The following is a 72,089-nucleotide window of genomic DNA, read 5'->3' on the forward strand; positions in this document are numbered from 1 at the left end:
AGCTGACAAAGTATACAAGTTGAAGAAGGCACTTTACGGCTTAAAACAAGCTCCGAGAGCTTGGTACGATACCTTATCCTCTTTTCTACTTCAGTGTGGGTTCACCAAAGGCCTAGTGGACAAAACATTGTTTAGGATTAAGGATGGGGATCACATCTTATTGGCAAATCTATGTGGACGATATCATTTTGGTAGCACCAATCCAGACTTGTGCGAGAAGTTCTCCAGTTTGATGAAAGGAAAGTTCGAGATGAGCATGATGGAGAGCTCAACTACTTCCTTGGACTATATGAGAATAAGGAGGTTAGGATCAATCACTCAGGGGAAGATCCTTAACCAGATCAACTAAGGAGGTTTAGGGATCAATCACTCAGGGGAAGATCCTTAAACTCATAGGAAGATCATTCACCTTCGAAAGGTGAATTTGATAAGCTCAACGGATATATGAGGGAACGGCTATCTTTGGACATAAATGCTAGCCACGTGGTCATCGACTGACGGTTTTTCGCACTTAAGGGCATTATCTTGATTAGTGGAGCATGCTTATTTTAAAATATCAATACTCCACTGTCTCAAAGCTTAAACCGTTCTATACTTTACCGAAATACCCTTACCAAAATACCTTATAAGCTGACCGTTATCAGGGGTATTTCTGACTTCTCACATCTTTTAAATCAACCGGGATCCTTCCACGGGTCAAACTCTCAACCCTACCCATATATCCAACCCGAATCCGCCTAATATAAAAGCAAAATCCTTCTTCTTTACCCGGATTCAAACTCAAAACCATATACCAAAATCCCCAAATCCTTAGACGCTGTACACATTCCCTCCAAAACACACAAACTTTTCAATGGCGTCTGAATCATCATCTTCTTCATCTTCATCTTCATCCTCCAGTGCATACCAGAGAGAGCTAGACCACATACGCTCTCAGATTAAACAAGTCAAGGCGGGAAGCATCCTTGACAAAGATGGCTTCATCACCCACTCGCCAAATCCAACAATGGCGGAGAGAGTCTTGAAGAAATTTGAGAAGGCAGGACTAATGCGGTACATGACGCATGACTACCGAACCATTCATGACCTCGACTACACAGAATGGTTCGCTCATGCCAAGGTCACGAAGGGCAAGATTGAAAGCCGCTTCAACGAAATAGACATAACAATCTGTGGGTGATTTACGAGCAGCATTCGACTTTGCTACGTCGGAGGAGGCAGTCAAGCACCTATCGGACTACAACATGGATAAGCAGGAGTTTTGGACAAAATCCGATTGGAGACTGCACCACCCAGAGCATCCTCTGCCCTCCGCAGATTTCATTTGAAGGAGAGGTTTGCCCTAGCCGCCGAGCTCATCATAAATTCATCCTCGGCAAGGTGTCCGGAACAGACGAAGTCAATCTGGACACTCTGAAAATCCTCCACGCCATCTGGAACAACAACAAGTTGGACTGGGCTCACATCATCTTCGACTGCCTCAAACACCAAGTGCAGAGCTCAGTTTCCAACTCCGACCTGACAATCTACAAAAAGGTTGGTTTGGCTTTGTTGTTCAATTTCTATTGAGACTGAAGGGCTTCGAACTGAGGGAAGGCGAGAGTTCATCGAATACCTATATGGGTAGAACGAAACCTCAAGCTAAGGCAAAAGGTGCTAAGGATGCATCTTCACCCTCAAAGCCTAAGGGAAGGGCAAAAGGAAAGCCCCAGCTAAGGAGAAGCGCTCTGATGACGAGCTTTTGGACACCCTAGTCAAAGGGTTGAATTGAAAAGGAAGGCCAAGAGGACCAAGACTGCTGCTGTCACCCAGGTTCGAGAGGTGACACCGTCCGTTATACAAGTACCATTTGAGGACAGGGCACAAGCCCAGGGGGAACCTCAGGCTACACTGGCCACTGAGGTTGAGAGAGTGCCCCCTACCAAGTCCCTGTCAGGAACTTTAAGTGTTGATATACTTGCTGTTGATGGTGCTGAGGATGTTGATGAATCTGTTGGTTTGCCTCAAGGAGGCTCGAGAAGTTGAAGGTACTGGGATCAGTGATCCAGTACAGGGTATTGTTGAGGAACCACGACAGGTGGTTCGAGAGGTAGATATTCCAGCAGCTGAAGATCTAGACTGTGTGGGCTGCTGATGGTCAGGGCACTGTGGTCAGGAACCCAGTGCAAGCTTTTCTGAATGATGGGTTGACACATGATCTCTCGGTTGTTCGAGAGATAACTGAACAAGCTGTGGAGTGTGCATCAGCAACAGAAATCCTACCTGCTGACTCTGATGAGCTGAATGCTGAAATCACATCTCGATTGAATCAAAGTGTTGAGAATGTATCGAGTTTGGACGACTTCTCCAGAGTACTTCGCTGGATCAACTGGAGAACAGGTCCCTTTGATCAATTGATCTCAAGAGCAGCAGAGATGGAGGCTGAGGAACGATTTGCACTAAACTGGTTAGATCTCACTGAAATCCCAGCCGAGCTTCAAAACCGTGCCCATGAGATGCAAGTAATCAGGAGTAATCTTGGTCGATCTGACAAAGGAAAGGGCATAGCTGTTGATGCACAAGAAGATGAAGCCGAGCCTGAAGAAGATCCTGAACTAGATGCTCAATTTCGAGAGGATATCAGGCTTGCCACAGCAATATCCTTGGGACAAAGTGTAGAACACACAGAGAGTCCAGGAGAGACCTCTGGGGTTGCTCGAGATGATGCTGACACTCCTACTCCAACTGCAGCAATCCCCTTGTCCCAAGTGAGTGAATCTCTAGAAAGACCAGGTAGCTTCGAGAGGTGAATCCGAGACCTCTGAAGCACATGAGGTGGCACCTAACTCTGTCTTACTACTGCCACCACCTGAGTCCACACCCTCGAATGCAACAGATGAAGCTCAGACAGTTCGAGAGGGTGAAATTTTGTTGCTCCAACTCCCAGGCTTTCCCATCGATATGGTTAAGGGAAAGGTGGAGTGCACCAGTTGCTCCTGAGATAATAGATATTCCAGATTCACCAGAGCATACTGAAGTGCAAACAAGTGAGCAACAAGAGCAGAATGAGGAGAACCCTGCTGGTTCGAGAGTTGAGGTTCAAGAAGGTGGAAACCGGGAAGCACCTGCCGATGAATCAACTCCTCCAGTAGATGATCACGTTCCCAGCACTGGTTCGAGAGGTAGTGTTGAGGGGGAACCTCAATCAGATGGAAACCGGGAAGCATCTGATGCAGACTCCCACCTTGGCCAATCCTACCTTACCAGCAGCTGAAGCTGAGGCTCCAGGTTCGAGAGGTGAAGAGCAAGAAGTGATCCATCCCTCAGGTGGAAACCGGGAAGCACCTGATATGGAGCTACCTTCGAGCTCTGATCCCAGTGTCCCTGCTGAACCTCAGGAAGTCAGTCGAGAGGTGGACTCGCAATTGCAAGTCATGGGTGGAAATCTGGAAGCACCCAAGTCCCCCAACGAAAGGTACATCTCGATCCTCATCTCCTACTTCTGACTATGATCAACAGGCCGAAGAAGTCTTCATTGGCGAAGTGCGTCAATTCATGGCTGATCAATCTCAGAAGATGGCTCAGCTCGAAAGAATACTCGCTGTGGTCCGCAATGCTGCAATGCCTGCTGATGGCACAAGTGAATCCCAAGGCCGTCATGCCGAACTTCTCGAACAGGCGATATGGGCTGAGGATGCAGCACGGAAAGCCACTGATGAAGCCGCTGTAGCTCGAGCAGAGCTGCAAGTGCGAGGGCTGAATTAGCCGAGATGCGAGCAGAGCTGCGAGCCTTCCAATATTCCAGTGAACTTCGACAGGATGTGATGAAGGCCATACTCGATGACCTGTCGAACCAAGTCCCTGCCCAACTTCAAGCTATTTCGAAGGTATGTCCACCCTCCTCTCCCGTACTGATGATGCCAACAAGGGGGAAAAAAAGAGAAAAAGAAGGGGATACAACGGCAAGAAAAGGGCAGCAAGTGAACCAGCTGGACCACCTCCAAAAATACCAAGAATCATGAGCAAAGCAGTGAGGATGCCAAACAGGCAGAAAACCTAAGGGTCCAGCGTACACTGGAAATGGAGAAAGGAGAGAAGAGGACAAGAAAGAAGAAGAAAAAGACAAGAACGACAGTCAGAAGAAGAAAGGAAGATCTTCTCATGACAAACTTTAAGTTTGGGAACAGAGAAGACACTGAACAAATTCTGACTCTGGAGATATTCAAGCTTCTGAAACACTGGAATATCAACACACAGCAACATGTCTCCAGAAGAATGCATTGCTGGTGAAAAGATGGAGTAATTGATGGTGAGTTCGTGGGGGAAGCCTACAGGAACTACAGGCATCTAGATGTCACAGATGAATACTTAAGCCTGGTAAATCCGAAAGACCCCATCAAGACACGAGAAGCCATTAACAAGAAAAGGAAAGCAACAAGAAGTAAGCTCTCGTGGTCCAAACTCCATCTTATTTCAATGTATTGTGATACTTATGTTGTTCTTGGTCTTATTCTTTGAATCTTTTCCACTAAACTCTGTTATGTAAACATTCCCTTAATCTTAATACATATATCTTCTGCTGGGGTGTTGCGTGAGTTTACTTATTCATGTTTAGTAGAATTGTTGTCAAACTTACCATATGCGCTGAAAATAAAATCAATGCTTTTTCTTTTCAAATCAGCCATATAAGTAAGTATAAGTGTTGGCATCATCAAAAAGGGGAAATTGTTAGGAACATCATGTAATAGGTTTTGATGATACCAACTGTTAAGTAAGAATCCCCAAGTCTCGATACATAGGCAAAACAATGTAAGTTCGATAAGTAAACTAAGAGCGAAAATACAACCGGGTAATTTGAGCTCAACTCGGGAAATATTTAAGCTTAAGGTAAACTTGTTTGAACAACTTAGAAGTTTTCGTGTTGTAAGCAAACAGATAGATCAGAAGCAGGCACGAGACAACTCTGGAGGAATAAGGGTCTACGAGACATCAACTAAGTCTCGAGACACAAGCCAAGTTCGAGAGGTAAGGACCTCTCGATATACCTATCGAGTTCGAGACGTAAAGAATATTCGAGAGATAGACCTCTCGATACATGGGATTGAAACATCAAGTGGTCGAGACATCTTTTATGGTCTCGATAAACCGGCACTTCTCCAAGAGGCTGAATGTTAGTCAACATGTGCAGATAAAATACTCTAAGTTTGGAAGAAGAAAATATCATGGAGAAAATATTGAAGAGGTGCTGAGCGGGAGGTTTCAAAATGGACGGAAGTGGATGACACGTCAGACCTCCACCACAAACGGTCAAGAAGTGCACCAATCCTGAAGTGTCAGATTCCCCAAACAAGGAATGATGGGAACATAAAAAAGTAACTTTATCCAAAAGAAGCAAGTGAAGCATGAACTCAAGAAAGTGGAATATGGAATATTCACTACAAAACAAAGGCTCAAGTTACAAGACCACTACTCCATGAAAAATGCTGAAATTGTGCAAAGACCCATGTTCGGCGTGGAGACCAATTTCAAACGGAATAGTTTCCCTCCAACGGAACTATTCTTCTACTCTCATATATAAGGACGTAAAGACACAGAAGAAAAAGGGTGAAAGAGGTCAAGAGGTTAACAAGAGGTTCTGATAAAAACGTTCCAGTGCAAAGTGCTTAACTTGGAATATCATCCTGATATTCAATACAGCGAGAGAACACATCTTAGTGTTCGAAGAGAGTTACAAAGCTAAACTGTCATACATCCAGAAGGTGACCAAAGCTGCTCTCACTAAGGAGTGGGAAGTAAAGGTGATCACGATGAGAGATCACCGAGATCTGAAGGAAACCACAACAGACAAACTCTTCCGGGATCTCAAAGCCTTCGAGTTCGAGATGTTCCCAAGAGATGAGGACATTGTGGATCGACGAAACGTAGCACTTGTTGCTGAGCAACCATCCACATCTTCAAGGTCAGACTCTAATCCTACGAATGTTATGTCTGACGAACAGTTTGCTCTCTTTGTGAGAAAGTTCAGGAAATACATGAAGATGAACCAGGAGAGCAACAAAAGTTCACCTTCCTCCTCAAGAAGGAAAAATGAGAGATATCCATCCAGAAGGACGGAGGAGGAAAATCAGGGTCTATGCTACAACTGTAGAAGACCGGGACATTTCAAGGCCGAATGCCCTTACCCACTAGTAAGCAAGCATCAGGGCCAAGAAGGCAAGGATTCCAAGAGAATAGAGGAATCCAGGGAGAAGCCAACACAAGGTGGCTTCAAAGGATCATCAAAGACGTATCAGCGCAGGAAGGCGCTTGTTGCTGAAGAATTCGAGAGGACAATCGAGGAGTCCGAGACGTCGAGCTCCAGCGAAAGCAGCAGCAGCTCAGAGGATGAGAGGGGGCTCATCTGCTTATACACCGAGGAAGAGGAGAATCAATGCCTAATGGCCATTGACAACGAGGTAACCTCTACTCCTACATCTCGCTGCTCTACTTCTACCTCTCGTTGTTCTTCATTTAAAAGCGATGAGGACCCCTTCGAGATGTTGGAATCGCTCAGAAGGAACCTTAACATCGCCAATAGCACTCATGCTAGAGTGATGGATGAAAACAGCAAGCTAACTGCTGAAAGAAATATGCTTAAGAACGTCTCGAAAGAGAATTCGGAGCTAACTCTCAAAGTAAGTAAGTTAGAAGCTAAAATAATCCAACTAACTGAAGAGTGCAAAACTCGAGAGATCACAGAAAATGATCTTAGAAAGGTTATAGCATCATACTCTAATTCCTCCAAAGCTATGGAGAAAATGGTGAATGATCACAGACCTACAAGTGATAGAACCGGGCTAGGGTTCCATCAAGACCATCTCTCGAGAGATAAACAGACCAATGGTTTGGGAACTTCAAGAAATGGAGGATCTCAACCCAAACCAAATAAAGGTCATAAAGGACCAACAGAAAAGACCAGAGTAGCTATTCATAAACCGTCCCTATACACCAGCAATGGAAAGTATAGGAAAGCTACGAAGAATGGCCGGGTAAACAATATCGAGAGATCACCTTGCTATCTCTCGCAAGGCCATTCCAAGTACAAAAAGAGCTACACTCCATATAATGCACCTCAAGGCAAATATGGAAGGTCTGAGATCCACATAGTTAGGAACTCACGGATGGAGAAAGGAAGACTCTATCCATCTAGTGAGAATTGGTCATCAAATCACAAGTTCTGGAAGAAACCTCACTTTCAGCAATTTCACATGACCAAACAGCGTATGAAAGGCATGGTGCATAAGCCGGTCGAAAAGTCTCTACCTAAGTTGATTTATGCACCAAAGAAGCCTAAAACCTTTGCTAGCATTCCTTATAATTATCAAACGTACAATGGCTACATTGCGCCTAGGCCTGGAATAATGGGCACAAGGTATAAATGGATGCCTAAACTCACTAACCCACCAGGACCCAAAGTGTGGGTACCTAAACTTGCTTGATTTCCTTGCAGGACACCAGGGACGAGGGGTTCATTGACAGTGGATGTTCGAGACATATGACTGGAAATCTAACACTGCTTGAGAACATCCAACCTATCGAAGGTCCCTTGGTGACATTTGGCGACAACGAGAAGAAGGGGCGCACAAGAGCTGTTGGTGAAATCCAAAAGAATGAGCTGGTTATTAAAGGAGTGTCCTACGTTGAGGGGCTCAAGTTCAATCTCCTTAGTACAAGCCAGTTCTGTGACAAGGGCTACAAAGTTATCTTCACCAAAAGCAAATGCCAGATTATGAGCGAGGAATCTCTCGAAGTCGTCTTGGAAGCAGCAAGGAAAGGAAACATGTACATAGTAGATTGGAAGTCTGCAAAACCATCCCTATGTATGCTAGCAAGGAGCAAGGAAGACTTATGCTGGGATTGGCATAGTAAGCTTAGTCATCTGAACTTCAAGACTATCAGCAAGCTTACTAAGAGGAACTTAGTGGAAGGACTGCCCAAAGTGACGTTTCGAAAGGATAAAATCTGTGAGGCATGTCAACGTTGCAAACAGATCAAATCCTCTTTCAAGAGCAAAGCCGATACATCATCCACTAGACCATTAAGTCTTCTTCACATGGACTTATTTGGCCCAGTGGATCCACCCAGCATAAAGGGAAAGAAGTACACTCTTGTGGTAGTGGATGACTACACAAGATTCACTTGGACCGTGTTCTTAACCAAGAAAAGCGAGACAAAAATTGCCCTACCAAATCTCTTGAAACAAGTTCAAGTTGAAAAGGAAGTCTCGATACTAAAGATCCGGTCAGATCAAGGTGGAGAGTTCGTTAATCAAGTAATCGAGAGCTACTGCAACGAGAACGGAATTCATCATCAACTATCAGCTGCTCGAACACCTCAACAAAACGGGGTTGCTGAAAGAAGGAACAGAACTCTCAAAGAAGCCGCAAGGACCATGCTCTCACAAGCCAACATATCACAAGGGTTTTGGGCAGAAGCAATCAACACAGCGTGCTACACCCAAAATCGGTCCTTGATAGTAAAAGGAGTTGGAAAGACTCCATATGAGTTGTGGAATGGAAGAAAACCGAATGTAAGCCACTTCCACTCGTTCGGGTGCAAATGCTATATTCACAACAATGGGAAGACTCAACGAAGAACTTTTGAGGAAAAGGAAGATGATGGAGTATTTCTGGGATACTCATCGACAAGCAAAGCACTCAGAGTCTTCAACAAGCGGAGTTTGGTGGTTGAAGAGTCCATACATGTTACCTTTGATGAAAGAGCATCAACAGATCAACCATCAAAGACAACGGAAGCTGCTGAGGAAGATCAGCCAGAGTCTATCGAGAGATCAAACTTACCTCTCGAAGACAAGCAGTCGATAGTTCGAGACGTAGCAGAACTCCAGTCAGAATCAGATGATGAAGAGTCTACCAAGAAGAAAGTGCCTGACTCAGTTGATCAAAACCAGATCATAGATGTTCAACCCATATCTCAACCTTCAATGGAAGTATCAACTGAGGAGCCGCAACCCGACCTAAGATGGCTGAGAAGTCACCCTGCTGATCAAGTGATCGAAGATGTACGTGACAGAGTTCGAACCAGATCAGCTTACAGAGAAAGCATGTTTGCTTGTTTTCTATCTCAAATAGAGCCTAAGGTGATCGATGAGGCTCTAAGCGACGCAGATTGGGTGCAAGCAATGCAAGAGGAACTTCATCAGTTCGAGAGGAACGACGTTTGGGAACTAGTTCCGAGACCTCATCATCAGAATGTCATTGGTACAAAGTGGGTTTTCAGAAACAAGATGAATGAGGATGGAGTTATTGTTAGGAACAAGGCCAGACTTGTTGCCAAAGGCTACTGTCAGGAGGAAGGAATAGATTTTGATGAAACCTTCGCTCCAGTGGCACGTCTCGAAGCCATACGCATCTTTCTCGCATATGCCGCCTTCAAAGACTTTAAGGTATATCAAATGGATGTCAAGAGCGCTTTTCTGAACGGACTTCTCAAAGAAGAGGTGTACGTTGAACAACCTCCGGGTTTCTTGAAGGACGTGGGAGCTGACAAAGTATACAAATTAAAGAAGGCACTTTACGGCTTAAAACAAGCTCCGAGAGCTTGGTATGATACCTTATCCTCTTTTCTACTTCAGTGTGGGTTCACCAAAGGCCTAGTGGACAAAACATTGTTTAGAATTAAGGATGGGGATCACATCTTATTGGTGCAAATCTATGTGGACGATATCATTTTTGGTAGCACCAATCCAGACTTGTGCGAGAAATTCTCCAGTTTGATGAAAGGAAAGTTCGAGATGAGCATGATGGGAGAGCTCAACTACTTCCTTGGACTACAAGTGAGACAGCTTAAGGAAGGTATCTTCATCAACCAGGAGAAATACACCAAGGATCTGCTCAGGAAATACAACATAGAAGGGAAATCCTCAGTCAAAGTACCTATGGGAACCTCTCTACGTATCGATGTCGACAGCGAAGGTCGAGAGGTCGATCAAACCACTTATCGAGGTATCATCGGATCCCTTCTTTATTTAACGGCAAGTAGACCAGACATATCCTTTGCAGTAGGTGTATGTGCTAGATTTCAGGCAAGTCCTAAGGAAAGTCACCTAAATGCATCCAAAAAGATTCTTAGACAAATAGGACTTTAGATGGCTAGTTCCTGCCTTAACGATAGATTCCTATTAGGCTGACCAAGGCCAAACAAAAGTTTCTAGGGAATTTAATAGGATATTGATTCATATGTAATGTATCTGGAAATCACTAAATGAACTTAAGGATATGTTCCAAGTGATATCTTTTAAATGAATCAAACTTGTTTCTCTCGCAATCTGTGTTCGAAAGGTAGTTCGAGAGGTCACCCGATCAGTTTGTCTACATACATTATGTCTCGAAGAAGGGTAGTTCGAGAGGTCACTTCGAAAGATAACAAACTGATATCTCTGAANTTCTCCAGTTTGATGAAAGGAAAGTTCGAGATGAGCATGATGGGAGAGCTCAACTACTTCCTTGGACTACAAGTGAGACAGCTTAAGGAAGGTATCTTCATCAACCAGGAGAAATACACCAAGGATCTGCTCAGGAAATACAACATAGAAGGGAAATCCTCAGTCAAAGTACCTATGGGAACCTCTCTACGTATCGATGTCGACAGCGAAGGTCGAGAGGTCGATCAAACCACTTATCGAGGTATCATCGGATCCCTTCTTTATTTAACGGCAAGTAGACCAGACATATCCTTTGCAGTAGGTGTATGTGCTAGATTTCAGGCAAGTCCTAAGGAAAGTCACCTAAATGCATCCAAAAAGATTCTTAGACAAATAGGACTTTAGATGGCTAGTTCCTGCCTTAACGATAGATTCCTATTAGGCTGACCAAGGCCAAACAAAAGTTTCTAGGGAATTTAATAGGATATTGATTCATATGTAATGTATCTGGAAATCACTAAATGAACTTAAGGATATGTTCCAAGTGATATCTTTTAAATGAATCAAACTTGTTTCTCTCGCAATCTGTGTTCGAAAGGTAGTTCGAGAGGTCACCCGATCAGTTTGTCTACATACATTATGTCTCGAAGAAGGGTAGTTCGAGAGGTCACTTCGAAAGATAACAAACTGATATCTCTGAAAGGAGGAATAAGGAGGGTTAGGGATCAAAGGGAAGATCCCTAACCAGATCAAGATGGAGGAATAAGGAGGGTTAGGGATCAATCACTCAGGGGGAAGATCCTTAACCAGATCAAGACGGAAGAATAAGGAGGTTTAGGGATCAATCACTCAGGGGGAAGATCCTTAAACTCATGAGGAAGATCATTCACCTTCGAAAGGTGAATTTGATAAGCTCAACGGATATATGAGGTGGAACGGCTATCTTTGGACATAAATGCTAGCCACGTGGTCATCGGTACTGACGGTTTTTCGCACTTAAGGGCATTATCTTGATTAGTGGGAGCATGCTTATTTTTAAAATATCAATACTCCACTGTCTCAAAGCTTAAACCGCTCTATACTTTACCGAAATACCCTTACCAAAATACCTTATAAGCTGACCGTTATCAGGGGTATTTCTGACTTCTCACATCTTTTAAATCAACCGGGATCCTTCCACGGGTCAAACTCTCAACCCTACCCATATATCCAACCCGAATCCGCCTAATATAAAAGCAAAATCCTTCTTCTTTACCCGGATTCAAACTCAAAACCATATACCCAAAATCCCCAAATCCTTAGACGCTGTACACATTCCCTCCAAAACACACAAACTCTCTTCAATGGCGTCTGAATCATCATCTTCTTCATCTTCATCATCATCCTCCAGTGCATACCAGAGAGAGCTAGACCACATACGCTCTCAGATTAAACAAGTCAAGGCGGGAAGCATCCTTGACAAAGATGGCTTCATCACCCACTCGCCAAATCCAACAATGGCGGAGAGAGTCCTGAAGAAATTTGAGAAGGCAGGACTAATGCGGTACATGACGCATGACTACCGAACCATTCATGACCTCGACTACACAGAATGGTTCGCTCATGCCAAGGTCACGAAGGGCAAGATTGAAAGCCGCTTCAACGAAATAGACATAACAATCTCTGTGGGTGATCTACGAGCAGCATTCGACTTTGCTACGTCGGAGGAGGCAGTCAAGCACCTATCGGACTACAACATGGATAAGCAGGAGTTTTGGGACAAAATCCGATTGGAGACTGCACCACCCAGAGCATCCTCTGCCCTCCGCAGATTTCATTTGAAGGAGAGGTTTGCCCTAGCCGCCGAGCTCATCATAAAATTCATCCTCGGCAAGGTGTCCGGAACAGACGAAGTCAATCTGGACACTCTGAAAATCCTCCACGCCATCTGGAACAACAACAAGTTGGACTGGGCTCACATCATCTTCGACTGCCTCAAACACCAAGTGCAGAGCTCAGTTTCCAACTCCGACCTGACAATCTACAAAAAGGTTGGTTTTGGCTTTGTTGTTCAATTTCTATTGAGACTGAAGGGCTTCGAACTGAGGGAAGGGCGAGAGGTTCATCGGAATACCTATATGGGTAGAACGAAACCTCAAGCTAAGGCAAAAGGTGCTAAGGATGCATCTTCACCCTCAAAGCCTAAGGGAAGGGGCAAAAGGAAAGCCCCAGCTAAGGAGAAGCGCTCTGATGACGAGCTTTTGGACACCCTAGTCAAGAGGGTTGAATTGAAAAGGAAGGCCAAGAGGACCAAGACTGCTGCTGTCACCCAGGTTCGAGAGGTGACACCGTCCGTTATACAAGTACCATTTGAGGACAGGGCACAAGCCCAGGGGGAACCTCAGGCTACACTGGCCACTGAGGTTGAGAGAGTGCCCCCTACCAAGTCCCTGTCAGGAACTTTAAATGTTGATATACTTGCTGTTGATGGTGCTGAGGACGTTGATGAATCTGTTGGTTTGCCTCAAGAGGAGGCTCGAGAAGTTGAAGGTACTGGGATCAGTGATCCAGTACAGGGTATTGTTGAGGAACCACGACAGGTGGTTCGAGAGGTAGATATTCCAGCAGCTGAAGATCTAGACTGTGTGGTGGCTGCTGATGGTCAGGGCACTGTGGTCAGGAACCCAGTGCAAGCTTTTCTGAATGATGGGTTGACACATGATCTCTCGGTTGTTCGAGAGATAACTGAACAAGCTGTGGAGTGTGCATCAGCAACAGAAATCCTACCTGCTGACTCTGATGAGCTGAATGCTGAAATCACATCTCGATTGAATCAAAGTGTTGAGAATGTATCGAGTTTGGACGACTTCTCCAGAGTACTTCGTTGGATCAAGTGGAGAACAGGTCCCTTTGATCAATTGATCTCAAGAGCAGCAGAGATGGAGGCTGAGGAACGATTTGCACTAAACTGGTTAGATCTCACTGAAATCCCAGCCGACGAGCTTCAAAACCGTGCCCATGAGATGCAAGTAATCAGGAGTAATCTTGGTCGATCTGACAAAGGAAAGGGCATAGCTGTTGATGCACAAGAAGATGAAGCCGAGCCTGAAGAAGATCCTGAACTAGATGCTCAATTTCGAGAGGATATCAGGCTTGCCACAGCAATATCCTTGGGACAAAGTGTAGAACACACGAGAGGTCCAGGAGAGACCTCTGGGGTTGCTCGAGATGATGCTGACACTCCTACTCCAACTGCAGCAATCCCCTTGTCCCAAGTGAGTGAATCTGCTCTAGAAGACCAGGTAGCTTCGAGAGGTGAATCCGAGACCTCTGAAGCACATGAGGTGGCACCTAACTCTGTCTTACTACTGCCACCACCTGAGTCCACACCCTCGAATGCAACAGATGAAGCTCAGACAGTTCGAGAGGGTGAAATTTTGTTGCTCCAACTCCCAGGCTTTCCCATCGATATGGTTAATAGGGAAAGGTGGAGTGCACCAGTTGCTCCTGAAATAATAGATATTCCAGACTCACCAGAGCATACTGAAGTGCAAACAAGTGAGCAACAAGAGCAGAGTGAGGAGAACCCTGCTGGTTCGAGAGTTGAGGTTCAAGAAGGTGGAAACCGGGAAGCACCTGATATGGAGCTACCTTCGAGCTCTGATCCCAGTGTCCCTGCTGAACCTCAGGAAGTCAGTCGAGAGGTGGACTCGCATTTGCAAGTCATGGGTGGAAATCTGGAAGCACCCAAGTCCCCTCCAACGAAAGGTACATCTCGATCCTCATCTCCTACTTCTGACTATGATCAACAGGCCGAAGAAGTCTTCATTGGCGAAGTGCGTCAATTCATGGCTGATCAATCTCAGAAGATGGCTCAGCTCGAAAGAATACTCGCTGTGGTCCGCAATGCTGCAATGCCTGCTGATGGCACAAGTGAATCCCAAGGCCGTCATGCCGAACTTCACGAACAGGCGATATGGGCTGAGGATGCAGCACGGAAAGCCACTGATGAAGCCGCTGTAGCTCGAGCAGAGGCTGCAAGTGCGAGGGCTGAATTAGCCGAGATGCGAGCAGAGCTGCGAGCCTTCCAATATTCTAGTGAACTTCGACAGGATGTGATGAAGGCCATACTCGATGACCTGTCGAACCAAGTACCTGCCCAACTTCAAGCTATTTTCGAAGGTATGTCCACCCTCCTCTCCCGTACTGATGATGCCAACAAGGGGGAAAATAAAGAGAAAAAGAAGGGGGATACAACGGGCAGGAAAAGGGCAGCAAGTGAACCAGCTGGACCACCTCCAAAAATACCAAGAATCATGAGCAAAGCAGTGGAGGATGCCAAACAGGCAGAAAACCTAAGGGTCCAGCGTACACTGGAAATGGAAAGAAGGAGAGAAGAGGACAGAGAAAGAAGAAGAAAAAGACAAGAACGACAGTCAGAAGAAGAAAGGAAGATAGATCTTCTCATGACAAACTTTATGTTTGGGAACAGAGAAGACACTGAACAAATTCTGACTCTGGAGATATTCAAGCTTCTGAAAATCACTGGAATATCAACACACAGCAACATGTCTCCAGAAGAATGCATTGCTTGGTGGAAAGATGGAGTAATTGATGGTGAGTTCGTGGGGGAAGCCTACAGGAACTACAGGCATCTAGATGTCACAGATGAATACTTAAGCCTGGTAAATCCGAAAGACCCCATCAAGACACGAGAAGCCATTAACAAGAAAAGGAAAGGCAACAAGAAGTAAGCTCTCGTGGTCCAAACTCCATCTTATTTCAATGTATTGATACTAATGTTGTTCTTGGTCTTACTTCTTTGAATCTTTTCCACTAAACTATGTTATGTAAACTTTCCCTTAATCTTAATACATATATCTTCTGCTGGGGGTGTTGCGTGAGTTTACTTATTCATGTTTAGTAGAATTGTTGTCAAACTTACCATATGCGCTGAAAATAAAATCAATGTTTTTTTTCTTTTTCAAATCAGCCATATAAGTAAGTATAAGTGTTGGCATCATCAAAAAGGGGGAAATTGTTAGGAACATCATGTAATAGGTTTTGATGATACCAACTGTTAAGTAAGAATCCCCAAGTCTCGATACATAGGCAAAACAATGTAAGTTCGATAAGTAAACTAAGAGCGAAAATACAACCGGGTAATTTGAGCTCAACTCGGGAAATATTTAAGCTTAAGGTAAACTTGTTTGAACAACTTAGAAGTTTTCGTGTTGTAAGCAAACAGATAGATCAGAAGCAGGCACGAGACAACTCTGGAGGAATAAGGGTCTACGAGACATCAACTAAGTCTCGAGACACAAGCCAAGTTCGAGAGGTAAGGACCTCTCGATATACCTATCGAGTTCGAGACGTAAAGAACATTCGAGAGATAGACCTCTCGATACATGGGATTGAAACATCAAGTGATCGAGACATCTTATATGGTCTCGATAAACCGGCACTTCTCCAAGAGGCTGAATGTTAGTCAACATGTGCAGACAAATACTCTAAGTTTGGAGAAGAAGAATATCATGGAGATAAAATATTGAAGAAGTGCTGAGCGGGAGGTTTCAAAATGGACGGAAGTGGATGACACGTCAGACCTCCACCACAAACGGTCAAAAGGTGCACCAATGCTGAAGTGGTCTGATTCCCTACAAACAAGGAATAATGGGAATATAAAAAGAGTAACTTTATCCAAAAGAAGCAAGTGAAGCATGAGCTCAAGAAAGTGGAATATGGAATATTCACTACAAAACAAAAGGCTCAAGTTACAAGACCACTACTCCATGAAAAATGCTAAAAATATGCAAGACCCATGATCAGCATGGGAGACAAATTTCAAACGGAATAATTTTCCCTCCAACGGAATTATTCCTCTACTCTCATATATAAGGACGTAAAGACACAAAGAAAAGAAGTGGAGAAAAATAAGGAAGTAGGAAAAAGAGGTTCAAAAGAAGTGGAGAAAAATAAGGAAGTAGGAAAAAGAGGTTCAAAAGGTTAACAAGAGGTGTCTGATAAAACGTTCTAGTGCAAAGTGCTTAACTTGGGATACCATCCTGATATTCAATACAGCGAGAGAACACATCTTAGTGTTCGAAGAGAGTTACAAAGCTAAACTGTTATACATCCAGAAGGTGACCAAAGCTGCTCTACATCAAGGCTGATTCAACGATAGCTTGTGGTCAGATTGGAGATTGTTACATTCAACTGTGACTATCAACAACATCTTGCTTTGGATTAAGTGAGGGAGGCGGAGTATCCTGGCAGCTGTCCGAGCGAAAGAAACCTGAGGCTTGACGCGGGCTTGGTGATCAAAGGTCAAGTGCTCGAGAGGTGGAGTAACTGGAAGCGGGGAGAAAAACCTGAGGAGAGGCGGAGTAACCTGGCTGCTGTCCGAGCGAAAGAAACCTGAGGCTTGACGCGGGCTTGGTGATCAAAGGTCAAGTGCTCGAGAGGTGGAGTAACTGGAAGCGGGGAGAAAAACCTGAGGAGAGGCGGAGTAACCTGGCTGCTGTCCGAGCGAAAGAAACCTGAGGCTTGACGCGGGCTTGGTGATCAAAGGTCAAGTGCTCGAGAGGTGGAGTAACTGGAAGCGGGGCGAAAAACCTGAGGCTTGAGGCGGGCTTGGTGATCAAAGCTCAAGCGCTCGTTATTCTACTAGAAAGGGAAGTTTTTAGTGCAATCCTTCCAGGGAGTTTCTGGAAGAAGAGTGGAAGTAGGCGGGTTGGCCGAACCACTTAAAAATCTCTCTTGCACTTACTTTCTGCTTTTATCTCTCGCTAACTTCTCGATTGCACTGCATATAATCATACCTCTCGAATTAACCCAAACTCGTGCTAACTAAAAGGGGATAACATTTCCGCTGCGCATAAAACTATAGCTGACACTCCTACTCCAACTGCAGCCACAATCCCTTGTCCCAAGTGAGTGAATCTGCTCTAGAAGACCAGGTACCTTCGAGAGGTGAATCCGAGACCTCTGAAGCACATGAGGTGGCACCTAACTCTGTCTTACTACTGCCACCACCTGAGTCCACACCCTCGAATGCAACAGATGAAGCTCAGACAGTTCGAGGGGTGAAATTTTGTTGCTCCAACTCCCAGGCTTTCCCATCGATATGGTTAATAGGGAAAGGTGGAGTGCACCAGTTGCTCCTGAGATAATAGATATTCCAGATTCACCAGAGCATACTGAAGTGCAAACAAGTGAGCAACAAGAGCAGAATGCAGAGCTCCTGCTGGTTCGAGAGTACTGATGGATGATACATCGAAGGTGGAAACCGGGAAGCACCTGCTCGATCACTAGTCCAACCTCCCAGTCAGATGATCACGTTCCCAGCACTGGTTCGAGAGGTAGTGTTGAGGGGGAACCTCATCATGGATGGAAACAGGGAAGCAGTCAATCACCGAAGACCACACCTTGGCCTACCTACCTTACCAGCTGCTGAAGCTGAGGCTCCAGGTTCGAGAGGTGAGAGCAAGAAGTGATCCATCCCTCAGGTGGAAACGGGAAGCACCTGAATGGGCTACCTTCGAGCTCTGATCCTGTGTCCCTGTGATCCTCAGGAAGTCAGTCGAGAGGTGGACTCGCAATTGCAAGTCATGGGTGGAAATCTGGAAGCACCCAAGTCCCCTCCAACGAAAGGTACATCTCGATCCTCATCTCCTACTTCTGACTATGATCAACAGGCCGAAGAAGTCTTCATTGGCGAAGTGCGTCAATTCATGGCTGATCAATCTCAGAAGATGGCTCAGCTCGAAAGAATACTCGCTGTGGTCCGCAATGCTGCAATGCCTGCTGCTGGCACAAGTGAATCCCAAGGCCGTCATGCCGAACTTCTCGAACAGGCGATATGGGCTGAGGATGCAGCACGGAAAGCCACTGATGAAGCCGCTGTAGCTCGAGCAGAGGCTGCAAGTGCGAGGGCTGAATTAGCCGAGATGCGAGCAGAGCTGCGAGCCTTCCAATATTCCAGTGAACTTCGACAGGATGTGATGAAGGCCATACTCGATGACCTGTCGAACCAAGTCCCTGCCCAACTTCAAGCTATTTTCGAAGGTATGTCCACCCTCCTCTCCCGTACTGATGATGCCAACAAGGGGGAAAATAAAGAGAAAAAGAAGGGGGATACAACGGGAAAGAAAAGGGCAGCAAGTGAACCAGCTGGACCACCTCCAAAAATACCAAGAATCATGAGCAAAGCAGTGGAGGATGCTAAACAGGCAGAAAACCTAAGGGTCCAGCGTACACTGGAAATGGAGAGAAGGAGAGAAGAGGACAGAGAAAGAAGAAGAAAAAGACAAGAACGACAGTCAGAAGAAGAAAGGAAGATAGATCTTCTCATGACAAACTTTAAGTTTGGGAACAGAGAAGACACTGAACAAATTCTGACTCTGGAGATATTCAAGCTTCTGAAAATCACTGGAATATCAACACACAGCAACATGTCTCCAGAAGAATGCATTGCTTGGTGGAAAGATGGAGTAATTGATGGTGAGTTCGTGGGGGAAGCCTACAGGAACTACAGGCATCTAGATGTCACAGATGAATACTTAAGCCTGGTAAATCCGAAAGACCCCATCAAGACACGAGAAGCCATTAACAAGAAAAGGAAAGGCAACAAGAAGTAAGCTCTCGTGGTCCAAACTCCATCTTATTTCAATGTATTGATACTTATGTTGTTCTTGGTCTTACTTCTTTGAATCTTTTCCACTAAACTCTGTTATGTAAACATTCCCTTAATCTTAATACATATATCTTCTGCTGGGGGTGTTGCGTGAGTTTACTTATTCATGTTTAGTAGAATTGTTGTCAAACTTACCATATGCGCTGAAAATAAAATCAATGCTTTTTCTTTTTCAAATCAGCCATATAAGTAAGTATAAGTGTTGGCATCATCAAAAAGGGGGAAATTGTTAGGAACATCATGTAATAGGTTTTGATGATACCAACTGTTAAGTAAGAATCCCCAAGTCTCGATACATAGGCAAAACAATGTAAGTTCGATAAGTAAACTAAGAGCGAAAATACAACCGGGTAATTTGAGCTCAACTCGGGAAATATTTAAGCTTAAGGTAAACTTGTTTGAACAACTTAGAAGTTTTCGTGTTGTAAGCAAACAGATAGATCAGAAGCAGGCACGAGACAACTCTGGAGGAATAAGGGTCTACGAGACATCAACTAAGTCTCGAGACACAAGCCAAGTTCGAGAGGTAAGGACCTCTCGATATACCTATCGAGTTCGAGACGTAAAGAATATTCGAGAGATAGACCTCTCGATACATGGGATTGAAACATCAAGTGGTCGAGACATCTTTTATGGTCTCGATAAACCGGCACTTCTCCAAGAGGCTGAATGTTAGTCAACATGTGCAGATAAAATACTCTAAGTTTGGAGAAGAAGAATATCATGGAGATAAAATATTGAAGAGGTGCTGAGCGGGAGGTTTCAAAATGGACGGAAGTGGATGACACGTCAGACCTCCACCACAAACGGTCAAGAAGTGCACCAATCCTGAAGTGGTCAGATTCCCCAAACAAGGAATGATGGGAACATAAAAAGAGTAACTTTATCCAAAAGAAGCAAGTGAAGCATGAACTCAAGAAAGTGGAATATGGAATATTCACTACAAAACAAAAGGCTCAAGTTACAAGACCACTACTCCATGAAAAATGCTGAAATTGTGCAAAGACCCATGTTCGGCGTGGGAGACCAATTTCAAACGGAATAGTTTTCCCTCCAACGGAACTATTCTTCTACTCTCATATATAAGGACGTAAAGACACAGAAGAAACAGGGGTTGTAAAAGAGGTCAAGAGGTTAACAAGAGGTGTCTGATAAAAACGTTCCAGTGCAAAGTGCTTAACTTGGAATATCATCCTGATATTCAATACAGCGAGAGAACACATCTTAGTGTTCGAAGAGAGTTACAAAGCTAAACTGTTATACATCCAGAAGGTGACCAAAGCTGCTCTACATCGAAGTTGATTCAACGATAGCTTGTGGTCAGATTGGAGTCTGTTACATTCAACTGTGACAACCAAAAACACCTTGCTTTGGATTAAGCAAGAGAGGTGGAGTAACCTGGCAGCTGTCCGAGTGAAAGAAACCTGAGGCTTGACGCGGGCTTGGTGATCAAAGGTCAAGTGCTCGAGAGGTGGAGTAGCTGGAAGCGGGGAGAAAGACCTTGGAGAGGCGGAGTAACCTGGGAGCTGTCTTGTGAAGATCCTGAGGCTTGACGCGGGCTTGGTGATCAAAGGTCAAGTGCTCGAGAGGTGGAGTAACAAGAAGCGGGGCGAAAAACCTGAGGCTTGAGGCGGGCTTCGTGATCAAAGCTCAAGCGCTCGATATTGTACTAAAAAGGGAAGTTTTTAGTGCAATCCTTCCAGGGAGTTTCTGGAAGAAGAGTGGACGTAGGCGGGTTGGCCGAACCACTTAAAAATCTCTCTTGCATTTACTTACTGTTTTTATCTCTCGCTAACCTCTCGATTGCACTGCATATAAACGCACCTCTCGAACTAACTCAAACTCGTGCTAACTAAAAGGGGATAACATTTCCGCTGCGCATAAAACTTTGTCTTCACCTCGTGAGGTATCGAACCTAAACATCCTAAGTTCAATACACACGAGAGGTCGAAAAGATTTGCAAAATCTTATACAAGTCTATTCACCCCCCCCCCCTCTAGACTTGTACCCCATCCCCTTGGGACCAACACCTTAGAGCAATTCCATTAGGGCATTTTTAGCTATAAGATAAAACGCTGCATTGAAATGGAAAAATATCCAAATTAGTGCATCTAAGACACACAAGAAGAAAACAGAACAAGTCCAACCAGAGCAGTTTTCTAATCACAGCATTTGTGTGACAAAACTGTAGTTTTAACTTTAATCTTACGCTTATAGCAGGCTATTAAGTATAAATAATAATGTGGACAGCAAATCCGTTGTAGTCTAGTCTATTAGGATACTCGGCTCTCACCCGAGAGACCCGGGTTTAATTCCCAGCAACGGAAACTCTTTTTATGCTTTGATTTTGCACCGCGCATTCACGGCGGAAGGGAAAAAGGATATGAGGGTGAGAGAGGCTCGGACTCTCAACCTCAGGGTCACTCAGAAGCTATGAAACCTGCGGGCTAGCCAACTACACCACCACCCCATATTGACACATAACTTTTAGAGAAGACTATTTTATAGATGTTTTGCTGGAACTGTGGGCTTTTACATTTTAGAGCAGAGGTGTAGTAAATTTAGTAATAAAGTGAATAGAGATTAATGAGGGGAACTAGTATAGCTTAATAAAGAAGGGTAGGGCCTTTCTTTACACTATTCAAGTCATTAGGCTACCACGAGAGCACACTCAGGCCTTTTGGGAACAGAAGCTAGGAAGAAGAAGAAGAAGAAAATCGAAGAAGGGAAAAGATCCTTTTTAATTATTTGTGGTCTCAGCTCTTGGCTCTCAACCCTTTATTCTCTGTGCCTCTTCTTTCTGCTCCACCTTGGAGTACAGGGGATAATCTAACTTATACCACCATTCTCTATTGTATCATTCAACCTATCAATCTTAGGGAATGTCAATTATGCTTAAGCAATATCATAGACTTAACGTCTATGGATCATAGACGAGACCCACTTCATTGAGTGCTCTTCTGTCACGCCTCCTTAGAGCAATTCCATTAGTGCATTTTTAGCTATAAGATAAAACGCTGCATTGAAATGGAAATATCCAAATTAGTGCTTCTAAGACACAGAAGAAGAAAACCGAACAAGTCCAACCGGAGAAGTTTTGTAATCACAGCATTTGTGTGACAAAACTGTAGTTTTAACTTTAATCTTACGCTTATAGCAAGCTATTAAGTATAAATAATAGGGTAGAGCAGCAAATCCGTTGTTGTTTAGTCGATTAGGATACTCGGCTCTCACCCGAGAGACCCGGGTTTGATTCCCGGCAACGGAAACTCTTTCTACGCTTTGATTTTGCGCCATGCGTTCACTGCGAAGCGGAAAAAGGATATTGGGGTGAGAGAGGCTCGAACTCTCGACCTCAGGATCACTCAAAAGCTATGAGACTTACGCACTGGCCAACTGCTCCACCACCCCATGTTGACACGTAGCTTTTATAGAAGACTATTTTATAGATGTTTTGCTGGAACTTTGGGCTTTTACATTTTAGAGTAGGGGTGTAGTAAATTTAGTAATAATGTGAATAGAGATTAATGAGGGGAACTAGTATAGCTTAAATAAGAAGGGTAGGGCCTTTGTTTACACTATTCAAGGCATTAGGCTACCATGAGAGCACACTCAGGCCTTTTGGGAAGAGAAGCTAGAAAGAAGAAGAAGAAGAAAATCAAAGAAGGGAAAAGATCCTTTTTAATTATTTGTGGTCTCAGCTCTTGGCTCTCAACCCTTTATTCTCTGTGCCTCTTCTTTCTGCTCCACCTTGGAGTACAGGGGATAGTCTAACTTATACCACCATTCTCTATTGTATCATTCAACCTATCAATCTTAGGGAATGTCAATTATGCTTAAGCACTATCATAGACTAAACGTCTATGGATCATAGGCGAGACCCACTTCATTGAGTGCTCTTCTGTCACGCCTTCTTAGAGTAATTCCATTAGTGCATTTTTAGCTATAAGAGAAAACGCTGCATTGAAATGGAAATATCCAAATTAGTGCTTCTAAGACACACAAGAAGAAAACAGAACAAGTCCAACCGGAGCAGTTTTGTAATCACAGCATTTGTGTGACAAAACTGTAGTTTTAACTTTAATCTTACGCTTATAGCAGGCTATTAAGTATAAATAATAGGGTGGAGCAGCAAATCTGTTGTAGTCTAGTCGGTTAGGATACTCGGCTCTCACCCGAGAGACCCGGGTTCGATTCCCGGCAACGGAAACTCCTTTTATGCTTTGATTTTGTACCGCGCGTTCACGGCGGAGGGGAAAAAGGATATTGGGGTGAGAGAGGCTCGAACTCTCAACCTCAGGATCACTCAGAAGCTATGAGACCTACGCGCTAGCCAACTGCGCCACCACCCCATGTTGACACTTAGCTTTTAGAGAAGACTGTTTTATAGATGTTTTGCTGGAATTGTGGGCTTTTATATTTTAGAGCAGGGGTGTAGTAAATTTAGTAATAATGTGAATAGAGATTAATGAGGGGAACTAGTATAGCTTAAATAAGAAGGGTAGGGCCTTTGTTTACACTATTCAAGGCATTAGGCTACCATGAGAGCACACTCAGGCCTTTTGGGAAGAGAAGCTAGAAAGAAGAAGAAGAAGAAAATAAAAGAAGGGAAAAGATCCTTTTTAATTATTTGTGGTCTCAGCTCTTGGCTCTCAACCCTTTATTCTCTGTGCCTCTTCTTTCTGCTCCACCTTGGAGTACATGGGATAGTCTAACTTATACCACCATTCTCTTTTGTATCATTCAACCTATCAATCTTAGGGAATGTCAATTATGCTTAAGCAATATCATAGACTTAACCTCTATGGATCATAGGCGAGACCCACTTCATTGAGTGCTCTTCTGTCACGCCTCCTTAGAGCAATTCCATTAGGGCATTTTTAGCTATAAGATAAAACGCTGCATTGAAATGGAAAAATATCCAAATTAGTGCATCTAAGACACACAAGAAGAAAACAGAACAAGTCCAACCAGAGCAGTTTTGTAATCACAGCATTTGTGTGACAAAACTGTAGTTTTAACTTTCATCTTACGCTTATAGCAGGCTATTAAGTATAAATAATAGGGTGGAGCGGCAAATCTGTTGTAGTCTAGTCGGTTAGGATACTCGGCTCTCACCCGAGAGACCCGGGTTTGATTCTTAGGATACTCGGCTCTCACCCGAGAGACCCGGGTTTGATTCCCGGCAACGGAAACTCTTTCTACGCTTTGATTTTGCGCCATGCGTTCACTGCGAAGCGGAAAAAGGATATTGGGGTGAGAGAGGCTCGAACTCTCGACCTCAGGATCACTATTGGGGTGAGAGAGGCTCGAACTCTCGACCTCAGGATCACTCAAAAGCTATGAGACTTACGCACTGGCCAACTGCTCCACCACCCCATGTTGACACATAGCTTTTATAGAAGACTATTTTATAGATGTTTTGCTGGAACTTTGGGCTTTTACATTTTAGAGTAGGGGTGTAGTAAATTTTGTAATAATGTGAATAGAGATTAATGTGGGGAACTAGTATAGCTTAATAAAGAAGGGTAGGGCCTTTGTTTACACTATTCAAGGCATTAGGCTACCATGAGAGCACACTCAAGCCTTTTGGGAAGAGAAGCTAGGAAGAAGAAGAAGAAGAAAATCAAAGAAGGTAAAAGATCCTTTTTAATTATTTGTTGTCTCAGCTCTTGGATCTCAACCCTTTATTTCCTGTGCCTCTTCTTTCTACTCCACCTTGGAGTACAGGGGATAGTCTAACTTATACCACCATTCTCTATTGTATCATTCAACCTATCAATCTTAGGGAATGTCAATTATGCTTAAGCACTATCATAGACTAAACGTCTATGGATCATAGGCGAGACCCACTTCATTGAGTGCTCTTCTGTCACGCCTTCTTAGAGTAATTCCATTAGTGCATTTTTAGCTATAAGAGAAAACGCTGCATTGAAATGGAAATATCCAAATTAGTGCTTCTAAGACACACAAGAAGAAAACAGAACAAGTCCAACCGGAGCAGTTTTGTAATCACAGCATTTGTGTGACAAAACTGTAGTTTTAACTTTCATCTTACGCTTATAGCAGGCTATTAAGTATAAATAACAGGGTGGAGCAGCAAATTTGTTGTAGTCTAGTCGGTTAGGATACTCGGCTCTCACCCGAGAGACCCGGGTTTGATTCCCGGCAACGGAAACTCTTTTTATGCTTTGATATTGCACCGCGCATTCACGGCGGAGGGGAAAAAGGATAACTCTCAACCTCAGGATCACTCAGAAGCTATGAGACCTACGCGCTAGCCAACTGCGCCACCACCCCATGTTGACACATAACTTTTAGAGAAGACTATTTTATAGATGTTTTGCTGGAACTATGGGCTTTTACATTTTAGAGCAGGGGTGTAGTAAATTTAGTAATAATGTGAATAGAGATTAATGAGGGGAACTAGTATAGCTTAATAAAGAAGGGTAGGGCCTTTGTTTACACTATTCAAGGCATTAGGCTACCATGAGAGCACACTCAGGCCTTTTGGGAACAGAAGCTAGGAAGAAGAAGAAGAACAAAATCGAAGAAGGGAAAAGATCCTTTTTAATTATTTGTGGTCTCAGCTCTTGGCTCTCAACCCTTTATTCTCTGTGCCTCTTCTTTCTGCTCCACCTTGGAGTACATGGGATAGTCTAACTTATACCACCATTCTCTATTGTATCATTCAACCTATCAATCTTAGGGAATGTCAATTATGCTTAAGCACTATCATAGACTAAACGTCTATGGATCATAGGCGAGACCAACTTCATTGAGTGCTCTTCTGTCACGCCTCCTTAGAGCAATTCCATTAGGGCATTTTTAGCTATAAGATAAAACGCTGCATTGAAATGGAAAAATATCCAAATTAGTGCATCTAAGACACACAAGAAGAAAACAGAACAAGTCCAACCAGAGCAGTTTTGTAATCACAGCATTTGTGTGACAAAACTGTAGTTTTAACTTTAATCTTACGCTTATAGCAGGCTATTAAGTATAAATAATAGGGTGGAGCAGCAAATCTGTTGTAGTCTAGTCGGTTAGGATACTCGGCTCTCACCCGAGAGACCCGGGTTTGATTCTCGGCAACGGAAACTTTTTTTATGCTTTGATTTTGCACAACGCGTTAACGGCGGAGCAGAAAAAGGATATTGGGGTGAGAGAAGCTTGAACTCTAAACCTCAAGATCACTCAAAAACTATGAGACCTACGCACTAGCCAACTACGCCACCACCACATATTAACTGATAACTATTAGAGAAGACTATTTTATAGATGTTCTGCTTGGAACTGTGGGCTTTTACATTTTGGAGAAGGGGTGTAGTAAATTTAGTAATAATGTGAATAGAAATTAATGAGGGGAACTAGTATAGCTTAATAGGGCCTTTGTTTACACTATTCAAGGCATTAGGCTACCATGAGAGCACACTCAGGCCTTTTGGGAACAGAAGCTAGAAAGAAGAAGAAGAAGAAAATCGAAAAGGGAAAAGATCCTTTTTAATTATTTGTGGTCTCAGTTCTTGGCTCTCAACCCTTTATTCTCTGTGCCTCTTCTTTCTGCTCCACCTTGGAGTACATGGGATAGTCTAACTTATACCACCATTCTCTATTGTATCATTCAACCTATCAATCTTAGGGAATGTCAATTATGCTTAAGCAATATCATAGACTTAACGTCTATGGATCATAGGCGAGACCGACTTCATTGAGTGCTCTTCTGTCACGCCTCCTTAGAGCAATTCCATTAGTGCATTTTTAGCTATAAGATAAAACGCTGCATTGAAATGGAAATATCCAAATTAGTGCTTCTAAGACACAGAAGAAGAAAACCGAACAAGTCCAACCGGAGCAGTTTTGTAATCACAGCATTTGTGTGACAAAACTGTAGTTTTAACTTTAGTCTTACGCTTATAGCAAGCTATTAAGTATAAATAATAGGCTAGAGCAGCAAATCCGTTGTTGTTTAGTCGATTAGGATACTCGGCTCTCACCCGAGAGACCCGGGTTTGATTCCCGGCAACGGAAACTCTTTCTATGCTTTGATTTTGCGCCATGCGTTCACTGCGAAGCGGAAAAAGGATATTGGGGTGAGAGAGGCTCGAACTCTCGACCTCAGGATCACTCAAAAGCTATGAGACTTACGCACTAGCCAACTGCTCCACCACCCCATGTTGACACGTAGCTTTTATAGCCAACTGCTCCACCACCCCATGTTGACACGTAGCTTTTATAGAAGACTATTTTATAGATGTTTTGCTGGAACTTTGGGCTTTTACATTTTAGAGTAGGGGTGTAGTAAATTTAGTAATAATGTGAATAGAGATTAATGAGGGGAACTAGTATAGCTTAATAAAGAAGGGTAGGGCCTTTGTTTACACTATTCAAGGCATTAGGCTACCATGAGAGCACACTCAAGCCTTTTGGGAAGAGAAGCTAGGAAGAAGAAGAAGAAGAAAATCAAAGAAGGTAAAAGATCCTTTTTAATTATTTGTTGTCTCAGCTCTTGGATCTCAACCCTTTATTTCCTGTGCCTCTTCTTTCTACTCCACCTTGGAGTACAGGGGATAGTCTAACTTATACCACCATTCTCTATTGTATCATTCAACCTATCAATCTTAGGGAATGTCAATTATGCTTAAGCACTATCATAGACTAAACGTCTATGGATCATAGGCGAGACCCACTTCATTGAGTGCTCTTCTGTCACGCCTTCTTAGAGTAATTCCATTAGTGCATTTTTAGCTATAAGAGAAAACGCTGCATTGAAATGGAAATATCCAAATTAGTGCTTCTAAGACACACAAGAAGAAAACCGAACAAGTCCAACCGGAGCAGTTTTGTAATCACAGCATTTGTGTGACAAAACTGTAGTTTTAACTTTCATCTTACGCTTATAGCAGGCTATTAAGTATAAATAACAGGGTGGAGCAGCAAATTTGTTGTAGTCTAGTCGGTTAGGATACTCGGCTCTCACCCGAGAGACCCGGGTTCGATTCCCGGCAACGGAAACTCCTTTTATGCTTTGATTTTGTACCGCGCGTTCACGGCGGAGGGGAAAAAGGATATTGGGGTGAGAGAGGCTGGAACTCTCAACCTCAGGATCACTCAGAAGCTATGAGACCTACGCGCTAGCCAACTGCGCCACCACCCCATGTTGACACATAGCTTTTAGAGAAGACTATTTTATAGATGTTTTGCTGGAACTCTGGGCTTTTACATTTTAGAGCAGGGGTGTAGTAAATTTAGTAATAATGTGAATAGAGATTAATGAGGGGAACTAGTATAGCTTAATAAAGAAGGGTAGGGCCTTTGTTTACACTATTCAAGGCATTAGGCTACCATGAGAGCACACTCAGGCCTTTTGGGAACAGAAGCTAGGAAGAAGAAGAAGAAGAAAATCGAAGAAGGGAAAAGATCCTTTTTAATTATTTGTGGTCTCAGCTCTTGGCTCTCAACCCTTTATTCTCTGTGCCTCTTCTTTCTGCTCCACCTTGGAGTACATGGGATAGTCTAACTTATACCACCATTCTCTATTGTATCATTCAACCTATCAATCTTAGGGAATGTCAATTATGCTTAAGCAATATCATAGACTTAACCTCTATGGATCATAGGCGAGACCCACTTCATTGAGTGCTCTTCTGTCACGCCTCCTTAGAGCAATTCCATTAGGGCATTTTTAGCTATAAGATAAAACGCTGCATTGAAATGGAAATATCCAAATTAGTGCTTCTAAGACACAGAAGAAGGAAACCGAACAAGTCCAACCGGAGTAGTTTTGTAATCACAGCATTTGTGTGACAAAACTGTAGTTTTAACTTTAATCTTACGCTTATAGCAAGCTATTAAGAATAAATAATAGGGTAGAGTAGCAAATCCGTTGTAGTATAGTTGGTTAGGATACTCGGCTCTCACCCGAGAGACCCGGGTTTGATTCCCAGCAACGGAAACTCTTTCTATGCTTTGGTTTTGCGCCGCGCGTTCACGGCGGAGCGGAAAAAGGATATTGGGGTGAGAGAAGCTCGAACTCTCGACCTCAGGATCACTCAGAAGCTATGAAACTTACGCGCTAGCCAACTGCGCCACCACCCCATGTTGACACGTAGCTTTTAGAGAAGACTATTTTATAGATGTTTTGCTGGAACTGTGGGCTTTTACATTTTAGAGTAGGGGTGTAGTAAATTTAGTAATAATGTGAATAGAGATTAATGAGGGGAACTAGTATAGCTTAATAAAGAAGGGTAGGGCCTTTGTTTACACTATTCAAGGCATTAGGCTACCATGAGAGCACACTTAGGCCTTTTGGGAAGAGAAGCTAGGAATAAGAAGAAGAAGAAAATCAAAGATGGTAAAAGATACTTTTTAATTATTTGTGGTCTCAGCTCTTAGCTCTCAACCCTTTATTTCCTGTGCCTCTTCTTTCTGCTCCACCTTGGAGTACAGGGGATAGTCTAACTTATACCACCATTCTCTATTGTATCATTCAACCTATCAATCTTAGGGAATGTCAATTATGCTTAAGCACTATCATAGACTTAACGTCTATGGATCATAGGGGAGACCCACTTCATTGAGTGCTCTTCTGTCACGCCTTCTTAGAGCAATTCCATTAGTGCATTTTTAGCTATAAGATAAAACGCTGCATTGAAATGGAAATATCCAAATTAGTGCTTCTAAGACACACAAGAAGAAAACCGAACAAGTCCAACCGGAGCAGTTTTGTAATCACAGCATTTGTGTGACAAAACTGTAGTTTTAACTTTAATCTTACGCTTATAGCAGGCTATTATGTATAAATAATAAGGTGGAGCAGCAAATTTGTTGTAGTCTAGTCGGTTAGGATACTCGGCTCTCACCCGAGAGACCCGGGTTCGATTCCCGGCAACGGAAACTCTTTTTATGCTTTGATTTTGCACCGCGCATTCACGGTGGAGGGGAAAAAGGATATTACGGTGAGAGAGGCTCGAACTCTCAACCTCAGGATCACTCAGAAGCTATGAGACCTGAGCGCTAGCCAACTGCACCACCACCCCATATTGGCGTGTAGCTTTTAGAGAAGACTATTTGATAGATGTTTTGCTGGAACTGTGGGCTTTTACATTTTAGAGCACGGGTGTAGTAAATTTAGTAATAATGTGAATAGAGATTAATGAGGGGAACTAGTATAGCTTAATAAAGAAGGGTAGGGTCTTTGTTTACACTATTCAAGGCATTAGGCTACCATGAGAGCACACTCAGGCATTTTGGAAAGAGAAGCTAGGAAGAAGAAGAAGAAGAAAATCAAAGAAGGGAAAAAATCTTTTTTAATTATTTGTGGTCTCAGCTCTTGGCTCTCAACCCTTTTCTCTGTGCCTTTTCTTTCTGCTCCACCTTGGAGTACAGGGGATAGTCTAACTTATACCACCATTCTCTATTGTATCATTCAACCTATCAATCTTAGGGAATGTCAATTATGCTTAAGCATTATCATAGACTTAACGTGTATGGATCGTAGGCGAGACCCACTTCATTGAGTGCTCTTCTATTACGCCTCTTTAGAGCAATTCCATTAGTGCATTTTTAGCTATAAGATAAAACGCTGCATTGAAATGGAAATATCCAAATTAGTGCTTCTAAGACACACAAGAAGAAAACCGAACAAGTCCAACCGGAGCAGTTTTGTAATCACAGCATTTGTGTGACAAAACTGTAGTTTTAACTTTCATCTTACGCTTATAGCAGGCTATTAAGTATAAATAACAGGGTGGAAGAGCAAATCCGTTGTAGTCTAGTCGGTTAGGATACTCGGCTCTCACCCGAGAAACCCGGGTTTGATTCCCGGCAATAGAAATTGGTTTTAAACTATAGATGCTTTGCTAGAACTGTGGGTAGGAAAAATAAAAAAAAATACTAAAATCAAAATAATATGAACCATTCATTTCAACAATTAATTATACCAAAATTTTTTTGTTCCAATTTTAAGTACTACTGACTCTGTTACAATGTAGTATCTGTTCATAGCTTCAACTTAATGAAGCACAAAGAGTCAACAGTTGCCTCCACTGATGCTCGAACCCACTCCCATCATCCATGTGGGAGTGTTAACCGGGACACCGGGTGTCACTAGACCACAAGGTCATTGGCACCTAACTTTATTGACTTTTATTATGTTTGTAGGTGTAGATCTATATGTCGTTTTAGATCAGTGTCCACAATATAATATATCTAGAATAATTGGTTGTAATGCATCCTTAATAAATAGGATAGGAATCACAGTATGTCTTGGATCGAAACACTAATAAAGTTCTATAATTTTTCTATACTTAGATAATTTTTATATGGAGCTCTAAAAAAATATTAAAATTAAATGAAATTATAAAATTACAAAAAAGATATGTTTTAGGGAAAAAAATATTGGAGTTATTAAATTCAACTCCAAAAAATAGAAGTACTGAAGTTTAAACAATTTTATACTTTTATATACAAGTAAATATAAGTTAATTACCGTTTTGGTCCCTCGACTATGGCGATGTACCAAATTGGTCCTCAAAATAGACGGCTACTTAACCATCAATTGACGACGGATTAAATCAGATACAAAATAAATAGTTGAGAATTTAATTGGCCAAAATTGGTAGTCGAGAACCAATTTAGTATTTTTGTCATAGTCGAGGGACCAAAACGGTAATAAACTCAACTTAAAAGTAATATAGTTTAATTTGTTCATCAATTAGGTAGATTGTTCTGATTGAAAAGATCACTATTACACAAAATAAGATTTTATTCATTAAAAAGATAAGGGAATTCCTTAGAACTGCAATCAAGGCTTGTTACAAAGGCAACAGAAAATTATACTATGGATCATGGTCCACATTACAATGTAGATCACAGATAAATATTCACAGGGCCGGTCCTAAGCACGGGCGGGATGGGAGACCGCCCAGGGCCCCATGATAGAAGGGGCCCATCCATATATATGTATATGTATACATATATCGACTATAGTGTTATAATTATATTAAAAAATAGAAAATTAGTGTTATAATTATATTAGAAAACAAAAAATTAAGAATAGATGTGATTGCAGGAAGCTGAGAATCGACGCTTAATCAAATAATTTAGAAATAGAATTGACACGGGGAGTTGAGGACACCTAATTATCTTTTATCTATTAGAATCAACACCCTAACCATCTAACCCATTCGTCTGCTTCAATAAAAAAAATGTCCAATTCGATTAATCAACGATTATTCATTTGTTTGTCAGTTTGGGCCGCATTGTCCGTTGTAACTTGTAAGTTTTATTCTATTTGTAATTTGTTATGTCTTTATTTCCTATTCAACACAACACACCTATAGGGCAGTAGGGATTTAGTGCTATAAATCTATAATCCCCTAATGAGTAATGTATATTTGAATAATGAATTTTGTTGATTTCTGTAATTCTAGAATTTTGTGATTTCTGTAATTCTAGAATTTTTCATAACACGTAGAATTTTTTTTTCATGATTACTTTTGTATTTAAAAAATGTTGAAAATTTTCTAATAGTATTTCATGATATTAGATATTATTATTTTTTAGTATTATTACATTTAAATTTTAGTTTTTCATATAAGTGGCCCATTTTTTAATTTTCGCCCAGGACCTCTAAACTGGTTGGACCGGCCCTACACATATACTACATTCTCATATTATAAGGCGACTCCCTAATATTGATGGGAATCTTTCAAGGTAACCCTGAAATTAGTCCCTTCAAGAAAGCTCTTAATTATGGAGATTTTACTTGCCTCACAGAAAGTCCTAACCTGGCATGCATGTTAAGAGTATCACCTCCATATAAATATAAATCTAATAAGAGTCAATAAAGTTAATCACCTAATGAGAATAAAAAAAATAAAAATTAGTGTAATTGTTTATTGAAATGAATGATTCATATTATTTTGATTTTAGTATATTTTATTATTTTCCTACTTTACCCTCTATTATATCATTTATTTTTCTTAAATACCCAGCATTCAGTCCGTGTAAACTTTAATAATGGAATATTCTGTTAACTATTTATTATTCTTAACTTACTCAATAATTTTTATAAGGAAAGTTTTAAGTTCAAACCTCATCCTACAAACCTAATAAGAGACAATAAGGTTAGGCCCTTAATGGGAACTAAAAAAATGTTGGTGTAATTTGTTTGTTGAGCCAATAAGGTTAGGCCCCTAACGGGAACTAAAATATGTTGGTGTAATTGATCCAAATACTAACGGATGTTTGTTGTTCATATTATTTTGATTTTAGATTATTTTATTAATTTTTCTACTTTATGCTCTATTATATCATTTATTTTTCTTTAATAACCATGCATTCTATCAGTGTAGACTTTAGTAATGGAAAATTCCGTTAACTATTTATTATTCTTAACTTACTTATTGATTGGTTTCAAAAAAAAAAAAACTTACTTATTGATTTTTATAAGGAATGTCTTATGTTCGAACCCATCCCAATCAAAATTGACATAATTGTTAAACATATGCTATGAATATGTTAGAGTGTATTACAAAAAAATATTATATAAAATTTAACATGACCTTTGGTCAGTTAATTAAAATCACGCATTATTCATCATTGATGAAACAGTACACCTAATTTACAGTATATATTCAACACACACGAGAAACTATGCCTATTATCATTAATGTCTTTTTGGGGAAGGAGGATTTGGTTCTGCGTTTTAATGTGCAATGCGCCAAGGCACTAAAATTGCAGTGAAGCACACCAGGGGACTAGATTAAATCAAGAACTCATTTCTGGCGAAAATGGCAACAAGATGAAGTACACATCACGCCGATTAATAAGATTTTGTGTTGCAAAAATTATGCTTTGATACTATCCAATGAGGGTGCTTCCCTCTAAAACTACTATTGTACCAATTAATTTTTTGAAAAATTATGTCACAGGTCATAGTTATGCATTCTTAAAATATTTACTTTTATAAAAATTTTGATAATCTTATATTGATATACGCTAGAATACCGAATGATATTTTGATAAATTTTTAAAACACTAATTTAAAAATACACATTGGGCATTGGACTATTCGTACAATGCACGTGTGGTAACTTGTTGAAAAAATAAGAGAGAACATATAGATTTATAGAATCGTGAGTTAGGACGTTAGAGTAGCTAATTGATTGAATTCGATCTTTTAGTGTGGTTTTATCCATATAACTAATCATGCACGATTCTAATAGTCATTATATATATATACACGCCACTTGGACCTTCGATTTCGAATTGCAGATTTGAGAATAAAGTTGGAGGAAGCTTGCACAAATACTATTTGATTTTGACATATATGGTAGCAAGGTAAGTGTAAAAGTTCTAACGAAAATTAACAAATCTATCACTCACTAGGATAAATTAAAATTACAACCAATATATAAAATTGAAAGTCAAGTCTATAATTTTTGTTAGAGTTAATTCCAGCGATGGTCCTCCGACTATGTTGATTTTCCAAAATTATTCTCCGACTTTTAATTTGGACAATTTAGGTCCATTTACTTTTAAATTCTTTCCAATGTTGGTCCTTTCGTCAAATTTTAGTTAAATTGAGGTCAAATGAAGGGGTAAAATCCTCTGTTCACTTGTATACTCGTATTTCTTCTGTCCTATACGCTATATATATGAATATAATATCAGTCGAAGAGACATCGAATGAGATTATATGGCTTCGATTGAGACTTCGACTGAGATTATATTCATACATACAGCGTATAGGATAGGAGAAATACGAGTAATAATACACTAAACATGTGAACGGGCAATTTTACCCCTTCATTTGACCTCAATTTAACCAAAATTTGACGAAAGGACCAACATTGGAAAGAATTTGAAAGTCAAGGGACCTAAATTGTCCAAATTAAAAGTCGGAGACTAATTTTGGAAAATCAACATAGTCGGAAGACCATTGCTGGAATTAACTCATTTTTTTTAAAATAAAATAAAATTAAATTAAAACAACTAAACTAAAACGATATATTGTCACGCATTCCTTCCAAAAGCATTATAAATTAGGTCGTGCCTCAATTCGGGAATTTCTAAAGATTTCTTTTTTTGAAAAATCCGACATAATAATATAATGAAAAATATTCTTTGCTTCCGAAGGAAAACGATGCTTTAACATCTTTTGCACTCTCAGTCCAAGATGTTGATGTGATGGAAAAAAATACTCCGTATGCAACAATTTTTATTTTTATTTAAAGATAAAATAATGGACTAAAAGCTAAAAAATGCAATTGTTAAAAAAATCAAATTTCAAATTTATAAAATTAAAGTGTCAAATAAGCCATGAAAGTTGTATGGTTTATACAATTAGACTATCGAACAAAAACAGTGTACAATTAAAACATTAAACATGCAAAAATGTGCAATTATCATTTTTACATGTTACTCCAAGTAAAACAAGTTAAATTAATGACTTGGCATTTAATATAATTAATTTTAAAATATTAGTGCTCATGTGAACAGTTATATGGTAATAACTAATAACATGTCAAGTTATGTATATATAAAAATTTATTTAAATTGTTATTTTAAAAAAGAAAGACTTCAGACAATCAGACGGAGGATGCAACCAAGGCTACCTAACAGTGATGTGGCAGTAACATGTCAAGTTATGTATACAAAATTATTTTAATTATTATTTAAAAAAAAAAGAATACAGAAAACCAAACGAAGGAGGCAACCATGGCTACCTCCTCTTCGTCCAATCTACACAAAAGGGAGGCAGCCATGATTGCCCCTTCTTCGTCCTAAACCCCAATTTTATTTTATTTAATTTTTTTCAAAATCCTATCCTCCGTCGGCGGAGGAGGCGAGTGGCGACGCCTCCTTCTACATAGACGGAGGAGGAGGTTGCCTCCTCAATCTATGTAGAACGAAGGAGGACACCTCCTCCGTCGATCTGGACGGGGAGGCTTTGTTTTGTTTTGTTTTTTAATTTTTTAAATAAAAATAAATATTATATTATACTTGTTAAATAATTAAAGAATAAATTATTTTATGTTTCATGTGGCATACTAAATTAAAAGTTTATCGGCAACTTGTTATTACTTACCTATTAATAATGTCAATTGCACACATTTTTAGTGTTAAATAGTTTAGTTACACACTTTTTTATTCAATGGTCTAATTGCAAAAACCATACAAGTTCAATGGTCTATTTGACACTTTTTCCTTTAAAATATACTCAACCTAAAATTTTAATTATTTTAAAGAAATTCTATATTGTAAAAGGAATTGTGTCATTTTCGTAAATAGTGAAAAAATACCATTCTATTTAATTCATAAAGATATGACTATCTATTTTATTTATAGTAGTCGGTACTCTCACTTTTCACCAATATAAAATTTCACTTGTTTTCATGTATTAATGTAGACAGTTGATACAATCCCCTGTTGACTCCACAAGACATTTTAGAGTGGTACTTAAGTTATGACCAAATCTCCGCTCTTATGTTAGTTTTTGTGATGGAGTTAGAATCTTAGCTTAAGTGTCATATCATTTGGTGCTCTTATTGAGAGTCCGGCACATGACCGGAATTTTTCGGTGCTTGAAGTTGTCCTCTCGTCTGGTTCGTGCCGGGCAAAAGAGCTACCTAAGCTAGTGCAAAGGTGAATCTGAAGCGCACGCGAGTGACTCAGAAGTTACTGTTATGGTTGTTGACAAAGACTAGAGCGACTACTTAGTTCATATTCACAAAAAGGTACTCCATCTGTCCTATTTTATTTGTCATACTTACTATTCATTGGTCAAACCAACACTTTATTCTTTGTTTATTTTCTTTATTATTTTTACTTATATTTAAATTTTATTATTTGTGTTTAATAATACTTTTAGTATAGTTTCTAAATATATAAATTTTGTATATTAATACTAAACTTATAATATTATAAAAACTTGAATTAAGAATAACTTCAGTCCAGTCTCATTAACCGAACCAGACATATAAAATGGTACGGATGGAATAATATCTTTTTGCTCAAAATGGTTAACGATGCATGTTGATCTCGGATTACTTGACTTAATTATTCTTGACCTCCTTTCTAATGATGTTTAACAAATCTTGATTGTTTTTTTTTTTTTTTTTTTTTGATAGAAGAAGAGGGAAAACCCCAAAAAAACAGAAAACTATAGCCCATGGCTCCTCCTACTATGAGGGATACGCCTCTGGTACTGAACCCCCAACCGATCATCGAAAAGCAAATCGCGCAACTCAATAGGCACCTCGTGGAGCACGAGGAAATCAGTATGAAGATCCAGAGCCTTCTTAGCCAGCGAATCCGCCAATCTATTCTGCTCCCTGAAAATATGTTTGAAAATAACCTCATCGAAGCCATTCACCTCTGTTCGGCATCGCTGGATAATATTAGAAACATTTCCATTAGCACAAGTGTTTAGCCGCAAGAAATTAATCACGCGTTGGGAATCAATTTCCACGATCAACTTCCTGACTCCCAGGCGAGACGCTAGTTGCAGACCATGGAGAACACCCCAAGCCTCAGCCAACTCAGGTGTGCATGTACCAACTTTGTGTATAAAACCCCCTCTCCATTCCCCAGTGTGATCTCGTAATGCTCCTCCGCAGCCCGCCAAAGCACGGACCGTAGAACAGCTACCATCCACATTGACTGTCATCCATCCATTTTCCGGCGGATTCCATGAAACCGCAGCAACAGCAGGATGAGCAGACGGTGAACCTGAGTGGGAACGTGCAGCAAACGCAGTCTCCACCTCCTTCTCTTTCTGTGAGAGCCACACCAGCTTTCGCTCCATCGGAACATCATTCCCTTCAAAAATCGCCTCGTTGCGCCATCTCCATATCCACCATAGCCGTATTATGAACCGCGATTGCCAATCAGCTCGTAAACCCATCGATGCGTCTCCCTTAAGGTTTGTTTGCAGCCACTCATCCCAGCTCAAATTCTCAAGAATTCCGCGAGCTTTCGGACCCAGGACCGCATTCCAGATACCCATAGCCTTTGGACAACGGCGAAAAAGGTGCTCCATGTCTTCCTGCTCACCTGCACAAACACCACAGAATGTATTAAACGTAAGATAACGGCGAGCCCTCTCAACGTTTGTCATAATACGGCCATGCTTGACCAGCCAAGCGAAAACGCAAAAACGAAAAGGCACTTTAAGACCCCAAACGCGTAACCAATCGGTCGCGTCCTGAGATTTGGGCGAAGAAAGAATGAACTCATAAGCAGAAGCCACCGAGAAACTCCCGTCATGTTCTAGATACCAATCAAAATCGTCCTCCTTACGAGTATCATCTGACAAAACATAAGCAGCCAACTTTTGCAGGATCTCCGAAGGAAGTAGATCCCGGAGATGGTCCCACTTCCAACCCCTACCTTCCTCCCAATACTCATTGACAGGAGCATAAAGAACCGGGAGATTCAGCGGAGTGTTCAGCAATTGTCGAAGTGGGTAGGGGGTTAGCCAACTATCCATCCAAAATCTAGTCGATTCTCCATTGCGCACGGACCTGACCGTTCCAGCTTCAAGAAACGGGGATGCTGCAATAACACCTTTCCACGCATTAGAGTGCAAAGACGACCGACCATACTTGTATTTCCCAGTCAAAATACGAGCCCAAAGGGAATCCTTTTCTTGTTGCAAGTGCCACCGAAGTTTAACCATAAAAGCCAAGTTGAGCTCCTGTAGTTTACGAATGCCTAGACCACCATCAGATATTGGACTAGCAATTGTGTCCCATCTAATTAGATGCATTCAGTAAACGGTGTCCCCCTGACCATCATTCCCCCAAACAAAGCGGCGTATGCTCCGTTCGATCGCTTGGCACACACCTTTGGGGATAACCATAGTCTGCATAGTGTACGAAGGAATAGCATTCAACACAGCTTTAGATAGAGTGATTCTTCCTGCCAACGATAGAGTTTTTGCCCTCCATCCATCCAAACGGTAATTTATTCTATCCAACAAAGCCGCATAGGATTTACTAGTCACACGTCCATGAATAGAAGGAACCCCCAGATATCGCCCTAAGTCATCGGTTCTCTCAATATTGAGCTTTTGCGATATCTCCTTCGCAAGTTGACGATCCGTGTTCTTAGAGAAATAGACCTGAGATTTAGCATAGCTAATCCGTTGGCCTGAAGCAGTGCAAAACGGATACAGACATTCCTTAATGATATCCACCTGCTCGATAGAAACCTCCGCAAACAACACCATATCATCCGCGAAACAAAGGTACGAAAGAGTTGGGCAGTCAGGAGCAAGTTTGATCCATTTCCACTCTCCAAAATCGACCTTAAGAGCAATTAATTGACTGAGTTTCTCCAACGCCATGACGAAAATCGCCGGAGACATAGGGTCGCCTTGGCGTATACCTTGCGATGGGCAAAACTGGGACAGCCTCTCACCATTCCAATTAATTGACAAACGAGATGACCGGATCCAATGCATAATTACCCTGATCCACCGTCATTCGAAACCAATCTCTCGTAGCACAGATTCAATAAAATCCCAAGAAAGGCGATCATAAGCCTTCTCAAAATCTAATTTGATAGCCATAAAACCAGTCAAACCTTTCTTCAATCTCATAGAGTGCATCACCTCCTGATAAATAATAACATTATCTGAAATTTGTCTCCCCGGGACAAAAGAACTTTGAAAAGGACCAACCAGAGTAGGGAGAATACGCTTTAACCGATTCGTAATGGTTTTGGTAATCACTTTGTAGTTCACATTACACAAACTGATTGGACGAAACTGCATAATGGTCTCAGGCGAAGCAACCTTAGGTATAAGAGCAAGAATGGTGTCGTTAACACCACTCGGCAGGCTTCCCGTTTCTACGGCTTTCTGAACGAAAGTATAGACATCGTCCCCAACCGTCTCCCACATTTGCTGGTAGAACGCCGCATGTAACCCGTCAGGCCCCGGGGCTTTAAAAGGAGCCATTTCAAAAACGGCCCGGCGAACTTCATCCTTTGTTATTCCCATGTTAAAAACTCGCCATTCCTCCACCGGAACCAGCGGGAAAGCACCCTCCAAAACAGTGGCTCGCATCGAATCTGAATAGTCCGAAAAAAGGGAAATATAATAATCACGAACATGAGATTTGAGTTGTTCGTTATCTGAAATCCATTCCCCACTATCCAGCCATAGACTAGATACATTATTATGCGACTTGCGGATCATAACAGCGGTGTGATAGTATTTGGTATTGCGATCCCCGGACACAATCCAATCCTCTCGAGATCTTTGGAACCACAGTAGTTCTTTTTGGTAGAGAATTTCTTGATACTCCGCAATAAGTTTCTTCTCCAACTTCACTAGGCCCCCATGCATATGTTGAGGTAATTGGCGCTGAATCCCTTCTAGGCGCGCAAGAGTTTGTCGCTTGCGATGCAAGATATTGCCAAAAACGCACTTGTTCCAACCTGAAAGTGCATCAGAAGCAGCGTTAATATTATCCGTGAGCTGGTGATTCTGTCGCCAGGAATTCCGAACCACTTCCGCCCACCGACTATCGGTTAACCAAGCCGCTTGGAGGCGAAAAGGAGCTCCACCATTACGAGGAGATATAGCCTCCGTTGTAACAAGAAGTGGGGCGTGATCCGAAGCTATTCGGGGAAGGTGCACCACCGTGGCGTCCGGGAAGCGATGCCGCCATGCGATGTTGCAAAGGGCTCGGTCTAGCCTAGCCCCTTTAGCATAACCAGACTGATCACTTTTCATCCACGTAAGTTTAGGCCCACTGAACCCCATATCAATGAGGCCCCCAGCATGAATCCAATCGGTAAAGTCTGTATTTCTCTACAAAGAAGAGATAGAATAATTAGAAGTCTCCTCTTGGGAAATAACAGAATTAAAATCACCTGCCACCATAAACGGGCCCTGAATGCCCATCTTCGTCATGTCAAGCTCCTCCCACAGGCGTTTGCGTAGATGGTGAGTCGGGCTGCCATACACTACCGCATAAAACCAACAGTCTTGGCAACCTTCCCTAACCTGCAGAAGAATAAACTGAGGGTGAGTAGCAAGGACATCAACTTGAACACCCTCATTCCAAAAAACCCAAATACCCCCGCTAAAACCCACTGCCTCCACTCGAATCCAGTTTGAGTAGCCTAGTTTTTTGCAAATAGCAGTCGCCTGAGTGCCGGAGACCTTGGGTTCAACAAGACCAAGAACGTCGAGTTTATGTGTGCGGATAAGAGTTTGAAGAACGCGGTGGATAGCTCTCCCACCAGCGCCTTGACAATTCCAGATGATGCTCTTCATAAACAAACAACGAAAGGAAGAAAAACCAACAAAAACCGTCAGGAAAAAAACCACTAAAAACCACTAAAAACAAAATCGCAGTTGTCTTCTATTTCCATGACCACATCGCCTTCGTTATCAAAATCTTTTGGAGGGTCCTCGTGGTGCTCCTGCGTAGAGCAGTCGTCAATAAGCACAGTAGCAGTTGCGGCCTCCCCTGTACTGACGCGAGTGGACTCAATCAAGCTCCCCCCTTTCTCGCCACGGACAACCACATGTTCATCTTCCTCCGCAGCCCTCCTTGAACTAGATCCTCTATGCCCCGCTCCTCCCGTAGATACCCTGTCTCTCACCGGCACAGTAGGGGCTGCAGGCTCATTCACAATTTGCTTCTCGGCTGCTATACATTTGGTCGTCATGATCTGCCCCCCATGGACTGCACAGGAGTAGTCGGATGTGGAGTCGTAGTATTATTTCCTGTGCTATTGGCGTGTGGAATGGAGGCCGATTGATCCGCAACATCACCTAATTCTTGGGTGGCGTCATCATCAGTACCGTCCAACAAAGCATATCTCGAACCCGAGATGTTCGATGTGGATTTCGCAACAGCTGACTTGTCTCGATTTCCCGACATCTCCCCTTGTCGCACATTTCCAACCTACCGCCCTTCCAACCTACGATCCTTGCGTGTAACAATCATCCAAGAGCCATAAGGAGTAGTGCCCGGCTTTAATTGTTCAGCTCGCGAGCACCCCCCAGCAGGAGGTGCACTACCGTCCCTTCTGACTTCCTCACTAGCAGGAGTTGTCTCGGTTTGAACATAAGGGATCGTGGGACAATTTTCTTGACGGTGACCATATAAACCACACGAAAAACAAACAAGGTGCATGCCTTCATACGCAACCTGCCACACTTTATCTTCCAAAGTAAAACGTGAAATCAACGGCTTTGTAAGATCGATTTCAACGCATACCCGCGCGAATTTACCACGGGAAACCAGACTCGTAGTATGATCAACCCTAACAGTACGCCCAAGTTTATTCCCAATTTTGCGCATAGTAAGCAGGTTATAATATTCGACCGGGAGATTCGGAAAGCAAATCCACACCAAGACCTTCTCCGTTCTGTCCGTTGTGGGATCGAAGTTTGGAACCCATTGCTTCACGATCAGGTAATGGTCAAGCACCATCCACGGGCCTTCAAACATCGCAAATTCAAGGTCATCAACCGACCCAAACTTTACCAAGAAGTAATCATTTTCCAAAGCAATTAGTTCGAGTCGACTCTTCGGTTTCCACATGGAGTTCAAGCGCCGTAACAGATAAGCATACCCCACTCTCCGACCCATAACCTTAATAATCAGGGATTTTCGCCACGGTTCCCTGATATGAGCCTTTTCCGTCTCCGTTAACCGGATAGTAGGGCACGTTGGATCATCATCATCCTCTTCCGGATCCACCTCATCGTCCTCCCCCAACCCATTTGATCCAGTCCCATTCGCAATCAGAAAGGGGGCAGTATCCGAACCCGAGCCAACTACGGACTCCAAGTAGGAGCGATGTTGCGCCACTCCATTGCTAGCCTGAGGAATCTGCTCCATAGGAACCGTTGATGATTGCCCGACCCTCGCCGGATGACCATTCGGATCCTCCATCCCCTGCAAATCAGCGCTGTCAACCGGCGTCTCCGACACTAGTTCAGGAACAGGGAGCGGTTCTGAGGCAACATCAGGCGCCATCCCCGCCTCCGGTGAATCCATCGGGACATCCGCCGAAACAGGCGTAGGATTCCCTAACACATAATCGCCCAGATCCATCGCTTTGAGCCCTAGATTCTCAGCATAAACTTTCTTTTTCTTAGTACTACGCTCAAGAAGATCTTGGTCTTCCGCAGAGCGATCAGAAGAGAGAATTTTACCGTTGTTGTTCGCCATTCTTGCCGAATTACAAATCTTGATAGTTGATTGTGTTGGAGTGAATTAGTCACGTTAATTATATTTTATTTTCTTTTTTTCAGAAGAAAAAAAAAAGTAAACAGTTTTGACTTTCAAATATCTTGCTCATTACTGTCATGCCAGTAAACAATTTTGACCTTCAATTTTTTTGCTCATTACTGTCGTGCGTTATGGAAAGAAAAAGGTGGCATTAATGTGTCTGCTAACATCGTGCGTATAAAGCAAATTGAGACAGTTATGTTGGACCGACTTCAGTGATAAAGTGTAACTGCGCTAACGTGTTAATTTTGCTAAATGCATACTTCTTTTCTTATTATTAAATACTTGTCATATTCAAATTTTATCCAACATACCACAATTGAGGAGGCCCGCGGGAAAATCAAGGGAATTAAATGAGATTGCCACTTTTTATTTTGCATATAAAATATCGAAACTGAAGAAGTTATATATGTTGGACTCCGTTATTGTGTTAGAGCATCCTTATTAATGGTGTTTTTTCGCGGTTATTGAGGAGTTTGTAAGTGTGATGAGGAGTTAATGGTGTTTTTATAAATATGATTTATAAAAAATAATAATAGTAATAATGCACATTGTCAGGCGCGCCACTGCACGCGCTCGCTGGGCGCATAAAGTGATAGCCACGCATGGCTGTCACAAGTTGTATTGAAAGCAGTGGGGCTTAAATTCTCTGCAATATTTCTTCATTTGCAGAACATACTTCTTCCTTCTCTCTCCCTCACCTCTCTCTTCCATGTTGGATTCAATCTGACATGATCCACACCAATAACTATCGGTGTGGATGCTCTTAGACTAGATAGAATTCCATTCTTGTACTTGTATTTATTTGTATAGTTCTCTTTCAATGATTATTTCAGACTTTCAGTTCTCATATGATATTAGTAGTTTTAGGTTTCACTATGGCAACTAAATCTCTGGACTTGAAAGACAGCTCTATTTGTTGGAGTCTTCTCCGAACGGACTGTTTCTAAGATTGTTGCTTCTATTTTCTGCGGTGGTGAACAATTCGTTATTCATTGCCCATCACTTTGTTTCTATCAAAATTACTGTTCGGAATTATCCGTTTTGGCGAACACAGTTGGTCGCTTTCTTGCATGGTCAAAACCTTTTACGATTTGTTGATGGATCCATACTATGTCCAGCCGTGGTGCAAGTGCCACCTGAAAATACTGCAGCTATTCAATCTGATTTAGGGAGAGAATATAAAAGGTTGCATTCCAATCTGTCTAATCTTGGTATTGTTTAACCCTCATCGTATATATAAAGATGAAACATACCACGCAAAAAATACTAAAAGCATCTTTATATGAAGAAAACTCGTAACAAAATTTAATAGTCATTATTTTGATCCAAAGACTAAAATTACAATTTACTTGAAATTTTATAAAACATATTACAACAATAAAAGGTTATTAAGAATTGAACAAAAAAGACTAGTAAAGAGTAATAAGAATTCAAAACACAATGTTCCCTACACAAAATATAATATAATCAGTCCAATAACAATAACAACAAGAAGAAGAAGTTAAAAATTAAAGAGTGAAGATAAAAACCATAATAGCAAGAAAGCTTTATTAATTTTGGAAACGGACAGGACCCAAGCAGTGCCAGTGGGCCAATATGATTGCACCATGAATGCATGCATGGCCCCATTATACTCATTCTACCATAAAAGTTTTGCTGCAATTTTTAGTGTTTATCATAATTATGTTGTCCTTCCTCATCATGTACTGATGCTGGCTGCCTGGCTGCTACACATGCCACCATATCATGTCATTATTCCAGCTATTTGAATGTGTTAATCATTTGTATGTGTTACGATGATGACCGGTATTTAATATACATTATGATACTTGCAAGCTAGATATATCGGGTTTTATATTAATAAAGTTATATGCTATGGTGTTGGAAAACAAGGGTTCAAATTTTCAAATCTATGTGGGTGTTGTGTGTGTGTGTGTCATATATATATATATATATATGATCACATGTGAATTAGTTCCTATGTGAGAATTAGTTCATATTTTTCCACTTGTGTTTTTTAAAGAGTTAATTCCAGTAATGGTCCCCCGACTATGCTAATTTTCCAAAATTAGTCCTCGTCTTTTAATTTGGACGAAATAAACTCTTGACTATGAGATTTGTTCCACCATTGATCCTTCCGTTAACCAACCGTTAGATAGATGTTAGTGAAGGGCTAAAAGAGTCATTTCCTTTGCTATGTTTCTTCTTCATGAAAAGGGTCATTTTCGCTGACCTCTGCGGGACTTCTTCCCGGACTGGGCAAAACCAGGTTCGATGGGGAAGCAGTACTTCCTAGGACTAGAGAAAGTCTTAGGAGGCTCAGGTGATCCGGCATACCCCGGTGGACCTATCTTCAACCCCCTTGGATTTGGAAAGGATAATCAATGAAGGATTTGAAGCTGAAGGAAGTGAAGAATGGAAGATTGGCAATGTTGGCCACCTTGGGATACTTCATCCAAGGTTTGGTGACTGGTGTTGGCCCATACCAAAACCTTCTTGACCATTTGGCTGCTCCTGTCAACAACAACATCTTGACCAACCTTAAATTCCACTAAACTTGTAGCAAACCACCATTTCTTCTTCACATATATGTAACATCATCTGTCGACATTATTTTGCATGCCATCTGTATTCCACAAGGACATGTACCAATTGAAACCCTGCAACAAATTTGAACGGAAGGACCATTGTTGGAACAAATTTGAAAGTCAAATGTCTTTTTCGTCCAAATTAAAAGACGAGGACTAATTTTGGAAAATCAGAATAGTCAGGGGACCATTGCTGGAATTAACTCGTTTTTAAAGTATAATATTGCCTATATTTGGATGTGAATGTATGTGTATACATTCTAGGTAACATGGTTGTGCAACCCAGTATTGTGAGTTGTGCAATTTATCGTTGTGGATTTTGCAACCCATGGTTGAAGGGACAAATTTGGGTGATAACACTAAAGTCTGGGACCATTTTATGAGACCAAAGTCGTTTAGGACAAATTTGAGAAAAACCAGTATATTCGAGGACAATTTTGGGTATTAACTCCTATAGTGTGTGATTTTCCTGGGCAATGACTCGGTTGGGTTAGAAATCCATGCATTTGTCACAACATCAGTGCATCCCTCTTCGCCAATCCATGCATTCTCAAAACGAAACAAACCAAAACCGTTTTGCAGGTTTAGGCCAAGAATTTCTATTAATTGCCAAGTCAATGAACAAAGCTGAATGATCCGATTGATGCATAGGAATATTATGAACCTCAGCCTTTGCAAACATAACACGCCATTGATAAGAAGCTACAGCTCTATCAAGCCTTTCTTCCACAAAAGCACTTGTACCATGACCTCTTTCCCATGTAAATGGGTAACCAATCGTACCAAGATCAGAAATGTTAGAATCCTGGAGTGCGTCATTGGATCCACGAATCAGACTATCAGGATAGGGGTTCTCTCTTCTTTTTTCAGAACGGGAATCTATGTCGTTAAAGTCACCCGCTACCAACCAAGGAATATTTGACCGACCTGAAAGCGATCGAAAAAAATCCCTAGCGTCTTTTCGTCGATATCTTTTAGGGAAGCCATAATAACATGTTAATCGCCAAGGGTTTGAATCAGGTAGATGAACCGTCACATCTATATGGTTATGAGAAAAGCTATTTAAACTAGCGCTGCCTCTAACCTTCCAAAACAACGCCATACCGCAAAAGTAGCAGAAGGTGTGAAATCTTTCATACTTGAAGCTTACCAATACTTGCTTACCGTCCCTTTTGGTGAGCTTCTTGGATTTCCTTAGGGGTTTAGCAACGTCCAACTCCACCCGAACACGGTAAAACCTTCTCCAAGAACTCTGGAATTTGTTACCGTCAAGCTTCAAGAATTTTCCAAGGAAATTGCTAATCTGTTCTAGCACCAAATCTATTAAAGGAAGAAGGAGAAGGGTAGAAGGGTATTTTCTGTTGTGTAGATTCTTTCCGTTGTAACTGCACATTTTCGTTGTCTCTCTTTCCCGACTTGTCTCGCCGGAGACGGCGGCGGCGTACGAGTTTCATCGCGGTGGCTCAGATACCATATCGGAGAGCAGAACCGCGGTAAGGAATGGAAGGGAAATATATCTCAGTGTGTATTCAAGATGTGGAAGAAATTATTACAATCTGGAAAAGGGAATATGCACTCTACATATAGAGGTGCAGAGGTGCAGTTACAACGGAAATGTGCAGTTACAACGGAAAGAATCTACACAATAGAAAATACCCTTCTACCCTTCTCCTTCTTCCTTTAATAAAATACGATGTATAACCAAACGGTAAGTTAAAAATTTGGACCCAGACTTGGATTTGATCAAGAGCGACATCTACCGGTGATTCACCGTCATTATGTAGTTTTAGCAGAAGGGAGCAGTTATCAAACAACCACGGTTATTCATCCAGTATAGTAGAGCTTCCTTCTACATGGGGAATTTGAAGAGATATTTATCGAAGGTAGCGTCGATGATGCGAACTCCCCTAGCAGGCATCCAGACGAAAGCGAGGACTTGCTGCATGGCATCAAAACGGATAGGTTTATCGGTGAGGAAGCATCCAACAAGAATTCCGGTCATCTCATTGACAGCGGGGGGTGTTGGAACTGACAAGAGGAAGGAGACACCTTCGTCGTCGCTGTGAATGGTTACTTTCACGTAACGATCAGTGAGGGTGATAATCTCCATGGCAAAGAGGAAACGCCGAAGAAGAGTATGGTTAAGGAGAGGAAATGTGGCAAGAAGGAGAAAACGAAAGCACAAGCTGAAGGAAGATACAGGCCCTGGTTTGGTAAATAATCAGCCTATCAGCCAATTTTGGCTTATTTGAGCTTGTTTGACTTGGTTAAAAAATCAAGGCTAAAGTGTCATCCCGCACCATGAACCATAAGTCATTCTCCATCCCGCACCATGTATTTTCATAAGTGATTATTCTATACATAAACTATTAAATTTTCTTTGCCTAGAACTTTTTGCAGGTTACCTACAAGTTACCGGTTATCATGCTGACTTGGACTTTTTATTTCCTCTTCTAACACCTTCTCCAGCCACTCAACCGACGTAAACAATCTTTCTCCTTCGTGCTCTCGATCGACGTCGCGTGCTTCTTGATTCTCCGATGTTCGTAGAATCGTTTCTCCAGGTTGGGTCATGGCTCCCCTTTTAGAGAATGAAATGGCAGGGTTTGAGAGAAGTCTTAAACATGGTGCCTCTAAAGCTAAACAACCAGTAGAAGACACAAATGTTTCTTGCTCTCTGCTGGGTTCAACTGATATGTACTCGGATGGTGAATATGCTTTTGCTTGTATTCTAGCTTGTTGAAGTTGATTGCTCGGTTAATCACTAGGATAATATCACCATCAACCTTCCGGGAGGTAAAAGCTTTGATCAGTCTGTATTGGCTCTAGAAAGGGTGACATGCAAAAGACTCATCCCACTACAGTGCTTGTATTTGTAGCCGAGAATGTGGAAATTTGCGTACTGGTGTTGTTGCATTCGTTGCAGAGGATTGGAACTTCATATATAGAAGTACTCCTCAGGCATAACTGTAGTTTGAATCTCCTCCTCCAATCTTTCCCAGGTTCTGGATATGTTGAGCACCGACTTGCTTCAGATTGGACATCTGTACTGATTTTGGTGAACCATCTCTCTATAGCAGTCCATGTGCATAGTATGTCCACACCTCATGATCATTGTGCTTTTCAGTTACTCAAAAAGAAACTCATAGCATATGGGACAGTAGCTCTTCATTGAGTTCTCAACACACATATGATTATCACACAAATCCACCGAATAGAAAGAACCACACTTCTGGCAGTGAAAGAAGTTTTCACGACTTCCAATCCTATAGATCCCACATTCATTGCAGTGATATTGATCTTTTGTTGTATCATCATCATAGAGTCTGCAAATTTCACAGAAGTAATCCCCAAATTTGACTCCACAGTTCAAACAGACTCCTGCAAAACTAATGTTGCAACGGCACACGACACAAATAACCTGTTTAACATCACGGCGAACGAGTTCGTGACGTTCCTTAGGATCACTCCACTGAAAATCTCGTTGCAACACGGAGCTCGGATTTTGCATCGCCTCCGGTAATGCTCGCATCTGAATAGCATCTTTCCAAAGTCATTTCTAGACAGCCTGATCATCATGTTGGATGCCGGTGGGAGTGACGTCGCCTACTTCCATATTCATAATCGGAGGCGTTGTTATTAAAATTTTGGGATTAAATAAACTAGGTTTTGACTTAAAAATATGGGATTGACTTAAAAAAAAAAAAGTTCCACCTCAACTAATAACCTGTGCCATGTCATCATAGCAACCTAAAAACCTGTAAAAAGTTCTAGGCGAAGAAAATTTAATAGTTTGTGTATCGAATAATCACTTATGAAAGTACAGGGTGCAGCATGAAGAATGGCTTATGGTTCATGGTGCGGGATGACACTTTAGCCAACAATCAATATAAGTGTTTGATTAATAAGTTTTTTGTAACTCCAAAATGCTAAAATTCAAAAGGAGCATTTTCAATTAGCTTTTTGAGAAAAGAAATTATACCAAACAGCTATAACCTAACAGCTAATTTATCAAACAACTTTCTACAATCAACTAATGTTATTAATAAATTATACCTTCTAACCCAAACAACCAACATCCATTTACCAAACAGGGCCACAGACAAAACACTAGAAACGGGTAGAGAAAGAAGAAAACTCTAGAGAGAAACTCCTAGAGAGAGAAAGTTATTAGCTCAAATAAATCGCATTGGGTCAGGCCGTTTTTGATCTAGCTTTTAAGGCATTATTATTGTTTTTGAGAAATGAACCGCTCTGACTCATTCTTTGAAAGATTTTTTTTACGGAATCCCTATCTACTAAAATTTTTAATTTTGATTCCGCGAAACAAATAATTCTAGGATGTGTTTGGTTCGCACATTGAATCAGAATCAAAATAGGAATCAAATACTTGGTAATGGTAATGGTTTTGGCGAAAGTATTTTGCATGGTTGGTAATACGGTGGAATTGGAATGATTACCAATATTGCTATTTGGTCATGTATGATCCTATAATGGGAATAATGATTTTAAAAATACAAGAACAAAAAATCAAGACAATTTATTCTATTATAAAGCATGGTTGAAAAAATCGCTAGGCGTTCATCGGGCTCTCGTGGAGCGCCTAGCGCCTAGGATGCCTAGGCGGGGATTAATTGGCGCCTAGCCACCCGTGTATTTTTTTATTTTTTTAAAAATTTATTTAAGTATTTTTAATTTTTTAAAGACTAATGATTATAAATTATATAATACTTTTATAATTAATACTAAAATATTAAATATTAACCTAAAAAGAATCTAGAGTTTGTACAATTTAGGGTTATATCGCTCAAAACGATGTTGTTTTGAGTAAAATAACTCATTTAAAAATAAATGACCAATAGTTAATCGGCCGACTAGGCGGCCTAGTCAATGCCTAGGAGGTCTAGTCGGCGCCTAGGAAGCCTAGGCGGTCAGGGCCTAAGTGGTCGCCTAGCCGGCCAGCCGCCTAGACTACCATTTAAGATGATACACTAGTCGGTCGACCGGCGCTTAGCGCCTAGGCAGGATTTTTGCAACACTGTTATAAAGACATCCAAAACACCAATATGAACAAAAAACAAATAAAAACAAAAATCTAAAAACACTAATTCAAACTTAAAAATCAAATTACCAATTAATAGGGAGAATAATGGAATGAAACCCTTATTTTTTATTAGGGAATGAGTTTTCTAATTAAGGAGATAATCAAATTGCATAGTAGTGTTCTAGAAGCCTGTCAACCAAATAATAAGAATGACTTTTATTCCCATTTACGATAACTAAACCCATGAACCAAACACACCACTAATCTTTCTTCGCTCCCCAAAACTTACCCACAACACAATGCCCATTCATTTCTTAGCCGGAAGGCAATGCAGTTAGTTTATTAGGACTCTATAGTTTTAGTTTGTATATACTTCTACTTCCGTATTATTCTCATATGTATATATGTATATGATAGCACATACGTGAATTGTGCTCGCTTGTGAATATACAGTAGATTACCTTTCCAGTACTCATTTGGTATCAGCTAGCCTAGGTTTCTTTATTATATGGTGATGATGTCTCCACACTCTAAGCTTCAAGGTGGTTATGTTATTCTGCTCCTAATACACTTTCATCAACTCACTACTTTGTGTCCATCAAACTTACTACCCGCAACTATTTATTTTGGCGGACACAGTTGGTACCTTTTCATCACGGTTACAACCTGGTCAGGTACTTTATTGACTCAGTTCCATGTCATCTGGCTACTGTGGTTGCGCCCGTTGGTGTGCTAGTGGCTTCAAATGTGGGTGTTTCCTGTGGTGCCCCGGTGGCTCCTAATGTAGTTTTCATGGCCTGGGTTCAACAAGACCAGTCCATATTCTCCATGTTGATCTCCTTCTTTTCCGAGGAGGTTATGTGCTTGCCTATTGGTCAAACAACATCTCGGTCAGTCTGGGAGGCTATTGAGCACGCTATTGGGTCTTCTACTCGTACTAGAGCTCTCAATATTCTTAGTCAATTCTAATCCTAGTGTTAGGGAAACAGCTCACTGCCGAGTGTGCTCGGGTGATCATTTAAGAGCTTACCTTAACTGGTCGGTCGATTTCGTTAGATGAACAAAATTTGTATGTTTTTTGAGGTCTTCGGCTAGAATTTTGAGCAATGGCATCGTCATTGGCCATCTCTGGAACTCTAGTGACCATCAATGAGTTATCTGATTTTCTTCTCACACAATAGTTTATATGTGCGGATGATTTTTCTTCAAGATGAGGTATTTTCTAGTGATGGTGGTCAATGGTCTGGTGCGTAACAATCTGTTGCCATAGTGGCTCGACGAGGTGGTCAGCGTCTGGTGAAGGCAATTGTTGCCGAGGTGGACACAACACTCAACCACTAGAGCTACAAATCATGCCACTCCTGATGAGAATGTTTTGACTTCATCTAAGCCTTATTAATTATCATGCTGGTGATACGTTGCGTGTTGGCAACAGGGCAGGTCTGTCTATTTCTCGTGTTGGTTCTGCTTTGATACCCGCTTTCTCTAGGTCCTCTATTGTCTATTTCGATGTGTTTTTTGAATTTCACCCTTCCTTCTTTATTGTGAAGGATCTGGTCACCAAGGAGGTTTTTCTTAGGGGCCTTAGTTGGGGAGGTCTTTATTCGTTTCTTGTTTCTCTACGTCCTATTGCGTCTTTCTCTGCTCAGGCGTCCTCTGCGATTAGGCACAATCATTTGGATCATCCATATTCTTGTGTTTGGAGTCGTGTTTTACAAGCTTATCTGGTTAGCGAGAAAAGTACTAGTTTATCTTCGTTATGTTCTTCTTCTTAGTTAGGCAAATCTTTTTGTTTTCCTTTGTCTAGAGTAGAATCGTCTAATGCAAATGTATTAGATCTTATTTATATAGATATTTAGGGCCCTACTCTTATTTTTTCATCTAATGGTTATAGATATTTTGTAATTTTTGTGGATGATCACACGTTACACTTTGTTCTATTTGTTGCGTTTGAAATATGATATTTATGCTGTGTTTGAGAAATTCCGTGTTATGGTTGAACGTTTATTTTCCTGCACCATTAAGTCTATTCAATCTGATTTATGAGCTGAGTAGCACAAGTTACATTCTGTGTTTTCTTCCCTGGGTATTGTTCATCATCAATCTTGTGCGTATACACATGAACAAAATGATCGTGTGAAACATCGTCATCGCCATATTGTTGAAATTGGTTTATCACTTATGGCTCACGGTTTTATTCCTTATAGTTATTGAAATTTTTCTTTTGAAACAATTGTTTTCCTTTTTAATTGTTTGCCCTATTCCGTTCTAGGGATGGTTAGTCCTTATTGTAAATTGTTTTGGTCTCCACCAAAATATTCTTTTCTTCACGTCTTTGGGTGTTTGTGTTTTCCTTACATTCATATGTAGAGTTAACGTCATCTAAGGTCCTCTGAGTTTGGTGGTTCCACCACGTTTAATCCTAAACTATCAAATTTACCACCGTAGTCCTCCAAGTTTCGAATTTTGACCTGTCGTAGTCCTTCCGTTAACATATGCCGTTTGCACCGTAAAAAGTAAGGGTAAAAGAGTCTTTTTATTTCTAACCTAGTAAAAACAACTGATTTCCCTCAAGATTTAACCCTAATCTTCGAATCCTACTTCTTCTCTATAGATATTCATTACTTGTAAGTTAGAGAAAATACAAAAGAACTAGTTTCCGCTACTTCTCAGAGACCTAATCATAGAGTTTTCAAGCAGAAGTGAAAGTCGCACTAGATATTCATGATAAAGAAGAAGCTGACGAAGAAGCAGAGGCAGAACATGCCAATCCCTTACTGGATCAGCATGCACACCGACAATACTATCCGCTACAACGCCAAGCGTCGCCATTGGCGGCGCACCAAGCTCTGGTTTTGAAATACTGTCCACTTACTTGATGTCTCGATGTCAAAGCCTTAGAAAGCTTGTTCATTTCCCTGTCATTTTTTGTTGAGTTTCAAAACTTGTTTTTTTAGTTTTGAGTCATTACTATTGCAATTATAGTGATTATTAACCTGTAAGACTTGAGATTCAATATGATGTTTGCTTCTTAAAAAATGAAAATACAAAATAACTATCTAAAATTGTCAATTTTCAAATTCAAGAGTTTTTTATTGCTTTTATTTTTTCCTAAACCCAGCAAATTTATTGAAGCAAGAAATCTAATATGTAGTTCAAGAAAATCACAGTAAAGATTAATTTTGTTTTTTTTTTTTTGGAAATTTTTGATCTAATTCAAATTCTTTACATATACAAGATTTGAAAAATCATAAAGCTGCAGGTGATGATTCAAAACGAGGTATATTTTACATGGAGACGATGTCGTATTTTACACAATCCAAAAAAAAAAGAAACAATGAAGATGATGATGAGCAGAGAAAGATGGGCGACCAATCTTGAGATATTTTTTAGGTCCAAATTATTGTCCAGATTCTCTCTCCTAGAAAGCTGATAATCCTTCAAACTACGCCTTTCTCGCTGCCGCATTCCTCCTCCTCTCCGCTACTATCGTCTCCGCAATTGGCACAGCGGTGCTCGGCGGAGGCGTTGTTCTAGCCACCGTTGGTTAAACTCACCTCTGACTTTGTTTTCGCTTCGGCTGGACTACTGGCGGACCCTTTGCTATCATTATTGTTGGCCTTGCTCCTTTTCTTCTCTCTCATGTCTTTCTCCATTTTCTTGCTCTACAACTGCAGGCTGTCATCCTAAGCGTCGATGATTTAGAGCTAAATCTTGAGGGAAATCAATTGTTTTGGCTGAGTTGGAAATAAAAAGACTCTTTTGCTCTTACTTTTCACGGTGTAAATGGCATATGTTAACGGAAGGACTATAGAAGGTCAAAATTCGAAACTCAGAGGACTATGGTGGTCGATTTGAAAGTTTAGGAATAAACGTGGTGAAACTACCAAACTCGGAGGACCTTAGAGGCATTAAATCATCATATGTATAACAAACATAAATGATGATGGATAATATACTAGGCCTGGGCCACATGGACTGGCCCAAGAGAGTAATTGGATCACGAAGGCCCAAGCAGGAAACCCAATACAGAGCTACCGGAGAGTTCGATAAGGATTGGGCTTTGTATTTATAATATTAGTAGGATTAGGGCTCATTATTTATAATGTAACAAGGACTCCCAATATGAGGCAGCCTAGGATTCTTATTTCGCTTAGGGCTCTAGACCCAAAATATGTAGAAATAGAGAGGGAAGCAATTCTGAACAATACAATATCTATATTCTCTCCATATATTTTTCTCACATTTTTCTATATTCTCGCTATTCTAACAGAGGTAGTGTTGGCCTGCCTTTAACTACCCAAAAGTCATAAAACAACCATTGGCGCCATCCTTGGGGAAAAATACGAAAAGCTTCATATTTTCCTCTAAACTTGAGAAAACATGGTGACTACACAACGAAACACACGAATAGATCAACCAGTGTGGGATCTGCGAGAAGCTCATGAACACCCCCTTCTCGCGGACCATCCAACCAACTGGCTCTCCCACAGGATGCCAGTCAAGAAAATCCCCAGATGGGGGAGAGAACCCACTCGAGCATACATCCACCACACATCGATATCCTCCGGACCCTGCCGGTCGAACTTCCCGCCGAGATAATGGAGGCCCCGGAACACCTCAGTAGATTCTTAATCCCAGTGCGAACGACGAGAGGCGAGCCCCAACCAGAACCCTCTCAAGGAAATCATAAACCCCAGACAGCTCAAGGAGCCTCACAAGAGAGATACCGGGGGGCAATCTTAGTCCATGATCGTTTGGGAACACCAAATCCACAATCCCCCCCTACGCCCCACGGCCTGGATAGAGGAACGCCGTAGTGGAGAGCCAGAGGCGAAGGGTTAGGCTCAACCCTCTACGACGAGCCCAAACCGCTCGAGTAGTCATGACCACGGTTCGATTCCGGTTCCGAACCGGCGGTTCCCGGTTCCGAGTACTCCAAACCGCTCGAGTAGTTTAACTTCCAGGTACGGTTCCAAGTACGGTTTGGAACCGGTGGTTCGAATCGGATTTTTTTAATTTTTATTTATAAGTTTTTTTAATTTCTAAAATTGTTCAAATTCAACAATTAATATTTTTGTTGAAAGGTTTTCATTATAAAATGTGTTTAAAATAGTTATATTAAATATTTAAACTTCAAAGTTAAACTATATTTAAAAAAAAGTGTTATAGTTGAATTTTAAAATGTTTTTTAAAGTTTAAACTTTATTCAAATAATAATTAAACTTTAACTAAATAATAAATAATAATTAAATTTTTTTTTATTTTCCGGTTTGGAACCGGAACCGGCGGTTCCGGTTTTGGTCCGGTTCCAACAGTGCACGGTTCAGTTCGAACTTAAAAGTTCGAACCGAACCTTGGTCATCCCTACGCTCGAGCAACCAACCCCATTGCAGGGGACCAACGATAGAGCCACATAGATATAGAGCTTTAGAGGACACGACAGAAAGTTGCGGCGAAACCCTAGATCAGAATCAGACAGGTCGGGATCGAGAAATAGTCGAGCTCGCCAGGAAGCTGAGGGACCTCCAGGAAAGGGTTGAAGTGGGGAAAAGACTGGCCAACCGTCCGATACCTATTATCTACTAGCCCATTCACCTTAGAGATACAAGAACATCGGGCACCTAAGAAGTTTGAATGCCGAGCGATACCCACATCTACGGAATGGCAGACCCCAATGATCACCTAATTAGTTTTGAAGCAAAGATGATGGTAATAGGAATAGAGGACCCGATGTATTGTCGAGCCTTTTTCTAGACACTAGGAGGAGTCGCACAACGATAATTCTTATCGTTGCAGCCACGATCTATTGACTGCTTTGAAACCTTAGGTGAACGATTCATAACGTACTTCGCGGGAAGCATAAAAATCAAAAAGCACATCATGACCCTGACTGCAATACGACAAGGAGAAGCAGAGACCTTGAAGGAATTCTTGAGAAGATGACAAAAAAACGTACAAAAGGTAGAGGATCTGGATAACTGAACAACTTTAACACTCTTCACGGAGGCCCTAAGATTAGGGGATCTATTCACCAACCTACGAAGGGATGCACCTGAGACATACACCTAAGCTATCAAACGAGCCAATAAATATGCAGAGATGGAAGAAGCCTTTCGACAAAAGCAAGAGCGGGAAGAAAGCAACCCCGTGATGAGGTCGGAATGCATCTAACAGACCGACCGTCAAAAAGAGAAACCAAATGAAGTACCCTCAAAAGACCGACCAACCCCCGTCATGAAGTACGCCCCATACCTAGGACTCACCAAGTGTATGAGATACGACCACCACGCCCCACGTCTGCTTGGGAACTACCATCGCTGCCTCCCTTGCAACTAGATGACCAATTACGTCGCGTTCGCCCATCCGATAGGGGGCCTAAATATTATCGTTATCATAGGTGTTTGGGACACACCACCAAAAAATGCATCACTCTGTGAAAAGAAATAGAATACATCATCCAAAGAGGGCGACCAACTATTCGTCCCAATCACTGGCTGCGGCAACCCGAGCACCCAAGTAGGGACCCCATCCCTACTGATCGAGGAACAAAGCACCCACGGGAAGGTCCCAGCAGGCGAGACGATGAGTGTGAGGGGCGAGGCAATGAGTGTGGAGAACAGGAAGAGAGGAACTAGAAACACAAGCCCGTAATCAACTAGAGATGATATAAAGACCAATTGAGTACATTTGGAAGTTAAGACGACGCAAGAGATTTTACTTTTAGTTAGAAAAGTAAACTCGTATAGTCAGTTATAATGTACTTTCAACCATTATACAACGATAATAAAGTTATTAGTTCGAGTTATCAGTGAGCCACCCTCACACCTTTCATGGGTCATTCGGTCTTCCCATCGCCCGACTGGTGACTGAAGATCTTCAGGAACATAGTTCAAACAATTTGCACATGAACGCGTGGAAAGTAATAATCAGAATACGGTAGATGACAACCGAAAGTAAAAACCTAACAAGGTTAGGCGTTGGAGGGTATGGGGTATGATCGGGAGTTATGGGTATGAAATCTAGGATAGAGTATAAGGGTAATAGGAGAATAATCTAAATAAGTAAAATGGTCTAAGGCAATGTCTAAGAATTCACAGGGTAGTTAGCCAAATGAAGCCTAGGAATAAGTTTATACGATCCAAAAATCTCACATCAAGGTGGAAGACATTCCCATTAGCCAGTATGGGAAAAAAACATACCCACCTCAAGCTAGAAAGCACATACCCACCTCAAGCTAGAAGACATATACCCACCTCAGTGGATTAGTCGAAAGACCGTAAAAATTCAAAGAGTTAAATTTTAAAAGGGTGAAAACTTTATATGTTGTTCAACCCAGTGATTCTCGGCATGTCATTATTCTTGACCGAGATGGTTCCTAGTGGAAAGGAACATGAGTCTTATGCTCAAATCATTAGCGAAGTAAGGGTTTTGGAAATATATTTTTCCTATGCCTAAACTTCGTTGTGAACGATTTGTGTGACTCATTGAACAATGTGTACTGTAAATTGGAAGCAGCTAATGGGTTGTGGGAATCTTTGGGCCTAAAGTATAAAAGTGATGACGCTAAGGCAAAGATGTTTGTCGTTAGTTGATTCCTTGAATACAAGATGGTGGATTCCAGGATCGTCCTGAGTCAAATAGACAAAGGAATGATCGTGAGTGAAGCCTTTCAAGTGGAACCTAGTATCCATTTGTTGCCTTTGGGCAGAAAGAACTTCAAGAATTATGAAAAGCAATTCCTCGGGAAATGCTTGAATGGCTTGACGACCAAAACGAAATGTAACAAGCGTGTTGCATGTTGAAATCTCGTAAAGAACTTTGGTTCTAGATTTCAAGGATAATCAGTTTGTCAAAATTGACATAGCTATATATCGTGAGCGGCATAGCTCAAGTGTATTGAATATTTTAAATAATATTCTTAGTATGATTTTATAAGCTTATTTCAACTAGTTTAGGAATTTAGATGACATGATCTTGTTAATCATGATATAATTAACTTGATTGGAAAACTCCAAATTGTACTAGTATGAAAGTAATTTGTGACAAATGATGAAATTTTTGGATAACAAATAAATCTAAAACCACTTAATTTTCGAGTAGTGGTGTATATGATTTATAAAGTTGTCACTCTTGTGAATTAAGGCAATGTTTTGTCTAAATTTGGAATGAAGGCAAGGGTTAATTACTAAATGGGCTATAAGCTTGGTGTAATAATTGTAATTAATAAGAGTTTATTAATTTGTCTTGCCTGGTTGTGTCTTTCTGCTTGTGGCATGGTAGACGAGGTCATGGTAATCTACACGTAGATTAATTAGCATGAACGATATTCCAAAATAATGGTAAACACAAATAAGATATTTGTGATGTGGCAAAACCATCGAGAAGTGAAGTGCACATCTCGGGGCTAGAAGTGCTAGAAGAACCTCTCGGCCATGTGACTGAGAAGTTTTTTTTACCTTCTAGTCATAGGCGAAAATTTAACTTTTGGCCTAGTCAAGAAGTAAGTTTACCCTTCGGGTTTACCTTCCGGGTATTTTTTGGGTAATATCTCGGATGTACTTCTTGGAGTATCAACGATAGCAGATGGATTTTGCTTAAGAGAAAAAACGATGTCATTGATAAAATTTATTCTTTGTAAGAATAAAGTGGAAAACCAACTTAATCATGAGATTAATGCAGTTAAAAGTGATCGGTGTGGTTAAAAGCATTTGTCCCACAATGAAAAATGGATGTGAGTTTGCACTATTATTATATATACAATTTTCTTTTGAGGGATTTTTTTTGTGTGAAACTTTTAAGGGAGTTTGAATTGTATAGCATAGAGGCTCTCTCTTGCCCATAGGGGATGGAAATCAAATCCAAAAATACACTTCAAAAAGATTGTGTACACCCACCACAATCTACTGAATAAGGCTTGTCTTCCAAACTCAACGAGTCAACAGATGCCTCCATGGCTCGAACCCACTCCCATCATCCATGTGAGAGTGTTAATCAAGACACCGGGTGCCACTTGACCACAAGGTCTTTGGCCTCCTACAAATATCTTTGTTGGGTAGAATATTTTGGATGTTTTTGAACAACTTCAAACTCTGTTTTTCATATCTCATGAAAATCGATTTTCTTCCTTGAAAATATTTTACCAACACTTTGATAAATTTACGAATTCTTCACTTTGTTTAAGTTCTTTGAAGTTCATTGAAAGCATTATATTTGAGTGCTCAAATACAGTGATGTAATCTATTTTATCCTAGAAGACTGGCAGCACTACAACGCTCTTAGCACCTTGAGAAGGCAGCGAATCATTTTTAAGGAGAATGTTTGATACACACAACTTGGATTTTTCTTTTTGATCGATTTTAATTATTTTCTAAAATTTAAATCTCATTGCTTTAATTCTATTATTTTAATTTATCGACTTATTCAGAACCTACACTTAAATAGTATTCCTGAGAGTATGCCTTTTCCATTATTTACTAAGTATTTTTAGTCTTAGAAATAATATTTCTTAGAGTGAGCTACTCCCCTTGTAAGAAAAAAAATTATTTTAAAGATGCCCTTGGTATTAGGCTATTCCTAAGTTTTTGGAAATAACCTAGTTTTGTAATACCTAACTTGCCATTGATTAATTTTTGTTATGTGTATTACAAATTTATTTTGGAATAATAATAATAATAATTATTATTATTATTATTATTATTATTACTATTATTATTACTACTACTATTATTACTACTACTATTATTATTGTTATTGTTATTGTTATTATTATTATTATTATTATTATTATTATTATTACTACACAAGGTTCAAAAGAGAACAATCCCCTCCTGTAAACAAAGATGATTCATATAAGCCACCAACCACAATTCATCAATGCTTGAGGTTTTAGTACAAAAACACACATGGTCAATTTTATAGTTATTCAAAACTTTCAAGTTTGTAATATTTATGAAACTAACCTATCCTTTTTTTCCTTTTTTTTTAGCAATTCTCAACCATTGATCCACGTAAATGGATGAATTAGATTGTCCTCATTTTTTACATGGGAGTCTGTACTGAAACCTCTCTCTCTCTCTCTCTCGATCAAATAAGAACTTGCACGCAGAAGAAAATTAGGAACCAATCAGAGTTGTCCATCATGAAAGATTTAACGACTTTAAAGTAACGAGAGAGGAAAAAACGCATTGACGACATTTTCATAAATAACTTGAATTTTAAGTGCAAGTAACAACACTATAGAGTGCACTTAGCAATATATACTATGGAATACTTCCCGTAGGTATAGGTGGAGTAAAATTGTGTACCTTTTACAATTTATGGTTTAATATTTTTTTGTTTGGTTTATAATTTAGCTTTTTTTTAAAAAAAAATTGTTTAGAAGTTCACTTTAGAGCTTAGTAGGTATTGTGAATAATGATACAGTTTAGATTATGGTCTGCTATTTTATATTATATTGTTTAGAGTTGAATAGCTGTTAGATGGTCAATACTGAACTCCATAGGATTAGGAGAGTTTGTAGTTTGCCTCTGTATAGGACTCTGTAATCCTGTGTAACTGATTGAATTGAATTACGCCATTCTCATTTGGTATCAGACGACAGGTTCGAACCTCTCCTACTCACCCTCCCCGTTCGAATTTATTATACGACGCAAAATGAACAACCAAAACGCCGGAGCCCTTACCCCGACTGTTGCCGCACCCTCACCGCCGGCGACAGTTCTCCAGGCTAGTCACCATTGCGTCTCCATCAAACTTGACTCACGTAACTACCTATATTGGCGAACCCAGATCATGCCTTTCCTCCGTAGTCAGAATCTCGTCGAATACGTCGATGGTACGCTGCCGTGCCCTCCTCCAACCATCGCCGCCGACTCAACATCCACTGCGACTCCGCCGGTCTCCGTCCCGAATCCGGCATACCTTCCGTGGATTCAGCAAGATCAGGCCATCCTCTCGTTGATTGTCTTGTCCCTCACCACCGAAGTTATGTACCTTGCCGTCGGCAAGGATACGTCGCAGGCCGTCTGGGAGTCGATCACCACCGCCTTCGCCTCTTCCTCGCGATCGCGCTGCCTCAGTTTGCTGGGGCAGTTTCAGACGTTTCGGCAAGGGAGTCTCTCGCCGGCGGAATACTTAGGCCAGGCCTAGGTGCTCGTCGAAGCGCTTTCGCTTGCTGGGCGTCCACTCTCGCCGGATGAGCAGATCCTTTACGTGCTCAAGGGTCTGCGGCCGGAGTTCAGGGCTATGGCGAGCTCGCTGACCACCCCTGGCATGCCGGTATCTCTTGCTCAACTGGCGGATCATCTCCGAGCGCAGGAGTTCATCCATTCAGATGACTTTGCCGTTGCCGATCCTTCTACGCTGCAGAATTCTCCGGCGGCGTTTTACGCAGGTAACAGCCGCGGTAATAGCCGTGGTCCAGGAGGTCGCATGGGAGGCCGTAACAGCCGCAGTAATGGTCGCGGCAACGGACGTGGTGGTCGTAATGGTGTTCCCCGGTGTCAGATCTGCCGCGCCAATGGTCATAGCGCGGTGAACTGCTTCCGGCGCTACGACGACAGACCTACGGCGAATGCCCATGCGGCTTTCCCAGGAGAATTCGGTGTGGCGTCCACCGCTGAAGCATGGTACCCGGACACCGGAGCTTCGACCCATGCGACACCGGATGCAACCATGTTGGATCATACCGACCAATACACTGGAAACGACGTCCTAAAAGTGGGCAACGGCGCAGGTTTAGATATTTTCGGTGTCGGTCGCACGGTCATTAAATCCCCTATACACAAGTTTCAAATGTCCAATGTTTTGCATGTGCCTAAGTTGTCAATTCCTTTATTATCCGTACACAGGTTCACTAACGAAAATAACGTTTTCTTTGAGTTTCATAGAAATTCGTTTTTTGTGAAGGATTGCACCACTCGGGAAACTCTTCTTAAGGGATCTTCTGTAGCCGGGCTTTATCAGTTGCTGCTACCGTAGAGTCATAAAGCGTTTCTGTCTGCCCGTGCCTCGTGTGATGTCTGGCATCGGCGTCTCGGTCACCCACATCATCAAGTCCAACAACGTGTCTTGAAAAACTGCCCTGTAACCTCAAATAAATTAAATTCTGTTACAGATTGTAGTTCTTGTCATCTTGGGAAATCATCCCGCTTTTCTTTAGATAGGGTTCCTGGTAGTAGCAAAGATGTGTTAGATTTAATTTTTACGGATGTTTGGGGCCCTTCCCCCGTTATTTCTGATTCTGGTCATCGATATTTTGTACTATTCGTGGATGATTATTCACGATTCACTTGGTTTTATCCCTTACGGATGAAAACCGATATATATAAAATTTTTAATTTGTTTCGGGCAATGGTAGAACGCCGGTTTTTGCGTTTTATCAAAGCCATCCAGTCTGATCTAGGTGGAGAATATTGCCGCCTACATGCTCTTTTTCAAACTCTCGGGATAATACACAGGCAGTCATGTGCCTACACGCATGAACAAAATGGGAGGGTAGAACGACGCAATCGTCACATAGTTGAAACAGGTCTCGCGTTACTAGCCGAAAGTTCCACCCCAATTAAATATTGGGACTTCGCCTTTGAGACTGCCACTTACTTAATCAACTGTCTTCCTTCTGCTGCTCTTAACTTTGTTACTCCCTACTCAAAGCTATTTAATTCAACACCACCCTATACCTTCTTTCGTGTTTTTGGCTGTCGGTGCTACCCATATCTTCGACCTTATAATCGTCACAAAATCGAGTATAGGTCGGCTCCTTGCGTCTTTTTAGGTTACCTGCTTGACTATAGGGGATACCGTTGTCTTGACCCAAACACTGGAAAAATCTTTATCTGTCGCCATGTGCGGTTTGCTGAGCATGTTTTTCCCGTTGCTATACAGGAGACTACTCGGCTCAATACAGCACCACCACCCGTGCCGTGGGCTATAGTGCCGGTTCTCACTCCAGCATCTATGTCACCCACCTATAGCCCAGGAACGACTGCCACGTCTCCCACGGACCCAACTTTTGCTCCAACGTCCTCCTCCGCGACTCAATCTGATTCACAAGAACTTGTGTCCTCCACTAATACCACAACAACACGTGACGGCACCCATGCCATGCGCACACGCCGGAAGACAAAGGGCACAGGCGAGCAGTTCTATGCGCTTCACACGTCTGCTGATCCAACCTGTTACTCTCAGGCCATTGGACATCCACACTGGCGGGATGCGATGGATCAGGAGTTCAATGCGTTGTTACATAACAACACCTGGAAGCTCATATCGCCAACACCAAACATGAATATTATTGGCTGCAAGTGGGATTTTCGCACTAAGTACAAAGCCGATGGCACTATTGATCGTTACAAAGCTCGCCTTGTCGCCAAAGGCTTCAATCAAGTTGCAGGAGAAGACTACTTTGATACTTACAGTCCCGTCGTCAAACCTACTACAGTTCGGCTGTTGCTCTCATTTGTTGTATCTCAGTCATGGACCCTCCGTCAGCTAGACGTACACAATGCCTTTCTTAATGGCCATTTCCCCGAGACTGTATACATGAAGCAACCACCTGGGTATGAAGATCCGTTGCATCCAGGTCATGTGTGTCACCTACAGCGGTCTCTCTATGGTCTCAAACAAGCCCCACGTGCCTGGTTCAAACGACTACATGATTTCTTAGTAAATACTGGCTTTTCGTCTTCGAAGACTGATGTCTCCCTTTTTCACTACACTGCGGGAGACTCGAGGGTATTCTTACTAGTCTATGTCGATGATATAATTATGACAGGTAACAACTCTACGCTGATTGACTCATTGCTGCGTCAGATGTCGTCTACGTTCAAGATCAGAGACTTGGGAAGGCCTAGTTTTTTCTTGGGCATTGAGGTTTTGCCTGACACAACTGGTTTTTTACTCTCTCGGAAGCGTTACATGCTAGATATCTTAGCTCAGGCTGGAATGTCTGACTGCAAGGCACTAGCGACACCAGCCACCGTGTCTACTTCGGCTGTGCCAAGTGTTGGGCTATTTTAAAATCCTACGCAGTATCGGCGCATTGTAGGGGCCCTCCAGTATCTCACTATTACACGACCTGATCTTTCCTACTCTGTTAATCGGCTGTGCCAGTTTATGCACACCCCAACGGAAGAGCACTGGGGTCTACTCAAGCGGGTATGTCGCTATGTTAAGGGGTCCCTTGATCTAGGACTACGGATCACTTCGTCCTCCAGTAGTGCTATACATGCGTACTCTGACTCCGATTGGGCCGGGTATCCAGTAGACAGGAAATCAACGAGTGGTTATGCAGTCTTCGTCGGTGACAATCTTGTTTCGTGGGTATCACGCAAGCAGCGCACAGTTGCTCGTTCTTCTACCGAGGCTGAGTACAAGGGCCTCGCAGATACCGCTGCAGAAATCACAAGGCTCGTATCATTGCTTAAAGAACTCAAGCTACATTCCGGCGAACCGGCTATGCTGTGGTGTGATAATCTTGGTGCTACCTATCTGGCGGCCAATCCTGTGTTTCATGCCAGAACCAAACATGTTGAGATCGACTACCATTTCGAGATAAAGTTGCCTCTGGAGATCTGGTTGTCAACTTTGTGTCCACTCAAGATCAGCTGGCCGACATCTTCACCAAACCACTTCCTGCACTTCGTTTTCAAGCTCTACGCTCCAAGCTCAATGTTGCTGCCTACCAACCTTGTGCTTGAGGGGGCATGTGAATAATGATACAGTTTAGATTATGGTCTGCTATTTTATATTATATTGTTTAGAGTTGAATAGCTGTTAGATGGTCAATATTGAACTCCATAGGATTAGGAGAGTTTGTAGTTTGCCTCTGTATAGGACTCTGTAATCCTGTGTAACTAATTGAATTGAATTACGCCATTCTCATTGGTATGATTTGCCTTTATAGTGCGTTTAACAACAATATAAAGTACACCCGTCAACATCTATAAAGTACACATAACGTTATCATTAATTGCACCAAATGTGAAAGTTAATTGACTTACATCCCGTTTGATCGGAGGGAATTAGAATTCTATTCTCACTAATTTCGAAGGAAAACAAATTCTTTTATTTGTTTAGAGGGAATTGTAATTTTGCCAAATTGAAATTTCCTCATTTTCACGGAATTAGGATCTCATGTTCCCCCTGATATTTTCAATTCCATAATGCATAGAAAAAAAATAAAAATAAATCTTGAGACAAAATTATTCTTCTCTTTTCTAACATAAAATTGATGTTTCATTTTCACGAAATTAGAATATCATGTCTCCCTAGTATTATCTCAAATTACATGGTTGAGTAAATTTTGAGAGTAATTAAATATGTTCTAGTGATACAATTTTATATCCAAAGTTAATAATAAATCTAAAAAATATGAGCATATTATAAATAACAATTACATTGTATTATAGTTTTGACACAAATTTACTTATCATTCAAGATTTATAATAATAATAATAATAATAATAATAATAATAATCTATTATTATTATCTACTATACTAATAAGAGCCAAAGAGAGTTAGGCCTAAAATTGGTAGAAAATATGGCGGTCAAATTATTTAATCAAATGGATAGTTCAGATGATTTATTTTATCAAATAGATGGTTAAGATAATTCAGATTAATATTATTAATATAGATTACCTAATTTAACCTTACTTTTATGATTATCCGTTAAGTTTTCCGTTAAATATTCTCTTCTCCGTTAATATTCCGTTAACTTTTAACTTACCCATTAATTTCTATAAGAAAGGTCTTAGGTTCGAACCTCATCTCAATCAAATTTGACATAATTAAGTTTCTCACTCTATTTTACTCTTATTAAATTAAATAAATTAGTACCTACAACAAAAAATGATACATATGTATTTCTTTAATTTAGAATTATGTGTCTACAATACCTTTATTTGAAAAAATTATTCATTATCAAAAAATTAAATTAAATAAAAGAAATAATTCCATTAGTTATATTGCCTTTATTTTCTCTCATGCAAAGATTCTTTACATTCAAATTTATCAATTGATGATATTCATTACATTATCCATTATCTTATTTTTACAATATCTTGTAATTAAATATCAAAGTTATAGTACAAAATAATGTTATACATTTATTTACCAAGTATTTTATTAATACTATGAAAAAAATTTTAAAATAATTTGAAGCTAATTATATTAACTACTTGGGGATTGGTTGACAAAGAGAGTACTCAAATAATAGCCCAACAAATTGAAGTGGAATCACTCTATTTTACTCTTATTGAATTAAATAAATTAGTAGTTACACCAAAAAATGATACATATATATTTCTTTAATACCATGAAAAAAATAAAAAAAGAATAATTTGAAACCAATCATATTAATTACTTGGGGGATTTGTTGACAATAAAAGTACTCAAATAACCCATTACTCATCAAATTGAAGCGAGAAACTACCTTTTAATATTTTTGGAATACATAATATTTTAAATTTTCAAATTTTTATTAATTTATTTAATCTTTTTTCTTAAACTAGAAATTTCTTTATCCACAATAACTCATTCAAAAATAATGGTTGACCAAATGAACCACAAGCAGAACACCTAATGGAAAGTCCATAGCTCCTATATCATAATCTCATTGCATGACGTTGTCATCTATGCTACCAACAATATCCGAATTGCAAATAACACACTACCAAGATAAAGGAAGAGAACAAATAGTAAAGATGAAGACAATGACAATGTTACTCAAAAGAGAATTAAGAACCACTTAGAAAAAATCAAATTAAAAGTAATATTTATTTAGACTATGATTTTTAGACCAAATATTTAGACTATCGATTTTACAAGGTTGCAAACATTTATTTTAGTAATAATTATAATGAATTTTCTATATTATCTTGGATTCATATACTTTGAGTTAGATATTTAAATAAAAAAATTTGACATTCAATTACCCATGTATAAACTTCTCTTATATAATCTTGCATTGATATACTTTCAAATATTTACTTAAATATAAACATTGGACATTAACCCCCCTCGCGCAATGCGCGTATAAAACTAGTAATAATAATCCTTTAAAAAAAAACTAGTAATAATAATAAGGGATAAAGGTCCAATAAGCCCTTAAACTATACTGATTTGTGCAATTAAGCCCTTCAACTTCAAAAAGCTGCAATTAGAACCTCAAACTTAGAAAGAAAAAAAAAAAGTGCAATTAGCACTATTTACAAGTTGCTTTCAAGTTAAAAGGTCAACTTTTTTATGATTGGATTTTCAAGCTAACGTGGCTTTCACATATTTTTTTAAAAAATAATATATTATATTAAAATTATTTTAATTAATAATAATAATCATAACTTAAAAATTAAAAAAAAATCATCTAAATTTGTATTTGTCTTCTGCCATCCTTGTCGATTGACCACCACCACATAATAAGCCTTCAAACTATACTGATTTGTGCAATTAGGCCCTTCTACTTCTAAAAGGTTCAATTAGAACCTCAAACTTACCAAAAAAAAAAAAAAAAAAAAAAAAAAAAAAAAAAAAGTGGAATTAGCACTATTTACAGGTTGCTTCAAGTTAAGAGGTCAACTTCTTAATGATTGGATTTTTCAAGCTGATGTGGCTTCCATATATTTTTAAAATAATATATTATATTAAAATTAATATAATTAATAATAATAATCATAAATTTAAATTAAAAAAAATTATAAATTTTATTTGTCTTTCGCCATCCTTATTGATTGACCACCGCTCACATACCGAGAAGAAGGTCGTTATATATATATATATATATATATATATATATATATATATATATATATATATATATATATATATATATATATATAGGGTTGCACTCTCGTGCGAACTCGCCCAGGTAGGAAATGAGAACGCTCCACAGCCGTCCACGTGTCCAGATCAACGAATCAGATGCAATTTTAAAAAAATGACGCGGTGGCATTTTCGTAAATAACTGGAACTTTGGTGCACCTAGTTTCACTTACAAGTGCACCTAGTTTCACTTGCACCTATTTTCGTTTCACTTACAAGTGCAAGTAATTTACCTTGTTAATATTCATGCACCTATTTTCGCAAATACTTTCACTTACAAATGCAAGTAATTTACCTTGTTAATATTCATGCACCTGGGTGCAACCTAGGTGCAACCTAGTTATAACATTAGGTGCACGCTAGTTATAACATTAGGTGCACTTAGTACTTGCTCACTGATTCACCATGTGTGCAATACATTTTACTTGCTTGCAATACATTTTACTTGCACTTGTGCAAGTAATTTACTTTGTTAACATTCATGCACCTGGTTGCAACCTATGTGCACCTAGTTATGCATTAGGTGCACCTAGTTATAACATTAGGTGCACTTAGTATTGATGCTCATTGTACAATTTACTTGCACTTGTAATACATTTTACTTGCACGTGTGCACCTATTTTCAATTGCAAGTGCAAGTAATTTACCTTGTTAGCATTTATGCACCTGGGTGCACCTATGTGCACCTAGTTATAACATGACGTGCACCTAGTTATATGTGCTAACTGGGAAAAAAAAAAAAAAAAAAAAAAAAAAAAAAAAAAAAAAAAAAAAAGTGGAATTAGCACTATTTACAGGTTGCCTTCAAGTTAAGAGGTCAACTTCTTAATGATTGGATTTTTCAAGCTGATGTGGCTTCCATATATTTTTTAAAATAATATATTATATTAAAATTAATATAATTAATAATAATAATCATAAATTTAAAATTAAAAAAAATTATAAATTTTATTTGTCTTTCGCCATCCTTATTGATTGACCACCGCTCACATACCGAGAAGAAGGTCGTTATATATATATATATATATATATATATATATATATATATATATATATATATATATATATATANTATATAATATATATATATATATATATATATATATATATATTATATATATAGGGTTGCACTCTCGTGCGAACTCGCCCAGGTAGGAAATGAGAACGCTCACAGCCGTCCACGTGTCCAGATCAACGAATCAGATGCAATTTTAAAAAAATGACGCGGTGGCATTTTCGTAAATAACTGGAACTTTGGTGCACCTAGTTTCACTTACAAGTGCACCTAGTTTCACTTAAGTGCACCTATTTTCGTTTTCACTTACAAGTGCAAGTAATTTACCTTGTTAATATTCATGCACCTATTTTCGCAAATACTTTCACTTACAAATGCAAGTAATTTACCTTGTTAATATTCATGCACCTGGGTGCAACCTAGGTGCACCAACACTAGTTATAACATTAGGTGCACCTAGTTATAACATTAGGTGCACTTAGTATTGTGCTCACTGTAAATTCACCATTGTAATACATTTTACTTGCTTGCAATACATTTTACTTGCACTTGTGCAAGTAATTTACTTTGTTAACATTCATGCACCTGGTTGCAACCTATGTGCACCTAGTTATGCATTAGGTGCACCTAGTTATAACATTAGGTGCACTTAGTATTGATGCTCATTGTACAATTTACTTGCACTTGTAATACATTTTACTTGCACGTGTGCACCTATTTTCACTTGCAGTGCAAGTAATTTACCTTGTTAACATTTATGCACCTGGGTGCACCTATGTGCACCTAGTTATAACATGACGTGCACCTAGTTATATGTGCTAACTGGGTATATATATATATATATATATATATATATATATATATATATATATATATATATATATATATATATATATATATATATATATATGTAGGGTTGCACTCTCGTGCGAACTAGCGCCCAGGTAGGAAATGAGAACGCTCCACAACCGTCCACGTGTCCAGATCAACGAATCAGATACAATTTTAAAAAAATGGCGCGGTGGCATTTTCGTAAATAACTGGAACTTTGGTGCACCTAGTTTCACTTACAAGTGCACCTAGTTTCACTTAAAAGTGCACCTATTTTCGCACATATTTTCACTTACAAGTGCGAGTAATTTATCTTGTTAATATTCATGCACCTATTTTGCAAATACTTTCACTTACAAATACAAGTAATTTACCTTGTTAATATTCATTTTCACTTACAAATACAAGTAATTTACCTTGTTAATATTCATGCACCCTTACAAATACAAGTAATTTACCTTGTTAATATTCATGCACCTGGGTGCAACCTAGGTGCACCTAGTTATAACATAGGTTGCACCTAGTTATAACATAGGTTGCACATAGTTATAACATTANTGACGCGGTGGCATTTTCGTAAATAACTGGAACTTTGGTGCACCTAGTTTCACTTACAAGTGCACCTAGTTTCACTTAAAAGTGCACCTATTTTCGCACATATTTTCACTTACAAGTGCGAGTAATTTATCTTGTTAATATTCATGCACCTATTTTGCAAATACTTTCACTTACAAATACAAGTAATTTACCTTGTTAATATTCATGCACCTGGGTGCAACCTAGGTGCACCTAGTTATAACATAGGTTGCACCTAGTTATAACATAGGTTGCACATAGTTATAACATTAGGTGCACCTAGTTATAACATTAGGTGCACTTAGTATTGATGCTTACTGTACAATAATTCACTTGCATTTGTAATACATTTTACTTGCTGCAATACATTTTACTTGCATCTGTAATACATTTTACTTGCTGCAATACATTTTACTTGCACTTGTGCAAATAATTTACTTTGTTAACATTCATGCACCTGGTTGCAACCTATGTGCACCTAGTTATGGCATTAGGTGCACCTAGTTATAACATTAGGTGCACTTAGTATTGATGCTCATTGTACAATTTACTTGCACTTGTAATACATTTTACTTGCACGTGTGCACCTATTTTCAATTGCAAGTGCAAGTAATTTACCTTGTTAGCATTTATGCACCTGGGTGCACCTATGTGCACCTAATTATAACATGACGTGCACCTAGTTATATATAGAGCCGTCAAAACGGGCTAAGCCCGCTGGGCCGGCCCGCCCCGCCCCCTACCTAGGTAGGGGGTGGGTTTTTAAAATTAAAGCCCGCTAAAGAGCGGGCTTTTTTGGCCCGCCCCGCTTAGGCCCGCGGGCTTGGCGGGGCGGGCTTGGCGGGCCGCGGGNTATATATATA

The 72,089-nt window shown here is 40.5% G+C and overlaps 6 non-coding genes and 1 pseudogene across 6 annotated transcripts; 6 read left to right on the forward strand and 1 right to left on the reverse strand.

Annotated features, from left to right (window-relative positions):
• Window positions 1-23,212: 23,212 nt before the first annotated feature.
• Window positions 23,213-23,285, forward strand: TRNAE-CUC. Its single transcript has one exon. It is a non-coding gene; the product is annotated as a tRNA-Glu (tRNA).
• A 1,895-nt stretch (window positions 23,286-25,180) lies between these two features.
• On the forward strand, window positions 25,181-25,253 carry TRNAE-CUC. Its single transcript has one exon. It is a non-coding gene; the product is annotated as a tRNA-Glu (tRNA).
• An 850-nt stretch (window positions 25,254-26,103) lies between these two features.
• TRNAE-CUC lies at window positions 26,104-26,176 on the forward strand. Its single transcript has one exon. It is a non-coding gene; the product is annotated as a tRNA-Glu (tRNA).
• Window positions 26,177-28,017: 1,841 nt separating this feature from the next.
• TRNAE-CUC lies at window positions 28,018-28,090 on the forward strand. Its single transcript has one exon. It is a non-coding gene; the product is annotated as a tRNA-Glu (tRNA).
• Window positions 28,091-29,899: 1,809 nt separating this feature from the next.
• Window positions 29,900-29,972, forward strand: TRNAE-CUC. Its single transcript has one exon. It is a non-coding gene; the product is annotated as a tRNA-Glu (tRNA).
• Window positions 29,973-30,838: 866 nt separating this feature from the next.
• TRNAE-CUC lies at window positions 30,839-30,911 on the forward strand. Its single transcript has one exon. It is a non-coding gene; the product is annotated as a tRNA-Glu (tRNA).
• A 17,834-nt stretch (window positions 30,912-48,745) lies between these two features.
• On the reverse strand, window positions 48,746-49,515 carry LOC116010473 (annotated as a pseudogene).
• Window positions 49,516-72,089: the final 22,574 nt, after the last annotated feature.

The sequence above is a fragment of the Ipomoea triloba genome, chromosome 1 (genome assembly GCF_003576645.1).
Source record: "Ipomoea triloba cultivar NCNSP0323 chromosome 1, ASM357664v1".
In the NCBI taxonomy this organism is placed as follows: Eukaryota; Viridiplantae; Streptophyta; class Magnoliopsida; order Solanales; family Convolvulaceae; genus Ipomoea; species Ipomoea triloba.